The sequence below is a fragment of the Artemia sp. Qi Xiang Cuo genome, chromosome 9 (assembly GCF_049724085.1).
Source record: "Artemia sp. Qi Xiang Cuo chromosome 9, ASM4972408v1, whole genome shotgun sequence".
NCBI lineage: Eukaryota > Metazoa > Arthropoda > Branchiopoda > Anostraca > Artemiidae > Artemia > Artemia sp. Qi Xiang Cuo.
The window spans coordinates 46,058,822-46,114,870 of record NC_142802.1 but is presented as its reverse complement, the minus strand read 5'-3'; the positions used below and the strand labels follow the sequence as shown (position 1 = coordinate 46,114,870).

The 56,049-nt window shown below is 35.2% G+C and overlaps 1 protein-coding gene across 4 annotated transcripts; it reads left to right on the top strand.

Moving 5' to 3' along the window:
• The first annotated feature begins 10,637 nt into the window (after positions 1 to 10,637).
• LOC148948714 (uncharacterized) lies at positions 10,638 to 48,104 on the top strand. 4 transcript variants are annotated; one of them, XM_089094061.1, is made up of 2 exons: positions 10,638 to 10,709; positions 47,515 to 48,103. In XM_089094061.1, exon 2 carries the CDS (start codon positions 47,516 to 47,518, stop codon positions 47,963 to 47,965), a length of 450 nt encoding a protein of 149 aa, XP_088950187.1. In that variant the 5' UTR covers positions 10,638 to 10,709; position 47,515; the 3' UTR covers positions 47,966 to 48,103. The 4 variants fall into 4 exon arrangements, with proteins under 4 accessions (XP_088950187.1, XP_088950186.1, XP_088950185.1 ...); XM_089094060.1 differs by having other exon boundaries at positions 10,641 to 10,799; positions 47,515 to 48,097; XM_089094059.1 differs by lacking the exon at positions 10,638 to 10,709 and adding an exon at positions 10,841 to 10,885 and having other exon boundaries at positions 47,515 to 48,104.
• The last annotated feature ends 7,945 nt before the right edge of the window (positions 48,105 to 56,049 follow it).

Here is a 56,049-nt window from a genome sequence, read left to right as displayed (position 1 = left end):
CAAGTGCTGAAAATCATGTTGTGACCAAGATGGGCCAGGATTGCACATAGCCTCCATTCATACTAGAAGTCCTAGGGACTTCTGGCTGTCCGGTCCTAAGCCGGCTTAAGCGCTTTAGTGTAGGCTTGAGAAGATATGTTGATCCCCGTCCAGCACTGGTATCCGGGACCATTGCTTTTCCTTAAGCCAAAATAATTTCAACGATTTAAAGAACATGAAAATTGGAACTTGGAATGTTACGACGTTGAAAAATGACTATCTTATCTATATTTTTCTGACTAATTCAAACGCTTTGAACTGGACTTATTAGGAGTTTCAAAAACTCATATCCCAGGGGTAGGAAGCATGAAATTAGGTGATATAGACTTTGTTTACAGGGAGTAGGGCTCACGATGAATAAGGAAGCTGTTAAGTCTTGTTTAGGCTGGGAAGGTATTAATAATAGAATACTAGTTGCTCATGTTATGACTAAAAAGTTTAGGGTAACAGTTATAGTAGTATATGCCCCTGTTGAATCGACTGAAGGAGATACTTGTGACTCAGATGAATTTTACTTACAGTTACAGGAGCAAATAGACAGGCAGAAATATGGTGTTTTTACTAGGAGATTTTAACGCCAGGTCGGTAGAAATGGGGATAGATGGTATCCGAGCCTAGGTAAATTTAGTGCAGGAAAAGAAAACAGTAATAGCTACAGACTTTTGCAATTTTATAGGTATAACAATCTAGTTATAACCAATACGGTGTCTGGTCATAAAAAGGTCTATAAGTTGACATGGTATTCACATGATGGTAAGACGGCAAACCTTATTGATTATGTTATAGTAAGCCGAAGACTGGCAGGATCAATAAAAGATACTAGGGTATATAGCAGTGCTGTTATTGATGTTAAAAGTAAAGATCACCATATAGTAGTGCCTAGGGTTAATTTTAAAGCTAAAATTTCGGAAGGGTAACTACCTCCCGGGAAGTTATGATCTTGGTAGACTTCAGGATGACAATATGAGAGAAACTTTCCGGGAACAGTTGAGTACTAAACTTTAGAGTTTAAAATTCGACAATGTGGAAGATGGTTGGAATAATATTAGGAAAACAATTACTTGCTGAGTACGAAGTTGCTGACGGTGTCTTAGGAAATAAAGTTAGGACTGCAGCTAGAATATTAGTGATGAAGCTTTATGTTTAATAGAGAGGAGAAGGGGCTTGTGCAAGAATTATCTGAGTGATAGATCATGTGAAAACAAAAGGAATGTGGAGAAAGCATTAAAATATGAACCTAGGAGGTGTGACTTGGAGGCCATGGATAAAATTTCTGAGGATATGGAGGATGCAGCTAGACGGCATAATCGTAAAATATTGTACTGGCATGTTAATAAATTGAGAGGGAGTAGCCAACCTGGACTTATCCCAGTTAAAGATAGGAACGGGGCCACAAATAGTGATAAGGAAAGACTTAAAGAGAGATGGGGTGAACATTTTGAAAATGTGCTAAACCAAGATAAAGTTGCATGAAAAGATATAGAGGAAAATGGAAAACTTTGTGATACCTTGGATGTGAAGGAAGATTCGTTTTGTGAGGAAGAATTAGCGACAGTATGAAAAGTATTAAAAAATATTAAGGCTCCAGGTGCTAATAGTGTGGTAAATGAGTTTCTTAAATATCTGAGGTTAGAAATAAGCTACTGAAGATTAGAAATATGATTTTTGAAAAAGGGGAAGTACCTAACGATTTTAGGAAAACCTTAATTAAACCACTGTATAAGAAAGGCAATAAGAGTGAGTGTGCTAAATATCGAGGCATTAATCTGTTCTTTGTAGGTAGCAAATTACTTAGTAATATGATACTTTTTAGACTGAGAGATGCTACAGACAAAGTTTTAAGAAATGAAAGGTGCGGTTTTAGGAAAGGTAGAGGATGTGTCGACCAAATTTTCACTCTTAGGTTAATAATTGAACTAATAATTAAGCCTCCCCTGGTGGTTTGACTAAAAATCAAATAGACCATTGTTTGGTTAGCTACAATTGGCGCTCAAGCCTCATTGATGTACTATCGTATAGAGGTGTTGATGTACGATCTGACCACTCGCTTATGATGGCAAAATTTAAAATCAAGTTGAGGAGAAATACAAAGAAAACTCCTCGGACTCAGACAAGCTACTAAATAAAACTTTGAAGCACAATTTTGTGGTAGAACTTTCCAATCACTTTCAAGCTCTCCCCCTCTCTCTCTCAACCAGAACAGTTAGATCAAGAAGACTTGTTCTCAATCGACTGCCTCAGAAATTTTTGGCTACAGAAAGAGCCCGAAAGATCAGTGGCTTTCAGACAAGACATGGGCTCTCATAGAGAAAATAAAACGTATAAAACAAACCCTTTTTCAGAATCAAGTACCAAGTCAAATGATCTTTAAAGTTCCAGCTATAGACAAGCAGATAAAGCGGTGAAAAAAAGGGCAAGAAATGACCAGCGTTGTCAAATTGAAAGGAAGGCGAATCTTGCAGAAGAAGCTACCAAAAGAGGTGACTCTAGAGCCCTTTATAGGATAACAAATGAAATAGTTGGAAAGAAACGTTCCCAAGGTGGTCCTGTCAGGGCCCTTCCGGTGCTTTACAGACAGAGCCAGAGATTGTAAATGAAATATTGGTGTCACACGTTGAGAAAATTCTGGATAGACTTCCATCAGAAAACCCCCAGAACATCCCAACGATACCACTTTTTTCCCTGATTATCAGTGATGAGCCACCAAGTATAATGGAGATAAGTACTGCAGCCAGGAAATTGAAAAACGGTAAATCGCCAGGTGAAGACCGAATAACAGCAGAGATGATTAAGGCATCAATCCCAGGACAAATCTTATACTGGGTCAAGTTCTTTACCAAAATCTGGGAGAATAGAGAAGTATCAGCTGAATGGAAGAGAAGCTCACTGGTTAGACTTTTCAAAAAGGATGATGCTACTGTTCCTGGAAACTGGCGAGGAACCAGCTTACTATCAATGCCCGGGAAAGAGCTTTGTCATGTTATTTTGGAAAGGATATAGACCGAACTAGATAAACTCATGAGAGATGAACAATATGAGTTCCATGCAGGACGTTCCTTTGCAGATCTTATTTTCACTTTACGCCTGCTCATAGAGGATTGTCATGAGTGGGGGTCCAAAATGTACATGACTTTCATAGACTTTGAAAAGGCTTTCGATTCGGTCGATCGTGAAACTTTTTGGCAAATTCTGAACTATTACGGCTTTCCGGATAGAATAATTAAGATAATTATGTCATTGTACGAAGGGAGTGAATGCTGCATTAAGACACCAGAAGGCCTAATGAGATACTTTAGAATCTTATATGGAGTTAAAACAGGGATGTGTGTTGTCACCACTGCTCTTTATAATAGCTATTGACGATACCCTTCATAACAAAACAAGAGATGATATTGAATTATCATCCGGTGTAACAGTCAACGATTTAGATTTTGCAGACGACATAACATTAGTTCAGGGTTGCAAGCAACGTTTGCAGTACTTCATTCACAGGGTCAGTGTAAAAGCCAGCCAGCTTGGTCTCAAAATAAATGCAAGAAAAACAAAACCATGGCAACATCCAATTCCCCCCTACATATCACATGTGCTGGTGAGGATATTGAACAAGTTAAGTATTTGGGCAGCATCATAGAGAATACTGGTTCTTCCACAAAAGAAGTAATAACTAGAATAGCTAATAGTAATAAATAGAAAGCTAACGCATTATTCAATCGACTGAAAAGAATCTGGAAATCCAAGAATTATTCAAATCGCCTGAAGCTGCGCTTACTCAACAGTAACGTTTTACCAGTCCTCCTGTATGCCGCTGAGACTTGGCACTTAAACATTCAACAAGAGAAGAAGACTCTTACTTTTGAGAACAATTGCCTCCGGAGGATTCTAAATATACATTGATCGGAAAGGGTCTCAAACAATACCATTCGGAGAATCACAAATCAACCATTAATAACCGACGCCAATAGATCCCGTAGATGGAGGTATCTTGGATATGTTTTAAGAATGGAAAACCATCGAATCCCGAAGTCTACACTTGAGTGGCAGCCAGTTGGAAGCCGGAAGCGAGGAAGACCTCAAAACACATTGAGGCGAACCTACAACAGTGACCTATGTCGCCTGAATGCCTCTCTCCAACCAGACTGGGAAGTTGTCTAGGCAGCGGCTCATCTCAGACCCGAATGGTTAACATTCACTGATGCCCTAGGCACCCCTGGCGGCGCAGGAGGATTTAAGGTCTAACGTCTAAGGCCTTAGTTGTCACACACCTTTGGTTCTCAGTTTTATAGATTATGAGCAAGCGTTCGATTCTTTTGATAGGAAAGCTTTAGCATAGGTCTTATCCTTGTATGGTATACCAGACAAATACATTAAAGTGTTTAGTGCTCTGTGCGAGAATAACACTGCTGCGGTTAAGGTAGCAAATGAAGTTAGCAGCTGGTTGTGTATTAAATCAGGAGTTAAGCAGGGTTGTCTTCTATCGCTCTTTATATGTATCATTTTGATGGACTTTGTCTTAAGGAGCACAGGGAAGGCAATTGGAGGCCACGGAATCAAATGGGGAGTAAAACCTCCCGTGGACTTATGCTGATGATTTAAGCATCCTAGATGAAATTGTGAGCAAAATGAATGAATTTTAGATGTTTTGGGAGTTCAGAGTGCTAGAATAGGTTAGAAAATTAATATTAAGAAAAACTAAGTCACTAAGGCTAGGAATAAGGGAAGATGAAAAGGTGATGCTGGGTAACAAAAAGATTGATCAGGTGGGAAGCTTCACTTACCTTGGTCGTATTATTAGTAAAGACAGTGGGAGCAGTGAAGATGTTAAAAGTAGAATAGACAAGGCTCAGGTGTTTTTTCTCAGTTAAAAAAAACTTTTGAAGAATAGGAAGATAAGTCTGCAAACCAAGATTAGAATATTGGAAGGTACAGTGATGACAGTGGCCAAATATTGCTCTGAAGCCTAGGCACTCCGAAAAGGAGACAAAGATTTACTACATGTTTTCCAGAGAAATTGCCTACGGATTGTTCTGGATACCTGGCTGACTGACCGTATTTCAACAGTAGGCTGTACGAAAAATGTGGTTCAATCTCGCTTTTTAGGGCTGTAATGAAAGAAAGGTTGAGATGGCTAGGGCATATTCTGCGGATGAAGGATGACAGATTGCCGAAGATTGTTCTTTTCGGCCAACCGTCTAAGGCTAAATGGAAAGCAGGTCGACCTCGTCTGGGGTGGGAGGATGTCATGAAGAACGATTTAAAGGAAATGGGAGCTTACTGGGAGGGGGTTAAGAGGGAGGCTTTGAATAGATTGGGATGGAGGAGGAGCGTGCGTAGCCGCTGTGGCCTCAGGCGGCCTGGTGCTGCGGTAAATTGTTAGTAGTAGCAGTAGTAGTAGGAAATAGAAATTGCCACAAGCAGGACTAGGGCTTCTATGCCATAAGCCCTCAACTACATTCATTAGTTTTTTTTCCAGTAATCTTGATTATTGTTGAGTGTTTTTTTTTTGCTTTTGTCAATGTTTCGAGAAAAACAAACCAAATTGTTTTGAGACATAACGCTATTAAGTAAGCGTGTATGATACCCAAGCTGTTTAAAGGGTTTAAGAGCGAAGGGATTAGAACCTCTCTTATTTGTAAATATTGGTTGTATTTGTGATTATTTTTTTTTTGTCCTGTTGATTTTATAATAAATAAAAACACGCTGCTTGAAACAAATTGCTTTCAGTAGAGCGTAAATGGGATTCTGGTCATTAGAATATGTAGGGGGGGTGACCCTACTCATGTTTCTTATAAGATTTGCCTGTTCTGATCATATTTATACTAGTATCTTTTCTTTGTTTTCGTTGTGATCATTCATTTTATTTTTATTTTTCGGTTTAATTTACTCATTGACGGTAGTCTCTGGGCACTTTAAATTTTGAATTATTATTATATAACTGTATTTCTGTTTGCTTAGGCTTTAATGTAGTTCTTAACTTTTCTTTGAAAACTTCTTTCTTAAAAAACGCTTTTAAAATCAATTTCAGTTTAATTGATTTGCTTCCATTATTGATCAATATCAGGAATATATTATTTTTTACAGTTTTCCTGCTGACGAATTAAAACATTGGGTTGTAATCTAAATTTTAAACAAAATTTGAATATTTAATCAATTTTTTGGTCAACAATAGTTTGCACAATATCTTTTTAATTGTAGCTTTACGTTATAATTCTGAGCCGATAGGATGTAGGATTGTTGTTCAAATGGGTTGAAATTCCATCTGATTTTTGGACTTCTACTGGGTTAAAGCTATCCTTCTCCTCCTCCTCCAGACGCCCTTCAGATTATTTAATTGGGAAAAAACCCTTTCGGTTCGTTTTTCTACTTCACATTGCCTTTTTATGGGTCAAATGAAAAATATGAGCAACCTCCTTTAAATGTTATGTGCTTAAAAGCTAAAAGCGTTGGATTTTAAAGACAAGCAAGTTAGAACATATTTCTTTTTGTATCTGAGTCAGTTGATGGCAATGCTCCAAAATCTTAGGCTTAAAATCTTCAGTGGTGTAGTTCCGTAGTCTAATCTTTAAATGGATACTATAATTTTAGTTCTATTGCGAACATCCTGATGATCGGGCATTACCTAAAAACAGGTTTTTTAGCATATTGGTAATTTTGGTATGTTGGTAAATTGTATATTGGTATACCTTATGGCTTGTGGTCCCCGCAATTTTAAGTGACTGACCTTAAAGCTCATAAGCCTTAGTGTGAGCTACCCAACAAAGTAGGAAAATAATACATGTTTTTGTTAAATCACAAAGTTATTTATTATCCCTCTATATTTCTAATTTTTCTATTAAATTAAAAAAAAAATATTTGAATCTAAAAAACATAGTTAAACGTGAGGGATGGCACCTTTTCGTCATCAGCAATTTCCTTAAAGTTAAGGTCATACATTATAGCGGCCATTCGAATACAGTTGTCCAAATGTTCGTTGGTCAACCGGTTCATGTGCTTGTTTTTGATGAGTGTCACACTGGAAAATAAAATCTGGCACAGATATGTTGAGCTGAAAATTGCATTTCCTCGTTAACCAACCTGAACCAAAATTGGATATCTTTCCTTAGGAACAAAAGGTCAAATATTTTCATTTCTTGAAGTGCGCGATCTTGATGAAAAGTCACTTTGAAAATCAACCAGGTCCATCTCCGCTGCAGCGTTGTCTTCTTCAAAATGTTTCATGAAACAGGTAAGGAATCTTTCTGCATCAATCTTTGCAAAAATGAAATGTGACGAACATATGCTTCAATGGAAAGGTGTTTGAAAGGGTTGAAAGAATTGATTTTTCAAGTCTGAAATAATTGCAATATGTTCTTCATGTTTATAAGAAGGCTGTGGAGGTAGATCATTGTTTATCAAGGTCTGCATCAGACAAGCAATGTGCTCTGGGTAAGCCCTTTCCCCACAGTTCCAACTTTTTGTGAATGAAATGACGTTTGAAGTAATTCCACCAACATCACATTATCTTCGCCTTGAAGCTGCAAGTTAATGTTATTTAGCTTTTCTGTTGCGAGCATAAGAAACGCAAAATCTTACAGCCACACTGAATCCTCTAGTGAAGGGAAGGACAAGGATATACTTTATTTTTATTAAAAACTCCAATTTAACGGGAAGAAACTGTTTAGAACGTTGCATAAAGACTGTGCTGAGCGCAAACGAATTTCTTTATGAAGCAATACATCATCAAACTGGCATTATAACTGTTCATTCAGAGTCCTGAACAAACGTCTCTTAGATACATGAGTTCTTACTTTATTAACAATTTTAACGCTTTGCTCATACTAAAAAAATTACCACAACGGCTGCTGGTGTACGCAATGGTAAGACAGAATTTTGAAAAGCTGTTGTTTTAAGATATAAGGCAGTAAATTCATTCTCACTGCCTACCATAGTGGTAGTTGCACTGGTTGCCGAGCCCACTAACTTTTATACAGAAGTATTATCAGAATCCATTAGCGTCTTAAAAAAAATGTGGAACAAGTATATGTCCTGTCCCATAGTATGTCCTTGAAGTGGTACAACTTTTACCAGCTCTTCTTTTATTTTAAATTCATCAAACTAATACTTACGAAAATGGCTAACTGGGCTATCTCAATCATATTATTGATTCATCAAGTTACAGGAAAAATAACTATAGCGATCTAAGTCAGTTTTAAGTTTCGAAACTACATAAGAACTCGTTGATTCAACTCTTCCTATAACTGTTTTTTCATTCAGTTGCAATGATTGAGTAGCAGACACTATATCACCTTTGTTTTAAAATTATTAAATAATTTATCTATACATTCTAAAAGTGCAGCTATGATTAATTTGTCATTTTTGTAAGTTTTTTTTTCCAGCATTAATCTTTGAAAAACGAAAATATGCCTCAGTTGCTGTTAAGTTTTCTGAAAAAAACTTGAGATTGTTGGGCATTTAATTGGGATTTCAGTTGCACTTCCTTCAGGAAGGATTCCGAGGTATATCCTTTTCAATACTGGAGTGAACGTTTTTTTAATGACGCTCACAATTTCCTTTCTTCATAATTAATGCACTTGAATTACAAAGTAAGAGCATACGTTTATCCTTCACCTGGGTGAAAAAGTAATCAGTTTCCCATTTAGTATGAAAACTATTTTTTTTTTCTTTTATACTGGAACCGGTGGTGTCTACTAGAAGCAGTCTGTCGTTACATGTTGGGCGGATATATTAGGCAGGTTCTTGATTACTATTGCTACTGGAATCTGTAATGGGTTCAGGGATGTAGACTGAACGTTCTTCTTTAATTTTTCACTTGTTTTTGGAAGACTTTTGTTGGTGGGGGAAATCATTTTCCTTGTTTTGACATTAAAAGTATGCAATTTCGATTGGTACTTATTCGTCACATTCAAATTTTTACTCATTGTAGCACATAAATTAAAAGATCAAACTCACAATAGGGACATTCAGAAAACGAAGCCCGTAAGAAATTAAGAAACAAAACGTGAGAATGAAAACAAAGATATAAAACAAAATAAAATGGAATTTGTACAATCCTTATTTATAATAACCATAATTAAAAAGTTTTAGTTAACATTCCTTTTCATTATATAAAAAAAAACTTTCTCCATTGCGGGGGCATGTTGTTTAGGTTTTTCAAAAGCGAAGTGCATACGATATACATGAGGATCAAAATTAAATTCATTGTGCAAGTACAGAAGGTATTAACGACTACATTCGATTATGCTGCCACTTTTAATCCTATACTCCGAGGGGGTTAATAAAAATCCAAAAGAGGGTGTCACTTTTTGGTGTCGTGAGTGACTAGTTCTGTTTTTTTTCTGAAACCCGATTGGAAGCTGAAACTAGTTCTGCAAGCTGACATTAGCTCTGCTAGCTGATTGGAGTACGAAATGTAACGCCCCAGTGTTTCACGTCTCCAATATTTTTCTATTTTGATCTTGATGATCGAAAACTATTACAGACCAAATTAAAGCATTAGCTAATTGGACAGGAAAGCTTTGGATCTTTTTTTGTGCAAAGCAAATTTTTTGTGCATATAAGGATTCCCTAATCAAATATTGTTGTATTGAAACATAGTCTTACCGAATATTGATCACGAAAAGTGGACATATGAATGAATCCACATACTAGAAAGTCAAAAAAATTCCGACAAATTGGCAGCAGTCTTTCAGGCTATTTATGTAGTGTATCACCCTTCCCCTTAGCATTTCGGGAGTGACCCCAGTCAGCGAATGTCCCTCCAGCTGGAGTGTAATACCAGATTCTGTAAAACACTATCTAGTATTACATTTTATTAAAACTGACAGGCACTGGTAGCAACATTAGTTATGATTCGATTATTTTGTGCTCAACCAAATGTATTTATGTACATTTATATATAGCTGTTTAGTGACTTTTTTTCTTCCGAATCATAACTACTGCCTATGACAGACTTTCGTGCATTTTCTTTTCGTTTTGTCTCCTTTTCTACACTTTCATCCCTTCCCAAACTCTATTTTACACGACTGGGTTTTCATCCTAACTTATTTGTGATAAACCCATAATTCAGCATTAATAAATGCATGGGATTTGAAGTTTAAGCTTTGGATGCTTTCCAGCAACTAATTTTCACTTAGCATAGTCAATTCACACTCTTACAGTTGAATCAATTAGGGAAAGAATGAAGGGTATCAAGATTTGGCTCTCAAGATTTGAAAAATGTTGTTTTTTTTTTGGGGGGGGGGGGTATTTCTATTGAAAATGCCCTTTTCGGGATTTTGACAGTAATTTTTTTGACAAAATATTTACCCCTCCACCCTCCCCCTATAGGCATACATTTTCGTAAATAAACGCCACTGTCTACCAGAACTTATTTTAGAACAATAATCATTATTTTTACCAAAGTAAACAAAAGAAATGCATGTCACAAAAAAGTATCACTTAAATACCGAGTTCAAAATTAACTTGTGTTTCTGAGCACAAATGGTGATAAATATTTGCTTATTATTAATAACTTCTGAAGCGCAGCGTCTGTGTATTGCATGCTACCTATCTAATTTTTCTTTTTGACATAAGATTAAGCAATGACACAATCTATCATCCTCGAAAATTGCAAAACTAAAATAAATTATATAATTATAAATTATAACAATATTAGCCAGAAAGCCAAATATACTGTAGGAAGCTTCTGTATATATAAACCATTGTGCTAATCTCTACTGATTTAGATTGCTGGGCAATTGGATAAAGTTACAGAACTTTGCAAGGTAGAACTGGAAATAGGTTACTACTAGACTTGATGCACCTTTTTATGATCTGTCCTAATGTGCCAATGTCTTCCTTCAAAAATGCTGTACTTGGACAGTGCCTTACCTTTGACGAATATAGGCTATTGATTAAAGTGTACCTCTTGGGTACTTATTTAGGTCAATATAGGCCTAGCCTATACCAAATCATATTAGCCTATTGAGTTAGGACTAAAGTGAATACACCATTCGATGCCTTTTTTTATGCTGATTATGATTATAATAAGCATTTCTATCGGAAATGAATTTCAGCCCCCCTATATATGCCAATTCAGGGTTAGGGTAGTTGGGTTGGGTGAGGCATATCATATATAGGGGGGGGGGGCTTAAATAAAGTTCTTATATAAATGCTTATTATTATTATAATCAGCATAAAAAAAGGCATCAATCAGTGTATTAACTATATTACTAAATCAAAAGTATTGGTTGGTAGATTTTGACCTTTATTTAATGGTTAGACCCAGGCTACTCTCTTGAAGGAAACCAGTTTAAATTGGTAAATTTCTTGGTGGTGCTAGCCTATAATTTAGCTAAGATGAAAGTGAAAATGACATTTGATGCCTTCTTTTATGCTCTTTCATTATTCAATAATTGCTTCTGGGGCTAGTTGCATCTTGAGCCCTTAAAGGGGCCCCAAAGGTATTTCATTTTTGTAAAGTTCTATGAAATCATATTATTGAGTTAGGACTAAAGTGAATACACCATTCAATGCCTTTTTTATGCTGATTACAAATATAATAAGCATTTCTATCGGAAAAGTATTTCAGCCCCCCCCCCTATATATGCCAATTCAGGGTTAGGTTAGGTTAAGCCTATATAGGGGGGGGCTGAAATTCATTTCGGTAAAATTCTACTTTAGCTACTTTTGGCTATCTTGGAAAGGAGTTTGGTTAGGAAAATGAAACTTTCAGGGATAGATCTGCTGGCTAAACTATGTCCTGGGAAGGTATTTTGAAGTACCTACCTCCACTCCTTCTCCCTCTAGAGGGTCCTGACCTTTGATGACCTTTAAAAACCTGTGTCTTATCAACGTAAAACCTTGTAATATAGATCTTCTGCTTAAAAGGAAGCCTAACAAAATTGTTTTTAGCTTCACAACTTTCCTTCCTGATATATACAGTTTTAAAGATATGCAAATACATTTCCTAAATTTTAAAAATTAACATTGATAAGTCTTAAAATCCTACTCAATTAACAGGAATTGCATTTTCAGAACTAAAGCCAGAGAAAAGGAATCTTATAACTGAAAATTAAGGTAAAATGTTGTTTTGTCAAAATTTCAATAGGTATAGACCTGTCATGTAAGCAAATTTCAGGATCCTCTAGAGGGAGAAGGAGAAGAGATAAGTACTTCAAAATGCCTTCCCAGGACATATTTTAGCCTGTAGACCCATCCCTGAAAGTTTCATTTTCCTAACCTCAGCCCTTTCCAAGATAGGTAAAAGTAACTAAAGTAGAATTTTACCTTCATTTCCAATAGAAATGCTTATTATATTTGTAATCAGCATAAAAAAAGGCATTGAATGGTGTATTCACTTTATTCCTAACTCAATAATATGATTTTGTAGAACTTTACCTTCCTTTTTGTTACCACACAAAGAAGTTATCAACACTAGTTAAGTTATTGAAATGTGGTCAAAAACATATAACTAGTTTATAAATAAGTTGTTCAAGAGTAATATTGGCTATTCTGAAAATTATCATTTATAACAATTCAAACCTCATTTATTAGGCTACTCAAATAGCCTATAAACTGTTTTCCTACCATTTCAAGTTTATCAAATACCATCAACAAAAGCAGTACTGAATTTTGTGATTCAAAACTTTGCCATTGACAATACAGGGTATATATTTGCACATTAGGGGGGAGGGGGGGGGTAAATTTCATGGTACCTTTGCAGTGGGCCATATAATTTAGCTAGGATGAAAGTGAAAACATCATTTGATGTTTTTTTGTGCTCTTTTGTAATTCATATAAAATATTGGTAAAGTTCTACCAAATCATATTATTGACTTACACATAAAGTGAATATACCACTTGATGCCTTTTTTTATGCTGATTACAAATATATTAATCATTTCTATTGGAAATGTATTTCAGCCCCCCCCCCTATATATGCCAATTCAGGGTATATATTTCTACAACCTAACCCTGAATTGGCATATATAGAGGGGCTGAAATTCATTTCTGATAGAAATGATTATTATATTTGTAATCAGCATAAAAAAAGGCATCAAATGGTGTATTCACTTTATTCCTAACTCAATAATATGATTTGGTAGAACTTTACCAAAATACCATTGGGGCCCCTTTTAGGGCTCAAGATGCAATTAGCCCCAGAAGCAATTATTGAATTATGAAAGAGCATAAATAAGGCACCAAATGACATTTTCACTTTCATCTTAGCTAAATTATAGTACCACCTAGAAATTTACCCTAAAATTATAATAGGCAACAAGACTGTACCTAGAGGGGGGGTTAGTGGAGCCAAAAGAAAATTGCTACATGTTATGAAGCCAGAATTTCATTAATATTTTTGAGTAAGGTTTATATTAATGGACTATTCAGGTAGCTAAGAAATAAACTTACCTCTAAAGTCAAAATTGCATCCTAAATCCAAATTTAACTTGCATTTGCATTGGAAATGAATTTTACCCCCCACCACTATATAGACCGCTTCAGGATAGCCTATATATTTGCACTTTAGGGGAGTGGGGGTAAATTTCAAAAGTACATCTATAGTCAGAATTACATCTTGATTCCAAATTTAACATTCGATTGTATCAGAAATCAACTTTACCTCCCCTCCCTAGTGTCTGAATATACCCTGAATTGGTATAGCTCATAAAGGGGTAGGGGTAAAGTTCTTTTCTGATCCAAATGTATGTTAAATTTAAATTCAGGATGCAATTCTGACTAAAGAGGTAAGTTTATTTCTTAGCTATCTGAATAGTCTGTTAATATAAACCTTACCCATATTTTCTTTAGTCAAGTTTAGTATATAGGTTAACAACCAAAGACTGGAGTAGGCTATTTTATTAGTATGGCATTTGCTTGGTTTTCAAAAGCTTACTAGAGTCTATGGTAAAATTCTGTTTTAGCTACTTCTTGCTATCTTGGGATAGGGTTAGGGAAGGAATATGAAACTTTCAGGGATGGGCCTACAGACTAGGCTGAAGTGTGTCCTGGGAAGGTATTTTTAACTACCTATTTCCACCCCTTCTCCTTCTAGAGGGCCTTGACCTTTAATGACCTTAAAAAAATTTGTGTGTAGACCTGTCAAGCATTCAAATTTCTAACACTTAGAAATCAGAAGATGGTTAACATAGAAGCTTGGCAATACCTTCTGGGAGTATTTTTTTACTCCTGAATTCATTACTGAAAGTTTCATTTTTTTTTAACCTAACCCCCTTTTCAAGATATCAAAAAGTAGCAAAACTAGAATTTTACCAAGTTTATTTGAATCCTCACATTGAAATAGGCCAGAGATAGACTTGTTAGCATTCAAGATCTTGCAAGCTATAATCATCCAGCTTGCAATGACAAGCCAGGGATGGTATTTGAAACATCTGGATACATGATGAATAAGTGTTTTTATCTTAATTAATTAATTGATGAATAAGGGTTATCATAGAGATCTTTAGTGCATTTTCTTACTATTTGGTATATTGATTTGAGAGCTGCTAAATCAGCCACTAAATAAATTACTGTAAATTGCAGCTTGGAGAGATCTAAGGATATTTCCTTGTTGAGCTCCAGAGTTGACAATTTGAGTTGTATTCAGGATTCTTTAGTGACCAGTGGCACTATACGGATCCATAGCTTCCCAGTTGAGTTTACACTCCTTGGAGAACCATTCAGCATCCAGTCTTTGTTTGAAAATGTCTGCAGATTCAGCAGTAACAGTATCTTCAGAGAGCCAACTGTCTAGGGCTAAACAGAAAGCAGGTTGTCCTCATCTTGGTTAGGAGGACGTCATAAAGAAAGATATAAAGGAAATGGGAACTTCATGGGAGGGTGTAAAAAGGGAGGCTTTGAATAGACTTTGATGGAGGAGAAGCATGTGTAGCTGTGTTGGCCTCAGGCAGCTTGGTGCTGTGGTGAGTTGTTAGTAGTAGTACTATTAGTTTATTCCAAATGTTGACAATTCTTGAGGAAAAGAATTTAGCACAGACTCTGGATAGGGTAGGCTGCTTAACAAGTTCCAACTGATGACCACCAAAATGGCATCACCTCTTTTTCTCCTGTATACAGGAATTGGGAGTTTCAGCTTTGCTAGTCTTGCAGGGTAGGGAAGATCCTGCATGCCAGATATCACTTTGATGGCATGTCTCTGCACATCTTCCAACACTCAAGTTTTTTTCAAAATAAGGGGAGGCTAGAGACATTCCAACTCCAAGCAAACTTCAACATTTCAACACACATCCTAAACTCAAAATTTTTCAGGACTAGATTCTTGTCAAGCTTGGTCATGGCTGTTTAGGACCTAGTTGTTAATTTTGTTTATACCAAGTTTCTGATTTGCCTTTGAAACAGCTGCTTGCGCATGGAGACAAAAATTCAGCCCATTATCAACTACTAGGCTACAATAAAGTGAATATATAAATCCAAGTTCAGTTTTCTCTCCACCCTTCTCTGGTGTCACCAGGGGATAGAGCCAGAGACTAAAGGGCCCCAGAAGCCAGCCACATGAATGTCAAAATTTCTATGCTGTTTGCTCTGTGTCCCTGGGAAACAGTCTTTCATATGCCTCTTTTCAATGCAAGACTGTCAAACCATTCAACTAAGGTATTTATCATGACTTGACAAATTTGGAAAGGAATCTGACCTGGGATGCTGCCAAGCCAGGATTTACACAATGCCTGAAGGCACAATACATTATCACTGAGTGCTTTTTTTTCTTGATAAAAACTAGACTGCTGTGATTTCTTGTCAATATGCCAGATACACTCCACTGTCATGCTACCTATTCATAGAAAATTGATTTTAAAACAACACAGGAATTCCATGTTTTTATGGCCACATATAAACTATCAGATGTCTCCTAACAATGGCAACTGAGAGCTTGGTATTACCTCTCTCTCTTTCATTACTTTTGGCTCATCAGCTGCATTCTGTTCAGTGATTTTGCTATAACTAAATTTTTGGGGATTTCTCCAAAAACACTTGGGCCTAGAAGTGTCAAAGCTTTAAATCCAGCTATGGATACTATGAAACCTTGATGAAGTCACACCCCCAGCAAGATTCTCTAAAGGAGGTTCAACACCACCTTATCTCACTGGCCAGGCAATTTAAGGCAAGCTCTCTTTCAGCTTAATTTGGAGTACTACATACTCACTCACTGTAATGACTTGAAGCTTAATTTGAAGCCTATAATGGCAGACCTTGGCAAAGACTAAGCACAATATCAAGTGTGAATCCCTGGTCTAGAAGGTCAGTGACATAATTAGACCCTGGCACCATACCAATAAGGAAACGCACTGCCAATGATTTTTCTGTGCTGCTGATGGTGAGATGTTGGCAGTGCACTACCAGTGCAATCAATATTCACTGCAAACATGAATGTTTTCATCAGTCTTTCTCAAATCCCAGCTTGAATTTACAACAGATTTGGGCCCATTCATGAGTTAAAAACTTTACAAGTTGCTGGCTGGGTGCTGGTCTTCTTTGTTATTCATCAAGAGAAGTAGAAATCTGGTAGAAACAAAATGGCTGTAGCATTTCAGAACCCTTGCATAATAGTTCTATTAGCTATGTATAGCTAATAGAAGTATCTATTAGCTATGTATTTTTAACATAAATAATTATCAATATTAGTAGTTTTTTTCATTGATTACTATTGCATACAAGACTTCAAATACCATATCACAAAATTTGTCAATAATCTGGGTAAAAACTTTGAATATAAGCTTGAACTTAGAAGCTTAATTTTTTCATAATGCCCTTTGCCTATATGTGTTTTGTCATCTTCAAAACATTTGAAATTGACATCTTTGATATTGATTGTTTTTTTGCTCTTTTGGATTCCTAGAAAGCCTTTCTTGCATCAAAAACGGGTTTTTAATATCAATTAAAAACAAAAAATACAATTTTAAAGTTTTTTTGGCTTCCTTATAGAATACATATCATTTGGGCTAATGCTGAGCTGCTGCTTTTTTGGATTGCTTTTGGCTGCTCAATTTGGATATTATTCATTTTTTCTTTTGGGGACTCTTTGTAAATTAGAAACTCACAAATTCCTAATCTCAGTTAAATTATGAACGGCATCTAAAAGGAGTAAATTTATCAAATTGAAAAATACATGATGGTGAAACACTTCAATTACAATGAAAAAAAAATTCATTAATAAAAATTATAGTTCTCACTTGTAGATAGCTTGTAAGTACCTTATATTAGAAGAACTTCCACTTGTATAAAAAAAGACCCTCTGGATACTGCCTTGATAGAATACCCTCTTTGCTTTAAATTAAGAAAATAAATAACTGTTTTGGCATCCCTGGCTTCAATAAAAGAAAATTGAGGTATTTTCATTTATAAATGAAACCCTCTATCCATCCCGCTTTGAATACTGCCTTGACAAGATACCGTCTCTGCTTTAAATAAAAAAAAAAAAAAAATTTTGGAAACCCTGCATACAATAAAAAAATATTCAAGATATTGTGATTTAAATATGCCAATTCCCTACCCCCCCCCCTGGATACCACTTTGATAGGATACCATCTCTGCTTTAAATTAAAAAAAATAATAATTCACTTTTTGGCATCCCTGCTTTCAATAAAAAGAAATTCAAGGTATTATCATTTAAAAATTATAAAGGTCAAACAAAAAAAAGGTTGAGATTATTCAGATATATCTCAAATTACAGGAAAACTGAGCCATAGATTCATTGTGACATTCAATAACATCCAAGGAATTTAATTAAAAGGGAGCACACACAAAAGCCAAATTACGCCAGTAGCCTATGAGAAATCCAAAAATACCCAAGAGAATGAACAAGTCCCAATTGGGGACCTGGGTCTATCAAAATGTTTCTGTGGTGTCCCAGGGAATTTGATATCATTTTCTTCCATATCTGTTTTAACTGAAAAAAATAATTATTGTTGTGGCATCTCTGCTTTCCATAAAAAATTGTGGACAACTCACCGCAGCACCAAGCCGCCTGAGGCCAACACAGCTACGCACGATCCTCCTCCACCTCAATCTGTTCAAAGCCTCCCTTTTTACACCCGCCCAGGAAGTTCCAATTTCCTTTAAATCTTTCTTTATGATGTCCTCCCACCCCAGACAGGGACGACCTGCTTTCCGTTTAGCCCTAGATGGTTGGCCGAAAAGAACAATCTTTGGCAATCTGTCATCCTTCATCCACACAACGTGCCCTAATTACCTCAACCTTTCTTTCATTATAGCCCTAGAGAGCTGTATTGAACCACATTTTTCATATAAACTCACCGCAGCATCAAGCCGCCTGAGGCCAACACAGCTACGTGCGATCCTCCTCCACCTCAATCTATTCAAAGCCTCCCTTTTTACACCTGCCCAGGAAGTTCCAGTCTCCTTTAAATCTTTCTTTATGACGTCCTCCCACCCCAGACGGGGACGACCTGCTTTCCGTTTAGCCCTAGATGGTTGGCCGAAAAGAACAATCTTTGGCAATCTGTCATCCTTCATCCGCAAAACGTGCCCTAACCACCGCAACCTTTCTTTCATTATAGCCCTAGAGAGCGGTATTGAACCACATTTTTCATATAGCCTATTGTTTGAAATACGGTCAGTCAGCCGGGTACCCAGAACAATCCTTAAGCAATTTCTCCGGAAAACATCTAGCAAGTCTTCACCCGCTTTTCGGAGCGTCCATGCTTCAGAGCCATATTTGACCACTGTTATCACTGCAGCTTTTAATATTATAATATTTATTTACGGACCGATTTTTCTGTTTTACCAGACTTTTTTCAATTATAAAAAAACAACCTAAGCCTTAGCGATCCTATTTTTAACATTTCCCTTGCTCCCACCCACTTTAATGGTGCTGCTAACAGTGTAAACAAAGCTGCCCATTTGGTCAATCTTTTCATTACCCACCACCGCATTTCAATCTTAACATTTTCCCAGCCATAGTGACTTAATCTTCCTAACATTAATTTTCAAACCTATTCTAGCACCCTGAAATCGCAAAACCTCTAAAACTTCATTGATTTTGCTCACACTTTCATCTAGGATGCTTAAATCATCAGCATAATCCAAGTTCAGGAGACTTTTTCCTCCCTATTTGATTCTGTGGTCTCCCATTGCCTTTCCCGTGCTCCTTAAAATATAGTCCATCAAAATAGGCCATTTAAAGGGGGATAGAACATAGCCCTGCTTAACTCCTCATTTAATACAAAACCAACTGCTAACCTCATTTCCTACCTTAACCGCAGCAGTGTTATTCTTGTACATAGCACTAATCACTTTAATGTATTTGTCTGGTATACCATAGAAGGATACAACCTTTACTAAAGCTCTTCTATCAACAGAATCGAACGCTTGCTCGTAATCTATAAAACCGAGGACCAAAGGTGTTTGAAAACTCAGGCACTTCTCAATTATTAGCCTAGAGTGAAAATTTGGTCAACACATCCTCTACTTTTTCTAAAACAGCACTGTTCTTCTCTTAAAACTTTGCCTACTGCATCCCTCATTCTAAAAAATATCTTATTACTAAGTAATTTGCTACCTACAGAGACCAGACTAATGCCTTTATGATTATCACTCTCAGTTCTATCACCTTTCTTATAAAATGACTTAATTAAGGTTTTCCTAAAATCGTTAGGTACTTCCCCTTTTTCAAAAATCTTATTCATAATCTTCAATAACTTATTTCTGACCTCAGAGCTACCATATTTAAGAAACTCATTTACCACCCTATCAGCACCGGGAGCCTTATTATTCTTTAATCCTTTTAGTACTGTTGCTAATTCCTCCTCACAAAACAAATCTTCCTTCACATCCAAATTATCACAAACTTTTTCATTTTCCTCTGTATTTTTTCCTGCAACTCTATCTTGGTTAAGCAAGTTTTCAAAGTGTTTGGCCCATCTCTCTTTAGTTTTTGGCTTATAACTAATTGCAATCCCATTCCTATCTTTAACTGGGGCAAGACTGAATTGACTACTCACTCTCGATTTATTAATATTCCAGTGCAATATTTTACTATTATGCCGTCTAGCTGCATCTTCCATATCCTCGTCAATCTTATCCAAGGCCTCCACTTCACACCTCCTTAGTTCATATTTTAATGCTTCCTCCACTTTCTTCACATTTCTTTTGTTTTCATACGATCTATCACTCAGATAATTCTTGTACAAGTCCTTTCTCCTTTCTATTAAACATAAAGCCTTTTCACTAATATTCTTGGTTGCAGTTCTTGCTTTCTTCCCTAATACACCTTCAGCAACTTCACAAATTATTTTTCTAAAATTATTCCAACCATTTTCCACATTATCAAATTTTAAACTCTCAAATTTAGTATTCAACTGTTCCTGGAAAGTTTCTCTCAAATTCTCATCCTGGAGTCTACCAACATCATAACTTCCCGGGAGGTAGTTACCCTTCCGATATTTCAGTTTTGAATTAACCCTTGACACTACTAGATGATGATTTTTACTCGTAATATCAATAACGTTACCCCTGCTGGCAATAGGATCTATTACAGATCCAGCCAATCCTTGGATTACTATAGTATATTCAGTAAGGTTTACTAAACAGACGTTGTGCAAACGACAAGTCGACCTACTAGCAATAATTTGACCAAAAACCGCGTTGTTTATAACTTGGTGGTTATAAATACAAAATTTCAAAAGTCTGTATCCATTACTGTTTTCTTTTCCTACGCCAAATTTACCTAGGCTGGGATACCATCTATCCCTATTTCTACCAACCTTGGCGTTAAAATCTCCCAGTAATAACATCATATTTCTACCCGGGACCTTATCTGTTTGCTCCTGTAACTGTAAGTAAAATTCATCTGAGTCCCTAGTATCTCCGTCAGTCGGTTCTACAGGGGCATATACAATTATAACTGATACTCTGAACTTTCTAGTCATAAAATGAGCAACTAGTATTCTATTATCAATACCTTCCCAGCCTAAACAAGAATTAGGAGCACATTTATTCATCATGAGTCCTATTCCCTGTTTGTGTACCCCATCCTTCCTGCCTGAGTAAACAAATTCTATATCAACTAATTTCAGGCTTCCTACCCCTGGGATATGAGTTTCTGAAACTCCTAATAAATCTAGTTCAAATCGTCTGAATTCGTCAGTCAAAATGTCGATACGATAGTCATTTTTAACGTCGTAACATTCCAATCTGCAATTTTCATGTTCTTTAAATAATTTAAATTATTTTGGCTTCAGGAAAAGCAATGGTCCCGGATACCAGTGCAGGATGAGGATCAAATATCTTCCCAGGTTTACACCGAAGTGCTTAAGCTAAATTAGAACTATTCAGAATGAGATGTTAAGGACCTCCAGTTTAACTAGGTGCTATGTATAGTCTTGGGCGCTTCTTATTCACAATATGTTTTTCAGCACCAGATAATGTTCTTTTATCAACTAGAGTCAAATTCTTGCCCAGACGTTCTGCAACTTCCTGCTCCTAACTCATTATATATTCATGCCTACAAATATTATGCTACTACGGGGAGGCAACTCATAATAGATAAATTAGCTAGGAAGAGGTTTTTGAGCCCAAAGACGCCCATCAAAACATACCAAGCCCAGAAGAATTGTCCATTAGTCAGAATCCCGTGTGAATGTTGTGTCGTTTACTAGGCTATAATTTCCTCGAGGGTCGCCACTCCTCAAGTGGGAATAGAGTTGACCGCAAGGTCCCCAGTCTTGCAGGTACCCCGAAAAGGTCGAGGCAACCCTTTGCAGAGGCCGTTGTCCATAGATCTGGATTATTACTACTTTATAATATATTATAAATTATTATTACTATTATAATTATAATTATTATTATATAATTATTATTAATTTATAATTATTACTTTATAATATAGGCAACAGCAATTTTCCATTAATCAAGTTTCATCCTTCTCTCCATTTCAATCTAGCTTTCTTAGTTGTTTTCAAATAACCAATTTTAATTTTATTGGAATTCATTTGTGTTAAATATTTACAGAATTTAAGTTTTGGTGGAATATAGAATATGTTTGCTAAGTGTAATTAAGAGATTCTGGAGTTAGGAATGATTCTGAAACATAGGCTAGCAAATGCATTGCATATTGGGCTTCTTTTTAAATTTTGTCTGCAAGGATATTTGGGAATTTCATCAAAATAAATTCCATATTTTAATAAATTGCATATATTAATGAATTTGATCAAGATTATATTGTTAAAAAAATTCAAAACATGGACTGAACTGAAAAGAAAGTTGAAATCTCTTTAATAAAAATACCCTGCATGTTATATAGTAAGAATTACATCAGTATCGTTTTTTTTTAGTTGTATAGAGCCTATGGCCATAACTGAAGTGTAGAGCATGGAATAAATTGGGATGGAGGAGGGAGTGTATTCAGCAATGCTGCTGTAAGATGGGCTAGTGCTGCAGTAAGTTGGTAGTAGTAGTAGTACTCACTCAGGTTTTATTATTTATTTATTTATTAATACCAAAATATGGTAAGCTTTATCAAGCCTGTCACACTAAACAATTATAAACAAAGTCTATGACAATGTTGATGACTTAACATAAACATACAGTAACTGAAACATACACTCTGAAAACATAATAACTGTAACATCTAGTAGCATACCAAAGCAACTGAAACATATCTGTTCATCAGGTGGAGTAATTACAAAGATAAACTGCTTATTTAAAGTATTTGTATCTTCCTTTCAGTCACCTACCAATTGATCATTCTCTTTAAGTTGTGTAATAGATTATTTACCAGGTTTACAAGCTAAGGTGTAATTCGAAAGTGATGTGGGTTTGAGTTGCTTGCTGCTGCAACAGCCTCCTTGTGCTGCTCAAATAGCTTTCTGGATAGATCCCTGGCATGGTTTTGTGCCTTAATATATTTTTGCAATTATCCATATGCTGTATATTCTGTTTATGTGATATCCACCACTTTTTCTTTTTATTTGTTACTCTTTTTAATTCTTTTGTCATGAAAGGCATAGTTTTGGATTTTTGAGTCCAACTTACTTTAGTATACCTTTCTGAGATCTTATGCTTTATTTCTTTAATTCTATTCCAGGATTCATCTACACAACTTTCATTAATAAAGATATATCTTTTTCTGCCAATTTTCTTTTGAAAGAAACAATAAAAAAATATTGCCATTACAAATCTTTATTTTGTACTCCCCCTCTTCATAAGGAAGCACTATAAAATTTTAAAGCAACACAAAATACTTTAAAATATTTACTTATATGGTTTCTAAATGCTGTCTGCTTCACCTTAGCCCCACTTCTCCTCTCTAATGTGCAAATTTAGAGCTCAAATTGTATTTATTCTTTGTATGTCCAGTAGTACAACTCTTTTCTTCATATTAATTCAAAAATACACAACAGGAGGAAGGAAAGAGTCATGCTACTAAAAAAAAGAGTATAGGCCTATATAAATTGGAATATATTTGCCTGTTATGAGGATTATGGGGGGGTCTGAATTGAAATAAAATGTATTTAGGAATGATATAAGTAAGTATTTTGAAGCGTTTTACAGTAGTTTCCGGAATTGTATTGTGTTTTGTTATGGAGAGCAGGAGTATACCATATTAGACTCCTTATTTTGTGCTCTTTCCAAATGTTGTATCTGCATTTGCAATAATGTACCCCCCCCCCCATAATGGTCCCAAACACCATATTACCCTAAGTTGCTATATACAAAACTAAAGAAAATGTTAGTAATAAAATTCTTAATCCCACTCTTTGTCTAGGGGGGTGAATTTTGCTAAGTCTTGTGACTCTAAAGACTGTGCAGTGTCTTCTGTTTCCTTAGCAAACCCGTATTCTTTATTAGCTTCAGCTAACATTCCTTTTCGTCATATAAAAAAGCCTTTCTGCATTGCAGGTGCATGTTGTAGACATAATGATTATATTGTATCAATAAAAAATATAATATAAAGAACATTAACTTTATAATATAGTTAACATAATAAAATTCTTACTTTATAATATAGGCTACAGTAATTTTCTATTGAATCAAGTTTCATCCTTCTCTCCATTTCGATCCAGCCTTCTTATTTATTTTCAAATAGCCAATTTTAATTTTATTGGAATTCGTTTGTGTTAAATATTTACAGAATTTAAGTTTTAGTGAAATATAGAATATGGTTGCTAACTATAGCTAAGATTTTCTGGAGTTAGGAAAGATTCTGAAATATAGTTAGGCTAGCAGATGCATTGCATATTTGGCTGCTTTTTAAATTTTGTGTGCAAGGATATTTGGGAATTTTATCAGAATAAATTCCATATTTTAATGAATTGCATATATTAATATATTAATGAATTTGATCAAGATTATATTGTTAAAAAATAATTCAAAACATGGACTGAACTGAAAAGAAAGTTGAAATTTTATTAATAAAAATACCCTGCATGTTATATAGTAAGAATTTCATCAGTATCGTTTTTTTTAAGTTGTATAGAGCCTATGGCCATAACTGAAGTGTAGAGCATGGAATAAATTGGGATGGAGGAGGGAGTGTATTCAGCAATGCTGCTGTAAGGTGGGCTAGTGCTGCAGTAAGTTGATGGTTGTAGTAGTACTCACTCAGGTTTTTATTATTTATTTATTTATTAATACCAAAATATGAAAAGCTTTAACAAGCTTGTCACACTAAACAATTATAAAAAAAAGTCTATGACAATGTTGATGACATAACATAAACATACAGTAACTGAAACATACACTCTGAAAACATAATAACTGGAACATGCAGTAGCATTACCAAACTAACTGAAACATATCTCTTACTAATTGAAACATAACAAAAAGTAAGCCTACAAAATAACTGAAAACATACTGATCACAAGTCAGCTAATACAAAAGTAAAAATATTCTCAAAACGGATTGTGATAAGACCTAGTATAGAAATCTGTAGAGGCTAAACTACTTTGAAAGACTGGACTGTGGTACTTGCAACTATTTCTAATGGAAGTCAATTCCGAGTCTTCCACACTCGGCTAGACATAGAGTTTTGGTATATTCCTTATGTTGCTAGTAAATTTATTAGAAGATATATAGAAGTAGTAGTTATGTGAGTAGTAGTGCATAAAAGAAGCAAGCCTTGCGCCTTCTCATGTATACCTTTTTGAAGGTAATCAATAAGTGTGTAAGCCAGCTGAGCTTGGTTCTAATGATTGCTTAGTGTTTGTCTATAAGAAGTGTGGGTCCTTTTCAAAGGATAAAAGAAAGAAGATGCAGCATCCTGCTATGCTTGTACTTATGTACCAAGCTTATTCTTATATACTGCTTGTGCTTACTTTTGCTTATACTTACTTTATGCTTGCTTATGTGTTGCTTTATTTTGTAGATAGCCTGGGTCACTAAATCCTATCAATGCAAATATTGGATCTTTTATGAAAGTGTGACTCTTTTCTTTATTATTCTTTTACAACAAATCCTAATGAATTGATAAGAAGAAAATAGTTGGATATATATTGCTCCATCAGGGGAAAGGGCAAAGTAAATAATGTGGCTATAGAAAGGGGATAAGTAAGAAACTTTCGTAATTTTTTTTCAATATGTCCCTTTGCTTAAGATTTACTTTTATTTCTGCCCAATAAGAATTTGATAATCTTATCAAATACAACTTGTTGTAAAGGTAAAATTCTAGTTTATGGGCTTCTTGCTGTCTTCTTTATCTTAATCACCCAGGACAAAGCAGTATAACCCAACAGTCAACCAAATAGATATGTCACAATTCATGCAAAGTTACCATTAATAAATGTAAGCCATTGTAAATTTACAAGCAAAAGCACCCCAAATCTAATTAAACATTTCCAAGTGATCACCTCACATCAGAACTCCTCAGAGGAATACACACTACCTATATGGGTTTTTGTGCATTAAATTCCTTACCCAGCAAGGTGGCATTTATTCAAAAATTACATGCAAAATAAGACTAGATCTATCAAAATTATTCAAAAATTGCATAGCCTACAAAAAATAAGACTAGCTCTATCCATTTTAGAATCCAGCAAGTCAGAGAAACCTAAAAACCAATCTAGAACAATTCCACATTTCATGAGCTGGAGCTGAGTTGTAAAACAAACTGCTTTATTGGCTTCTAGAACCAATTATAAATGTAAAGGCGTTCAAGCTGGTTCAGAAACCCTATATATAAAACAAGCCCAAAAGAAAAAAAAGAGAAATTACAAAATATCCTTCAATATTTCTTGATTATTTTTTTGTATATTTACCTAAAAGTTCATTATGCTGAAAATTAATTTTTTTTAAATTGCTAAGTTGTTTTATCAACAGAAAAATCTCCTAAGATCAATTTGTGGTTAAGCATTTGACATCTATTTTTTAAATCTGTATAATTACTGCAAATTCTTGCACACCTAAATAGTTGGGATTAAAAAGCTGAGTATGTGATATTTGGACATTTATTACTTTCAAGGAATGGTAAATCGATTACTTAAAAATTAAAACCATCTGTTTTATTTTATATATTTTAAAGATTAATTTATTATTATCCAAAATAATAGTATTTAAATCTAAAATGTGGTCACAGTTGCTTGTCCTATAACTAGGTTCCAGAATTAACTCTAGTGGATAAATATTTATCGAAATCCCAATAAACTCTGAACAATTTATAACCAAAAGATCATTCAAATATTTTTATTATTTGAAAGAAAATATTTTACATTACTTGGGCTATTTTATATATCATATATTCATATTGTAGTTGATTTAAAAATAAATCAGCTATAAATGGTCTGGCATTACCACCCATAGGAATTCCTATAATTTGCTTATATAAATTACCATTAAACCTTATAAAAGTATTGAATAAAACTAATTCCAATAAATCAAATATTTTGTCCAAGCTATAGCGTCTTGAACTAATAGTACTATTAAAGAAATTTGTCCATCAGGCTTTTTTGTTACAAATATCCATTTTCAAAAAAACCATATTAGACAAAAGGAAATATGTTTTAATGACAGTTTTAAATTTTCAAATAGTAAATTCAGTGATAGATCTTTATACACTGTTGTAAAATCAGACAAATCCACTCTTTTAGCTGAAACAATATCCAAAGAGTCTTTCACTCTTAATGAATTATTAACACTCTAGTATTTAAAATTAGAAATTGTTTAATTCCAGAGCAATAGACTTTATATATATATATATATATATATATATATATATATATATATATATATATATATATATATATATATATATATATATATATATATATATATATATATATATATATATATATATATATATATATATATATATATATATATATATATATATATATATATATATATATATATATATATATATATATATATTATAAGTATGTATACATAGAAGTGAAGCAATGGGTTTTTATTTAATGAATAAATACAAATCTATGATTGGTTTAATGTAGCTTTCAGAAGTGCTTTGTTTCACTTTACCACTATTTTAAATATCAATATATAGCCACCTATGTTTACTTTCAGTATATTTTACAAAAGTGCTACTATTCTCTTCTTCATTACTCTACAGTGAATTAAAATCAATTGGTAAGAAGAGAAGAGTTGTTCCATTGTAAAATATAATGGGAACATATATGGAACTCTTTGTTATTTTGTTAAGGGAGGGGGCTGGGGAACCTTTTTGCGCTGGCAAATGATAAGGGAGAATTTATTACCCTTATGGGCAGACACTAGACACTACTATATGGCGATTTTCACCTTTAATATCAGTATCAACACTCCCATGTACCCTAGTATCTTATATTAATCCTCCCAGTCTTTGGTTTTGAATAACATAATCAATAAGGTTAGCTGTCTTACCATCATTTGAATACCATGTTAACTCATGGGCATTTTTATGACCAAACACTGTATTTGTTGTAACTAGATTATTATACCTAAGAAATTACAGCAGTCTGTAACCATTACTTTGTTATTTTCCTACACCAGATTTACGAAGGCAAGGATACCCTCTATTCCTATTCTTACCACCTGGGCATTAAAATACTGTATTTCTACCTTGGCTCCTGTCTATATTTTCCTTTAGCTGTCAGTAATATTTATCTCAATCACTACTATCTCCATCATTTTGTTTTGCAGGGAGCAACTAGAATTATATTACTAATACCTTCCCAACCCAATTAAAACTTAGCAGCTTCCTTATTCATCGTGAGCCCTACTCCCTGCCTATGCACCCCGTCTTTCCTGCCTGAATGAATAAACTCCATATCACCTAATTTCATTTTCTCCACCCAGGGGGTATGAGTTTTTGAAATTCCCAATAAGTCCATTTCAAACCGTCTGAATTTGTCAGTCAAAAGGTCAATACAATAGTTGTTTTTTAATGTTGTCACATTCCAAGTTGCATTTTTCATATTTTTGAAATAATTGAAATTTATGGCCCCAGGAAAAGCAATGGTCCCAGACCCAGTGCAGGACAAGGACTAACACCTCTTCTCAAGTCTGCACAAAGTGCTTAAGCTGGCTTAAAACCGTACAGCAAGAAGTCCCTGTGACTTCCAGTATGAATGGAGTATGAATTTGTTTGTGGAATACTGGACCCATCTCTGTCAAAAAATGGTTTGCCATACTTAGTGATGCTCTTCTATCAACAAGAGTTGAAACTCTGCATGAACAATCTAAAGTATATAACCTTCAAATCATTAGATATTCATGTTTACAAATGGAGAGAAAAACCCATAATAGATAACTTGGGTAAAAAAAAAGTTGCAATTGCTAAAAAATCTTGTTCTAAAATGACGAATGCTCTGACAAGGATAGGCTGAGTATAAACGGATGGAGCTGTGAGATGATTTGGGGTCTCTGCTCCATCATTGGCTGCCTCCTCCATCCCTATTCTCAAAAGAGAAATCCTGCTTACATGGTACCACAACTTCAACTTTTTATACCCTGCTTATACTTGTCAGGTCATCTGTAATTCCATTTTGTCCCTGGTATGTAGTAAAGGAAATCATGTACAATGTAGTAAAGAAAATCATGTAGAATGTAGTAAAGAAAATCATGCATTATGATTTATCCAGCTAGACTGTAGATAAAGGTTTAAATATCCCCCTCCCCCCAAAAAAGTAATTGTACTATTGCTGGTCAATGGATTTAGCTCTTTTTAAAAGACTCTTTGGCTTTAAATCAGGCTATATTTCAACTGTAATTATTATTTAGCTATAGGCTATTGTACTGAAAGCTAATTCCCTAACTTTGTTTTTATTGAGTGTATTTTTATTTTGTATTAACTACCTGGTCTTCCGTATTATTATATTAATCATTCTGAAAAATGAACTTAAATAGTGGATGAAAATGCTGTCACTAAAAAAACATAGTTTAAGACAACTACATACTTTTTGTGTACATGATAATTAGCATCAATGTCAAGGATCGTCAATTCACCAAAAATTGATGGAGGGGGATGGCAAACTTTTTCTTTCAAAATCTTGGGGATGAAAACATGGAAAAGGTATTTTTCAATGGACTTTGTTTGGCCTTCAGCCTATAAACTAATAAATATAAAACAAAGTTTTTCAACTGAATGTAAGGAGTAACCTTAAAACTTATAACAAACAGAAGATATTCCATATTTAAGGGGGGGGCTGCCCCTTTTTCAACTCTTGCTCTTTATGCTAATTTTTTCTAGTGCTTGAAAAAAGCTTCTTATTCTAATTAAGTGGCCCCTGTGTTTCAGGAGTCGTTCTTAAAGAATTGGGCCAGCAAGTCAAACTTTAGTGTACTGATCTAGGGTTGAGGAAGAGGCAGCCCCTCTCATATACAGACAAGTTTCTGTTTGTTTCAAGTTTTAATGTTGCTCCTTGATTTTAGTTGAAAAACATTTTTTTTTTTTATTAAAAAAAACAAAAAACTTCTCCACTAAAAAAGTTTTTCAAAGAAAAGAGCTGCATTAAACCAAAAATGAGCAGAAATAAAGTCAAATAATTGTCCAAGCGTAAAACTACCACAAATCACTATCAATAAATAAATGAACCCGAAAACGAACAGAAATTATAATAAATAACTGAGTCAAAGTCAAAACGAACAGAAACTAATAGGAGTAAGACTGATGTCCCGCATAGCTTCTAAAGACCAGAACATAATTTATACTTTAGTGAAAACAATCCTTATTTCGAGCTGTCTGTTTCTATTTGTCATAATATCCAAGGAAAAATCACCATTATCAGCAATATTAATGAAAAGAACAAATGAATAAGGACTGGCAGTTTAATATATATATATATATATATATATATATATATATATATATATATATATATATATATATATATATATATATATATATATATATATATATATATATATATATTTATATATTTATATATATATTTATATATATATATATATATATTTATATATATATTTATATATATATATATATATATATATATATATATATATATATATATATATATATATATATATATATATATATATATATATATATATATATATATATATATATATATTATATATATATTTATATATATATATATATATATATATATATATATATATATATATATATATATATATATATATATATATATATATATATATATATATATATATATATATATATATATATACTGACATTCATGTATTTAAAATATGTTTGGTTTTCTGTAAAGTAGAAACTATGTTTGTTCTGATCTTTAGAAGGCAAAGGGGGGGGGGGCTTCTTCCTAATTTCTACAATAACTCCTTCTATACAAAGTGCCTTGGTGAAAAAAAAATGAATAGATAAATAATACGTTGTGCCCACTTTGCTCTTTACTTAGGCATCGCATTTGCGGTGCCTATGATTTTTGATCGTTGTTCAAATGTTGCTGAAAAATCCGCCTCCTCTCTTTGTGAAAAATCTCCCCTGGAAAATGCGTTCCCCACGAAAATTCCTCCCGCGTAAAATTTTCCCATGGAAAATTTGCCCTTGCTTATTCCCTCAAGACCGTTCCATCTTTGGTGGAAACTCCTCCTGGAAAAGATCGCCTTACTTTCATTTATTTTTTATATTCAATCTCTGGAAGTTAAAGCAAAATTCCATATTTGTTTAGAGGAGCTTAAAATCTCCACAATGGGTTTCTCTTATATGGTGTGTCATTTTCGTTAAGACAGCTTGACTTTTTAGGGACGTGTTTCTCCCTTTTTTCAAAAAGCTGGCAAATATTCTCAGGCTTGTAGCTTTTAATGGATAAAATTAAACTTGATGAATTTTATATATTTTGTAATTATTGTTAATTGGTGATCAAAATTCCTTTTAAGTTTTGGTTACTATTAGGTTGCCTTGTCCCTTACTTCAGTTTGTTACCATTAATTGTTTGATAAAAATTCCTTTTTTTTACAACAAGTCATGTCTTGGTGGCAAAATATTGCCAGTTAAAAACAAAATAATAGTAATAAATGTAAAGCAAGGTGGGCTTATAGGACTGGCTTGTGAGACTAATGCCAATTAGTTTCAAATAATGATTGAAAAAGCAGGCTGTTTAAAAATATGTCATGATCAATTTTTAGCAATAAACCAACATGAAAAATGGATTTTAAGGGCTCGGCACACGTGGCTGATTTCGGGACCCGATTTCAGCATCAGTGGACAAACGATAGCGGTAAGAAAAATTTGTTGAAAGAAAAATTGATTGGACAAGATTTTCAACAAAAAATCATGGTCACAAATAGTCAACTGGAGTTTATTAATGGTTGCATGATTGATCTCAGCTTAGTTCTCAGTTTAGTCCTCAGCTCAGTAGTGGGGTCTTCCAACACAGACATCTCTGGGTTACTATTTATTTGTATTCCTATTTTTTTTTTTTTTGTTGATCCTGATGAAAATCGTCGCTGATTTTGTAAATTGGCGACGAAAACAAGAAAATTTTTCAAGCTCAAATCGACGCTGAAGGGCTAGGCACACATAGCTGATCATCTTATATTTGAACTCCTTGAGTCGAAAGATCTACTGAAAGATACCTGAGGCTATCTTTTAAATAAGAGGCAACCAAGCCAGTAGCTCTATAGCCCACAGAGTGAAGCAAAAGGAAAAGGGCTACATAGTATCAACTGAAAAGCCTGCCTGTTGTGTAATAGAAGAAGAAGAAGCTGATTTCATCAACCGATATCAGCTCGAGATACAGCAGCAACTTTATAAGAAATTTAAAATAAATTTTTTCGTGAAATATTATCGCATTTAATCAGCAGTTGTACCGAACCAATCCTGCTCAATTCATCCTCAGGGCTATACTGTGGTGTTTCTCCTCCCCATAGTATAGTGCAGAGGGTTTGATATCATTCTATTATCACTTCTTGTTGTAATTTTGTTTTTGTTTAAAGCTTTTTCAAATAGGCAATGATTAGAAGTCCTCCAAAAAAAAGTCCCCCCAGATCCTACCTCAAATGCCAATGAAAGTGATACCCGTTCTAGCTGGTCAAGCAATCAATCTTAAATTCCAAATGATTCCTCCAATTCTGAGAATAAGACTCTGATCATAGTAAGGGCCAATGTCACTATAACTGATCAAGATTGATTTCCAAAGGTTCTTTCTTGAAGCTCTAAAAAAAGAAAAAAATATTCCCAATCAAATGCATTTCCCCTCTCCCTGCCCAAGATCCTCCCTCCCAAAGCTTAGGAATTTACCCCAAAATTACTCCTACTATTTTCTTTGAAATAATAAAGATTACTGCAATTAGAGTTACAATTTTCAAATTGCTAAAATAAATGTTATCTCTTAATATTCACCGTGATGGAACTCTGCTAATAGCTGTCCAAGATCAGAAATCAGCAGAAACAATAATCAACCTAAAATCACTTCTGAAAACCCCAATTAATGCATCTAAATGGAACCCAAAACAATCTCCAACAAAAATAGTAGTTTATAATATTCCCCCAGAGATATCCATTCAGGAGTTAAAAGAAGGGCTCTCAGATAGGGCTGGCAACTCAATCCCAGTTGAAGATGTTACCCAACTTGGCAAACCTAACTCTAATGGCCTAAAAACTAGTAGATCCTTCTTATTCACACTGAAGGAAAAATTAGTATCCCAGAAAAGTTATTCCTATTTGAGCAAATCAAACCACACAAGGAATACAAACCTAAGTCTATCCAGTGTCATAAGTGTCTCAAACTGGGACACACAACAAACAAATGCAATGAAATTCTCGTAGAGTGTAGTAATTGTAGAGCATACCATCCTAAAGAGTTGACAACTTGCAACAACACTCAGCCTACATGTATCAATTGCAAAGGCCCACATGAATCTACAAATAAATCACTATGCCCTACATATAAGAAAAGAGCTCTAACACTCCAAATAGTAACAGAGAAGGCCATCCCATACCCCTTTGCAGCAATGGAAGCAAATGCTGCCCAACAATACAAAATAAAGCCTGTAATGAAACCAACCAAATCCCCCCAGTTAAACGCCCCCAATGCATCCAGTACCCCGTATAAAACACCCTCTTCTAAGCCCCCTAGCTCACATCCCTATCAGAAGGACTCACCAAGTCAACTAGCCTCCTTGTCCGGTGAGATGAGGTCAGCCTGGCCCCCCACTCCCAAGAAGATACAAACCTGAAACACTACCAGGAATTAATCCCTTAACTGACAAACAGGATGCACAACCAAACATGCAATCCCCAAATATATGCTTATTCGTTCTAAACTGTAATGCAGTTCAGGCCATGAACATACATCAAATACAGAAACTTAAAATCATTGCAGAATTGGCAAAAATCTACATCCCTGATGATATGCTCATTCAAGCAAAAAAAGATCTTGCTTTACTTTTAACAAAGCTGAACATTGATACACAGTCATATGAAAAATAAATCAACAACACAACACATATCAATACTCCAGTGGAACATAAAATCACTCACAGAAAATAAGCTAAATGAACTAATATCTTTTATGAATAATAATTCCATTAATATTGCTTGCCTCCAGGAAACTCGTTTAACCCAAAATCAACAAATTAAGTTTCTGGGATATACTATCCTGAAAAAGGATAGATCATCAGAGAGAAAAGGAGGTGGTGTAGCTCTATTAGTTAAAAATAATATAAAATTCTGTAGCATCAATTTTCCAGATTTTGCTAATGATGTTGATGCAATTGGTATCAGTGTTTGGCTGAATAATATAAAAACCTGCATAATAAGCTTTTATAACCCTAATGGCCAAACTACAGATGCCATGGATTTCTTTAATTATATAAATATTTCTAATATGTTAAAAAATATCATTATTTGTGGAGATTTCAATGCCCACAGCCTTTTGTGGGGGAATAAACCAGCAAATAAAGCTGGTAAATTGATTGAGTATATGACTTCAAATAATAATGAACTAGCTGTTGCTACCCCTTCAAACCTGAACACTTATTTCAACCCCAAAACTGACAGATTCTCCACAATTGACCTATAAATTGTGTCTTTAAATATTTTGAATAAAATTTATATAAATAAAATTGACAGTCTATGTACTGACCACTTTGCTATAGTTTGCTCCCTAAATGAACCTGCTGAAACTCTATCACATACCTCCAAATATATCAACACTAAAGCAAATTGGTCTATGTTACAAAATAAGCTAAATGATGAAAGTAAAAGTTTCACCCGAAATTCGTACATTCAAAACACTACAGTTGACCGACATGCCGAAGTCTTAACGTCTTTGCTAATAAATACAGCTAATCATGCTATCCTCTGGACAACACCTAGGAAAACATTCCCTAAACACAGTCCTGAAACATGGTTGACGAATGAGTGCCAAAAAACATGGAAAATAAAAAAGACAGCTATGTCAGTGATCATGAATAAAAACCGTCATGTACTACATATTTTAAAAAATTACAAACAGAACCTAATCTAAAAAGGACTATGATAGATGCTAAATATAATTACTGGAATAATTTTGCAAATAATCTCTCCAGAGAAACACATGAGTCCAATTATACATAAACTCATAAGCCACATCTGTGGGAAAAAGATTTCCCCCAAGCCACTCCTGTATGAGCTTATACATAATAATACCCATTATGACAATGATAATGAAAAAGCTAAGCTATTTGCAACTCTTTTTGTTAATAAGCTAACATCAAATATTCAAAGCAAAATGTCCCCAATTCCTATGAACCCAACTTACCAACCACGCCCAGGATCAGAGTTTATAAGTAGTCCATTTTCAATCCAGGAAATGAATAATGCAATATATCATATTAGGACCAAAATTAGCATCAGCTACGACAACATACACATTACATGGATAAAGAATCTCCCACCTTCATACAAACAAGAACTGCTAAATTGTTATAATTACGCTTGGGCTTCTTTTATGTTCCCTGATAAATGGAAATGTTCGTCCCTCCTACAAATCCTAAAGAAAAATAAACCCAAAGAGAACCCTGAGTCCTATAGGTCCATAATGATTACTCCTGTGATGAGGAAAATAATGGAGAAAATGATCTATCACAAACTCTTCTGGTTTGTTGAAAAAAACAATATGATCCCTCAAACTCAAACTGGATTCAGGAAACACCACTCCTCAACAGATGCTTTCATTTTGCTAACAAATGCAATAAATGAATCATTCTCAAAAAATAATGTCCTAGTTGCAACTTTCCTAGATTTTGAAGGGGCATATGACAATGTGAACCACCAAATCCTTTTAAACAAACTTGCCTACCTTGGACTACCCCCCAAACTAGTATGTTTTATAAAATCCTTCATAGAAGTGCGAAGTTTCATTGTTTGTGTTGGTTCAGCCTCTTCACCCCAAAAGACAACAATCAAAGACCTACCTCAGGGAGCAGTCCTCAGTTGCCTCCTGTTTGCCCAATATCTCTGGGACATGAACCTACCCCACACGAATCTACAATATGCTGACGATCTGGTGCTATGGTCATCTGGCAACACCTTTGAGATAGCACAGTCAAATCTGCAAAAGTCGCTTTTCCAATTTGAAAAATTTTCTCAACATTCAGATTTACCCATTGCACCTAACAAGTCAAAAATAATCCAATTTCACCGAAAGTGAAACCCTGTTAATGCAAAACTAACTCTAAATAAAACAAATATTCCAGAAGATCATCATATTAATTACGTAGGTGTCATGCTTGACCAAAAACATAATGTCTACCTCCACATTTCAAACACAATAAAAATATGCTCTAGAAAAGCAAATATACTAAAAAGACTTCTTTCCACACCCTGGGGATGTAAGGAGAAAGCCTTACTCCAGTTTTATAAATCACATGTAAGACCCCGTATTGACTATGGACTCATTGTATATGGTGCCTGTGCAAAGACCCAGATGCAAAAAATTGAAACAACACAAAATGATATAATACGTCTCATATTTGGTCTTAGGAAACCCACAAGCACCAAGTTTCTGCTTATGGAGAGTGGATTAACAACAATAAGGGAGAGACGTAGCTTTCTCTTGACAAAACATCTTACAAAAATTGAATCAAATAGCTCACACACCCTACATAATTGGCTAAGAAATGCAGCCATGTATAGAGGCATTGCAGATGAGTATTCCAACATGCAGAAGAAGTTCCCCATACCAGCAAAGTCTATTGCACCCACTTTCCCCCAATCCCCTCCATGGAATTGGTCAAGTCCCATAATAAATATTGACTTCTCAAAGTGGACTAAAGATTTAACCCCCATTGCTTTTGTCCAGAAAAAAATTTGCTGAACTTAATACAATTACCTATAAAAATCACTTCCAAATATTTGTTGATGGGTCAAAAATGAATGAGAAGGTAGCAAGTGGTGCTTTCTTTCCTCACCTGAAAATTGCAATGGGCGAGAGATTATATAATAATTTATCTATAATGTCTGCTGAGTTAAATGCAATAATCATGGCATTAGAACACCTTAAGGAAAACCAACCTTTGATTGCAAATTCAAATAATATTATTGTATATTCCGACTCTTTATCAAGCCTTGAGTTGCTGGCCTCAGCTCCTCCGTATAAGTTAGACATTGACACTTATCATTGTCTCAGTATTATAGATAATCTTACTTCAAGTGGCATAAAAACTTATTTTCAGTATATTCCTAGCCACTCTGGCATAAGTGGTAATCATCAGGTTGATGAAATAGCAAAATATGCTATAAATATTGACCAGCCAAGTGGGAGACCAATCCCAACTAGAGATATTTACCGATGGAGGCTATCAGATATTAATTTTAATAAGATTAATCCTATCCTTTCCCCCTTTCCCAATAAGTATCTTTCTAAAATGTATCATAGAATTCGTTATGGAACAAATGGACTAAATTTTCTTGCATTCTCATATAAGTTTTCTAATTCAAGTGGTTCAATTCCCCTGTCCCCTCTTTGCAGGCATTGTAATATGAATAATGAAACAATTGACCATTGCCTATTTGAATGTAATATGCTGACGTCTGCACAACATACCTTGCTTTGCAAACGGTTAAAATGCTTCAAACACCACAAAATCTCACTATCAGCCAAGAGCCTAGCCAACTATACCTGCACACTGAGCATAGAAATCGACATCTATCATCTCATGTTTGAACTCCTAGAGTCGAAAGATCTACTGAAAGATATCTGAAAATATCTAATAATCATGAGGCAATCAAGCCAGTAGCTCTGTAGCCCACAGAGTGAAGCAAAAGGAAAAGGGCTAAATAGTATCACTGAAAAGCCCGCCCGCTGTTAAATAGAAGAAGAAGCTCGGTTCCCGAGCTGATACAAAAACAGCAACAGCAACACTTTAAGAAATTTTAAAAATGAGTTTCTTGTGAATTATTGTCTCAATTAATCAGTAGCTGTACTGAACCCCTCGTGCTCAAACTCCTCCTCAGGGCCATACTGTGGTGTTTCACTTGTGGAAGTTTTCCCCACTGTAGAGTGCAGACTGTCTGGTATCATACTATTATCCTTTCCTTTTTAGCTTAAAGCTTATTCAAAAAGGCAATGCAAAGAACTCCCCCTAAAAAAAGGTCCCTCCGGATCCCACCCCAAATACTAATGAAATTGATCCATTTGTACCCCATCCTGGCTGGTCAAGCTCCCTATCACAAAGCTCACATGAAAACTCAAATTCTGAGAATAGGACAATGATCAGTGTTGGATCAAATGTCACTATAGATGATAATGGCTTTCAAGAGGTCCTTTCTAGGAGCTCCAAAAAAAGGGAAAAAACATCCCCAATCAAAAGTATTTCCCCTCCTCCTTTCCAAGATTATCGTTCCCAAAACTTAGGAATTTACCTCAAAATTTCTCCAAATGCCCCCTTTGAAATAACAAAGATTACTACAATAAGGGTTGCAATTTTCAAAATGTTAAAATCAATGTTTTCTCTTAACATTCACAGTGATGGATCTTTGCTAATAGCTGTCCAAGATCAGAAATCAGCTGATATAACACTCAATCTAAAATATCTTCTTAATACCTCAATTAATTAAACTGTATAGAATCAAACATAACCTTACACCAGATAAATCGCATATATTGTTCCCTATAAAGAAATAGACGGAAGTTAAAAGAACGGCTCACAGAATCGGCTTGTAATGCTATTATTATACAAGATGACAATCTTCCGGACAAATCAAGCACTAACACAATTAAACAATACAAGTTTTTGCTATGTAAGCCGAAGAACCAAATCAATATCCCAGAAAGGCTATTCATATTTGGGCAAATCAAACCACACAAGGACTACAAGCCAAAGCCTATCCTAGTGTCAGAAGTGTCTGAAACTGGGACACACAACAAATAAATGTAATGAAATTCTCCTAGCCTGTAGTAATTGTAAAGGCTCCCATCCTAAAGAGTTGACAACTTGCAACAGCACTCGGCCTACATGTATCAATTGTAAAGGCCCACATGAATCCACCAATAAATTACAATGCCCTGCATATAAGAAAAGAGCACTAACACTCCAAATAGCAACAGAGAAGGCCATTCCATACCCTTTTGCAGCTATGGAAGCAAATGCTGCCCAATCACACCTAATAAAACCTATATTGAAATCAAATAAAACCCCCAAGTCAAACACTCCCAATGCACCAAGTACTCCTTGCGAAACACCATCCTTTAATCCCCCTAGCTCGCATCTCTATCAGAAAGAATCACCAAGCCAACAAGCCTCCTTGCCTAGTGAGATGAGGTCGGCCTGGCACCCCCTCCCAACGAGAAACGAACCAGAAACACTACCAGGAGTTAATCCCTTAACTGACAAACTGGATGCACAACCAAACGTGCAAACCCCAAATATATGCTTATTCATTCTAAACTGCAATGCTGTTCAGGCCATGAATATACAACAACAACAACAGAAAACAAAAATCATTGCTGAATTGGCAAAAATCTACATCCCTAATCATATGCTCATTCAAGCAAAAAAAGATCTTGCTCTACTATTAAAACGGCTGAAGATTGATACACAGCCAAATGACAAATAAATCAGCCGCATAACACATCTCCGTATTTTAGGAGAATATTAGATTCCTTGCAGAAAACAAGTTAAATTAATTAAGATCTCTCATGAATAATAACTCAATTTATAGTGCTTTGTCCCAAGAAATCCATTGGCCCCAAAACCAACAAATTAAGTATCTGGGATACACTATCCTGATAAAGGATAGATCATCAGAGAGAAAAGGAGGTGGAGTAGCTTTAATAGTTAATAATAATATAAAATTCTGTGGCATCAGCTTTCCAGATTTTGTAAATGATGTTGATGCAGTTGGTATCAGTGTTGAATTGGTATCAGGCTGAATAATACAAAAACTTACATAATAAGCTTTTATAACCCTAATGGCCAAACTACAGATGCCATGGATTTCTTCAGCTATATAAATAATTCTAATATGTTGAAAAATAATATTATTTGCGGAGACTTTAATGCCCACAGCCTTTTGTGGGGGAATAAACCAGCAAATAAAGCTGGTAAGTTCATTGAGCATATGACTTCAAATAATAATGAATTAGCTGTTGCTACCCCTCCAAACCTGAATACATATTTTAACCCCAAAAGTGGCAGTTTCTCTACAATTGACCTACAAATTGTGTCTTTAAATATTTTGAATAAAATTTATATAAATAAAATTGATAGTCTATGTACTGACCACTTTGCCATAGTTTGCTCCCTAAGCAAACCTGCTGAAAACCTATCACATACCTCCAAATATATCAATACTAAAGCAAATTGGCCTATGTTCCAAAATAAGCTAAATGATGAAATTACAAGTTTCACCCAAAATTTATGCATTCCAAACGCAACAGCTGACACACATGCTGAAGTTTTGGCATCTTTACTAATAAACACAGCTAATCATGCTATCCCCAGGACAACACCCAGGAAAACCTTCCCTAAACATATTTCCAAAGCATGGTGGACAAATGAGTGCCAACATAAATGGAGAATAAAAAGCAGCTAGGAGAACATTCTTAAATAAACCATCACCTACTACATATTTAAAAAAATTACAAGCATAATCTAATCCAAAAAGGACCATAATAAATGCTAAATATAACTACTGGAACAATTTTGCAAATAATCTCTCCAGAGAAACACATAAGCCAATTATACATAAAGTCATAAGCCACATCTGTGGGAAAAAAAACTTCCCCCAACCCACTCATGTATGAGCTTATACATAATACTACCCATTATGACAATGATAACGGAAAAGCTAAGCTATTTGCCACTCTTTTTGTCATTAAGCTAACATCAAACAATTGTAGCAAAATACCCCCAATTCCTATGAACCCAAGTTACCAACCTCGCCCAGGATCCGAGTATATAACCAGCCCATTTTCAATCCGGGAAATGAATAATGCAATACATCAAATTAGGACCAACACTAGCGGCAGCTATGACAATATACACCCTACATGGATAAAGAATCTCACCCCTTCATATAAACAGGAACTTCTAAATTGTTATAATCATGCTTGGGCTTCATCTATGTTCCCCAATATCTGGAAATGTTCGTCCCTCCTACCAATCCTAAAGAAAAATAAAACCCAAAAATAATCCTGTGTCCTATAGGCCCATAATGATTACTCCTGTGATGGGGAAAATAATGGAGAAAATGTTCTATTACCGACTCCTCTGGTGTGTTGAAAAAAATAATATGATCCCTCACACTCAAACTGGCTTCAGGAACCACCATTCCTCAACAGATGCTTTCATATTGTTAACAAATGCAATAAATGAATCATTCTCAAAAAATAATGTCCTAGTTGTAGATTTCCTAGATTTTGAAGAGGCATATGGCAGTGTGAACCACAAATTCTTTTTAATTAAACGTGTAAACTTTGGACTACTACCCAAGCTAGCATCTATTATAAAGTCTTTCATAGAATTGCAAAGTTTCATTGTTTGTGTAGGTACAGCCTCTTCACCCAAAAAGACAATAACCAAAGGCCTTCCTCAGGGAGCAGTCCTCAGCTGCCTCCTTTTTGCCCTGTATCTCTGGGACATGAATCTCCCCCACACAGACCTACAATATGCTGATGATCTGGTACTATGGTCATCTGGCAACACCTTTGAGATTGTACAGTCAAAGCTGAAAAAGTCACTTTTCCATTTTGGAAAATTCTCTCAACATTCAGATTTACCCATTGCACCTACCAAGTCAAAAATAATCCAATTTCACCGAAAGCGAAATCATGTTAATGCAAGACTAACTCTAACAACTATTCCAGAAGATAATCATATTAATTACCTAGGTCTCATGCTTGACCAAAAACTTAATTTCCACCTCCACATTTCAAACACAATAAAAAAAAGTCTGTAGTGAAACAATTATACTAAAAAGACTTCTATCTACACCCTGGGGCTGTAAGGAGAAAACCTTACTATAGTTTTATAAATCACACATAAGATCCCATATTGACTATGGGCTCATCGTCTATGGTGCATGTGCAAAGACCCAGATGCAAAAAATTGAAACAATACAAAACGATATAATACGTCTCATATTTGGTCTTAGGAAACCCACAAGCACCAAGTTTCTGCTTATGGAGAGTGGATTAACAACAATAATGGAGAGACGTAGCTTTCTTTTGATAAAAGATCTTACAAAAATTGAATCAAATAGCTCACACACCCTACATAATTGGTTAAGAAATCCAGCCATGTATAGAGGCATTGCAGATGAGTATGTCAATATTCAGAAGAAGTTCCCTGTTCCCGCCAAGTCTATTGGGCCTACTTTCCCCCAATCCCCTCCATGGAATTGGTCAGTCCCCATAATAAATACTGATTTCTCAAAGCGGACTAAAGATTTAACCCCCATCGCTTTTGTCCAGAAAAATTTGCTGAATTTAATACAACTACTTATTAAAACCATTTCCAAATCTTTGTTGATGGGTCCAAAATGAATGAGAAGGTAGCAAGTGGTGCTTTCCGTCCTCACCTGAAAATTGCAATGGGTGAGAGATTATATAATAATGTATCTATAATGTCTGCAGAGTTAAATGCCACAATCATGGCATTAGAACACCTTATGGAAAATAAACCCTTGCTTGCTAATTCAAATAATATTATAGTTTGTTCTGACTCTTTATCAAGCCTTGAGTTGCTGTCTTCAGCTCCACAGTATAAGCTGGATATTGACACTTATCATTGTCTTAGTATTATTGATAATCTTGCTTCAAGTGGCATTAGATCTCATCTCCAGTATATTCCTAGCCACTCTGGTACAAGTGGTAATCATCAGGTTAATGAAATAGTAAAAAATGCTAAAAATATTGACCAGGTCAGTGGGAGACCAATCCCCATTAGAGATTTTTACCGATGGAGACTATCAGATATTATGTTTAATAAAAATAATTCTACTCTTTCCCCCTTTCCCAATTAGTACTTTTCTAAAATTTATCACAGAATTTGTTCTGGAACAAATGGACTAAACTTTCTGGCATTCTCGTATCAGTTTCCTAATTCAAGTGGTTCAGTTCCCCTGTCCCCTCTTTGAAGGTATTGTATTCTGAATAATGAAACAATTGACCACTGCCTATTTGAATGTAATATGCTGATGTTTGCACAGAATACCTTGCATTGTAAACTGTTAAAGTGCTTTAAATACCACAAAATCTAACTTCAGCCAAGATCCCAGCCCACTATTCCTGCACACCGCGCACAAAGATCGCCATCTATCATCTTATATTTGAACTGCCTTGAGTCGAAAGATCTATTGAACGATATTTGAGAATATGTAATAAATAAAAGACAACCAAGCCAGTAGCTCTGTAGCCCACAGAGTGAAGCAAAAAGAAAAGGGCTAAATAGTATCAACCGAAAAGCCCGCCTGCTGTGAAATAGAAGAATGAAGAAGAAGCCAGGGTATATTCCACGTCGAGTGATTATAATTAATGATGCTAAGAGGCGGGGCTTAGTGACGTTTTTCGGTGATTAATCATCATTAATTTACAATAATCATTAAATAAGATTAATTACATGGCTAAAACTCTAAAGCCCTAGTACATTTCTTGTCTAGAACGTGATTAAAGATGATTAATCACCGAAAAATGTCACTAAGCCCCGCCTCTTAGCACCATTAATTAAAATAACTCGACGTGGAATACACCCTTGCTGAAATCGGTTCCCGAAATCAGCTACGTGTGCCTAGCCCTTGATTTCTTTTAAAATCGGCGCTGATTTGGAAATCTGTTCCCAAAATCATCTACGTGTGCCCAGCCCTTTACTTATGATTTTGCAAGGTTTTCACAAATACTTGTCGTTTCTTGGAGTCATTGCCCATAAAATGAAAAAAGGGGAAAATCGGAAGTTTTGTTAGAGTCATGAGCGTGATAATTTGAATTTTGTGCCAAAACCCGCTAGCCAGAAAAACTGCACTAGCAGGCTGGATTTGCTTTGAAAATCTGGCCAATTCTTGTCTTCTCACAAATAATGGTATGGCGGCTCTCTGCTTGTAACTGACAATAAAAATGAAAGATTGAAATCTAAGCCAGCACCAATGGTTCTGGATGATTCTTACGTTTTTTCTTTTCTTTTTGCAAATAAGGTAATTTCCCTAAAAAACAAGAAATTCACAAAGCACATTTCGTTCTGTAGAAGTGGTCAACTCCTAGTGCAGTGTATGCAGTGTCTTTCTTGGGCAGCTCATAGTGTTCAAATATCCCATAGCACCAAATAGAGACAGAACATTGGTATTCCATTTATCCTAACAATTCCACAAGTGATTTATATTGTTCCATCAACATATGTGTGTTTTCTTTTACCTAATAAATAAATAAACTATTAAAGCTACCAAAGGAATATTTCTTCTAATGATCTTTGAGCTATAAGAATGGATATAAACTATGGAAATCGCCAAAAAAAAAAAACACATAAAAAGTTTAGGAAAAAATTTGGAATGGAGCTGCAGAAAGGCCAAATACACAAATTGCCAACCATATTGAGCAAGTTAACATACTTAGCAAGTTATGGCAAAGCAGCCAAGGGTAATTTGCCTTCTCTGAACCATAATCTTGCAAAACTGTTCGATCTGGACATGTGGCCTATCATGCACCCCTCCCCTTGCTAAATTTTTGCCTGTTACTGAAAGTATGGACCTCGGGTAAATTGATAAATACGATATGTCATTTAAACAGCTGCATATAATCCTTGCTTGATGTGGGGTTTTTTGGTTCTTCTTGAGCCAGAGTCTACAGTTTGTTAGTCGATATGGAATTTTCACACCAGCTGCCACAAGATGGCTTTGCACAAAACTGCACGCTAGATGGTAGACATAAGTTGAAGCCTAAAAAAAATTGGTTTGTGTTCTAGGAATCGGTTGCTTAATATTGACATATAATGCAGTAACTTGATGGGTTAATGATTGAAAATCGAAAGTGATGGTGTTTGCTTGACAGATTTCGAGTTGTCCACAACTTTTTATTGGTCAAGTTGTCCACAACTCCTAAATTTTGAAGATGCTTCTGTCTGATCTGAAAAGAGCCAGTTATCTAAAATTCTTAGGGCAATATTTACTTAATGGTAGTTAGTGCCCACCATATTTCAAGCAGGTATGTTTTTTTTTTTCATATAAAAGATAGACAGGGCATGTAATTGTCTTGTACTTCTGAAGCTCCATCCACAGTGGGTCTATGACCCAACATACATGCCTCATAAGTTTTAGGGTGATCTGAATACTGCAATGAAAAGGTTTAAGAACGGGCTTATGTTTCTAAAGACTATCATTCACACAAGTTGATGTGGTCAAGGATGTGTTGTTGGTATGGCCCAAGGTCCATTTTTAGCCTTGTATCATACTAATTAGAAATTTATGGTTGTAGTTCAAAAAGGGTGTAATGATATGACTACTCTTCTGCTAGAAAGTGCTAGAAAGTTTCGTTTTTTGGCCAAGACTTTTTTGAGTTAAGTAGCAGACATTGTGGACCCCGGACCCACTTTGTGTGTTCAAATATACCAGTTGAAAATCAAGGTGAAAAAATGTTGCTTGTCTACCTTTGTGAAAGTTGACAATTTGACCGAACTAAGGACAAGAAATTATTTAGTACGTCTTTATATCAAACTGGACCTATGCACGTTATTACTTACTTAGCTTGCATTTGTTCTTGCTTTTGGACCGAGTCAGGCCTTAGTCTTGAGTTTGATGTCTAATCCATCTGGACAATGCTTGTTTTCAACCAAGTAATGCTGCAGCTTTTGCTTGTGCTGCAGTTTTGCACCGTGTCATCGAAATTCCATAGCTTGGATTTAGATGGAAAGACTTGGTTTGTTGTGTATATGAAATCTGATAGCTTTTGCACCAACTGAAGATTTAACTTGTTTTGCTTTGATCTTGGACTTAGTTTGACAACGATCCACGTACCGCAGGTACTGATCTTCTGATTCTCTGCTTTTGGCCGGCAGTAGTGGGCGCGATTAGGGACAACTCATCGACACCCCCCAGATTTTCCCTTAGATTTCTCCAGTTGTCCATTTCGAGCTGGGCCTAGCCGACTTTGAACATAGCTTACTTTGAATCAACTCTTTCTGTAGCTTGGACTTAGCTTCTTTTTTTTGTCTCCGGGTCTTGACATATCTTGTTGTTTAGCCAAGTTTTCACATACTGTGGAGGAAAAGGGCCTGAGTCTGGAGGGATCATGGGTCCGTATTTTGCCTCAAATTATGAATATTTGAATTCCATATTTTACTCTGGATTAAACACAGTGAAACATACCCTTTTTTGCCAAATATTGATGACAGAGAGTAGGAACTTTCAAGAGGCAATGGGTCCAGTTTGTCCCTGATATCATACAGATTTAACTCCTTGTAAGATTTCAGTCTAAAAAGTTGCACCGTTCTCCTAAAATGTATATGTGAGGAATATGCCATTTGACAAAATTCCCGTCCTTAATCTTTGAGTTATGTTGACTATGTCCGTTGGATAAATATTCTGTGAACCTTAAATCTGTTTTGATTAGAATGATTTGATTCTACTTGATATCCTGGGGGCTATGTATGTGCCCAAGGAAAAAGGGAACCAGAAGTGAGCAAGTCCTCCTCTAGTCACTTTTCAATCTTGAAAAAGGGGACTAGAACTTCCATTTTTAAATTGAATGAGTCTCTCTAAGCTACGTTCGCTAAGCTTGGTTGTTTAATTTGTCTCATTAATGTACATGAACAAGAAAGGGGATAAAGTAATGACCCTCCTATCCCTTCCAAAAGAGATCTCATAAGGACTAACTTCCCAAGGTAAATGGATGAATTCGAGTTTGAAAGCGTATTTGTTATATAGTTGAATCCCAAAACCCCTCACTGCACTTCCTGGCTGAATGGCCAAGAAACAGAGACCAGTACAGTCGGTAGGGACTGTAAAGTCTAGTGCCCTATTTTCTACTTAACGTACTTTCTTTTATCCCCTTCTCGCTCACCTTTCTGCACTGTGCACTTCACCCATGTGAACTAATGAGCTCATTGTTGAATTTACAGTTATGACCTAAGTACTGTAATTGCTGGCATCTATTGTTGGGGGCTACTTCTCTGTCATTCAAGAGTTAAAAAAAGGTAAAAAGGAAGAATTAAAAAAAAAAAGAATTCATACCTCTTCATCTTAGAAGATCAATGTACATATGGTGCATTCAGTAGTTTGAGTTTAATGAAAGTACTAATTGTGTATGAGGTTGTACTCAAGTTCTTTAATATATATATAATGCAATTAATTTGTCTAAATTTGGGTTTGATAAACTTGCAGAAGAACCTCAATGAAAGATTTTGGGCAGGACTACAACAAAAGATGGCTACCATTAAAATGAAAAATGAAGTTGGTTTATTGATTTCGCTAAGGAAATTTGCAAATGCAAAATGAAGTTGATTTCTTGATTTTGCTAAAGAAAGTCCCTTTATAATTGTGTGGAGTTTTTGCATTTTTGCTTAGGTTTCTGTTAGTATTTCAATATTTAGCAGCTATGCTTTCCCCCTAAAATCTCCACTATGTTCAGGCCCAATTCCCCTGCAAAAACTTTAATTTTTAGTCAAAATATTTTCCAGGATGTATAGCTTGTCAAGAGTTGGTTTTCAACGATGTTTTAAGATTTGTCGAAATTTGTCTTGCTGCAATTTCTCGGCTTCATCACGAATCTATGCCTCTTCCAATAAAGTTGAAGATGACAAGCCAGTAAAATTTTCAGCTAGTAAAGCTGCTTCTTGGACGGGACGTCAATCTATTTCAGGTGGGGCTGAGGACCCAGCTCCATGGTTTCAGACGTATGTCGTGTGTTTAAGTATGGCAGTTTTTCTCACATATTTCTTATATTTGCGTGAAGAAAATGATGTTGATGATTTTTTGCAGCATAGTATCTATGACCACGTGCCAGGTCTTGAGAAGCCGCATTTAGAAACAGCCCTTAAATATAACAAACAGTATGGCTTGGAAACTGCAGCCATAGAAAAGAGACTAGAAGAAATTGATAATGAAGATAACAATAGAAGCCCAAAATAGCTATTAATTTATATTCAGTGTCTTATAGGAAGTTTCTAAATATGTAATTTCTGTGTCTCCTGTACAAAAAAAAAATACATTTAATTTATTTTGAATCTGACTATTCTTAGTTCCAGAATAATGTAGCATTATAGTTCTAATTAGTACTCGCAAGATAAAGTATTATTGTATACTTTTGTTTAGAAATAATGAAGTTTCATAGTTAAAGTTTTTCTTTTCTGTTCCCTATTGCTACTTTTCTATCATCAGAGAAAGTGCTGAGATGTTTTTTAAAAAAATCATAGCCAATACAAGATTTTTTTTAGCCGCCTTTACACTGAGATTCCTTAAAAATCGGAACGCTATTCAAAAACGGATTTTCTTGCAGTCAAGAAAAAGTGCATACAGCCAATTTTAGGGAGAATTGTATCGAAATTTTATTTTAGGGACGGACTGGGCGGGGGAGAAGGAGGTGGTATTGTCAAAAAGCTGAATTTTTGTCCCTGTTTTCCAGTGGTTAATAAATTGGTTAGAGTATAGAGGAGTCCTTGGTAAAAATTATTCATTCAAGGATGCTACAATTTTTAACTTCGTATTGCTTGGGATAAATGGGTATGGAATCCATCTTTTTTTAAGGGTATAGCAGGAATGACATTAGTCAAATCGTAGGCAGCACAATAGTGCTTCCTAAGTAAATAGAGATATGGCTTCAATGCATTATTTATTTGTCTTTTTTTTGTTTTTTCTGGCCCCTTTGAATGAAAGTAGTTGTCATAGAAACTTTAGAGGGGATACATTCGATCGAAATTTGTAAGTTCTAGAGTCAAAAGTGATTGGAGGGCAACCAGAACTCTATTGTTTACATATAGGGTTTGAAAAAGTTATATATACACACACATATATATATATATATATATATATATATATATATATATATATATATATATATATATATATATATATACCCTAATTGTCGTTTTCGTATATCTTGTAACCGCCCATGTCTGCTCTTCATTTTCATTTTTGACACGTTTTTGGATTTTGATTACCTCGGACAAATTAGTAATGGGCTTTGCTTTAGCTGCCAGTAAATGTGTTGTCACAATTGATGCGAATCTTCGTTTGTTTAGGCCTTCTAACAGACATTATATTATATAAATAACTAATGTGTTGGGAACCCAACAATTTTATTTACGCTATGCATGACATCAAGCAAGAAAATGCTTATTTGCTTATATGATATCATAAGAAATGCTTATACGATGTAGGCTGCTAACATAGTACATGATGTCATTGGCAAAAACCAAAATTAAGGCTCTTAACGAATTTTCTCAGACTTCTGACCTATCCTGATCTTTTTTTTATGCGAGAATATCCCAAGATACCATTTTCCCCGAAAAAAACAGGGAGCCGATTTTGAGGAAAAATACATAAATACACAATTATTGCTAGTTTGTAAAGATAGTATATACAAAAAAAAATGTCTGTAGTAAAATCGGCACTGCCATCTCCTTGAATATATGCTTACCCGAACAGTCCTTTTAAAACTTTTCTTAAAATAAAATGTTTAAACCAGGAAAGCATGCATCTTAGTTTTATAAAGTGAGTGTTCTGATGCATAATATTTTTCTGATTTTTTTTCTTATATAAAAAGGGATTCTTATTATTTTACATCAAATGCATAAAAATTTATGTTTCTTTTATACGTTTTTGTATTACTGTAGCTACACCAACCATAAAGCCTTGCCCTTAGGTTGAAGTTTTTTTTTTTTTTTTTTTTTTTTTTTTTTTTTATTGTTGGTCGTTGTGTCTATTTGTGCTTACTGATAAACTAATACAAGTGGGGTACTTGGATACGACCCAGTTTACATCCAATGGTGACTAAGAAAAACCCACTAGGCTTGCAATCTGTCATTGATATTCGCAGCACCAGGTATGAACAAAGTTCCAAAGCTGCCTGAAGCAGAATTTGACAGAATTCTAAAAGCTGCCGACACTTTAGCAGCACAGCTTGTATTTTGATAGCTCTTCTTTGAGCAAAAAGCATTTTTACACGTGAAAATGGTATTTTTAGACAAATTCTGCCAACAAATCTGAAAACTACCAAGTAGCATTGCTACTTTGTTGCCCCACTTTTTCCATGACAGTAAAGCACAAGAAAAAGGGGTGTAATTTTAGAAACAGAAAGAAAACTCCCCCAAAAAGGGTTGATTACTTTGGGTAATCACAGGTAATTCAATTTTGGGGTAATAGCGACGGCAATACTTTGGTTTCTCATTGTCCGCTAGAGATGTAACTGGATTGTATTGTATTGGGAACCCGAAGCGGCACTGCAATTTTCCTTTTTTGTTAATCATACAACTGACGTTTGGGTTTAACCCCATTCCGCACGGATTATGAATCGTCCCCAAAACTAGATCACTAATCTCGACTGGTCTATGGATTCGATTACGATAACTCATCCTCAATAGCAAATGCATATATGGTAGTCCAGGTTTTTTAAATTCAATTGTATATGCATATGCTGCCACCTTTCAAATACCTGTCTTATCCAAGTCATTGATTATTTCATAAAATTTTTGTTCCGCAATTTGAGCAACGAGATCGGGACGAACTTAAGTGGACTGCTCAATAATAAATTCTTTATCATCATATATAATACGTGCTGCTTCTTTAATTTCTGGCCAATCAGTATTGCAAGTCACAGTTATGATGAAATTTGGCGGTCCAAGGCGACGAACCATAGCCATTGCATCCTTAAAATGTTCAGCATAGTAGCGTGTTGATTCCGTAAATTATGACGGCAGTATTACTTTTTCACCAACAAATGCATTCTGTGTCGTAGCTTAGTCATGTAACACCTACGTAGTTATAAGCTGAAATAGTTTTCCAGTTCAATTTTATCCATTGGATGTGACCACGTTCAATACGAATAAATGTATTGACAGGTTGGAAAAATCGTCCACCAAATATAAAGCTTCTTCTTCTTTCGAAAAACAGCACCTGGAATCTATAATAGACTTCTTTCGGCTTCTAGGAGGTTTCGTCTAAATACCCAATTAGTTCAACGAAAATCAACGCAACCAACAGATAAAAAAAAATTTTTTTTACGTCACAATCAATATATTTTTCTTTCTTTTTTCTTTTTGCTTTTCTCTTTTGTTTTTTCTTTCTTCCTTCAATTCTTAAGGAACATAATACTCTTGGTTTTCATATAACAAAAGCAATTCATATAACAGAAAAAAAAAGTAAATTAAGAAACAATGGAATTGGATGGTTTGTGGGAAGTATGAGTACTTGAGCTGCCATAATTCCAGAAATTTAAGGCCTGGAGGCCAGCTAGTGCCTATTCGGCTCTTGGTACTCGCTCTCGCTCTTCTGCACTCACTCCGCTTTCTTCAAACAATATTAGTATCTACGAGAAAATCAATTATGCTTTTGTGCAAGTATCTTTCATCTGTTGCGTTATAATTGGCTTGAAATAGCTTATCGATATCTGTACTTGTCTTCAGTCTTTCAGATATCCATTTGATATTTGCTTTCTGGTATGCCGTGCTGCAGCACTCAAAAATTACGTGTTATAAAGTCTCAGGTACTTTTAAACAAAATCTGCAGTGTGGGTCGTCCCTTTTACTCCATTCGTGTTCTTCCTTTCTTAAAATCAGAGAGTTACTCTTTATTCTGAAATAAAGAACATTGGTTTCCCGAAATGGGAAGATCAGAATAGGAGGTAAGAACCGTTTTTCAAGTATTCTATGTTGGGTTATGTCACGTAGAGTGAGAGACCTGACGTTGATAGAAATGGGTGTATCCACTGTAGAATTTGCCAACAAATCAGCAATTTCATTATAGTATATACCCTGATGACTTGGAACGTGCTGAAACTGGATGATAATATTTCTCTGTTGAAGGTCAAAGAGAAGGCTCCCAAGGTAATGCAGATCTGAGTCCAGTGCTGATTTGTGCACTTGAGAAATCAATTGTAAAGCTGACTTTGAGTCTGAAAAGACAACGCACTTTTTTGATAGTGGAGGTTGTGCTATAACTACCTTAAGTACCTCCATTATAGTTTGAATCTCAGCAGTCAGGATGGAAGCTCCATTTGGCAGCCTTGTACAAATATTAAAAGAGTAGTTTGGGATTGTCGCAGCTTTGGACCCTTTTACCGAACCATCTGTGTAGCTTTGTAGGAAATCAGGATAATCATTTAAGACTTTCTGTCTGAAAACTACCTTAATCTGAGTGGGGAGAAAACTTGACTTCTTATCCATTATAAGCTCAGTGCATACATGAGTAGGATTAAACTTCCATTTTGGAGGCTGAAGATGTAAAATGTAAATCACTGCATCCTTATTCCAGTTGGAAACTAGTTCAGTGAAAAGAATACAAGAACGGATATGCCAGCTATCATTCATTGAACAATTATTAATAAAGGTTAAAAAAAAAAAAAAAAAAAAACATGCAATTGACCAATTGCTTGGATTTTTGTGTAATACTTGATTACTAGCATGTTCCTCCTTTCTTGCACTGACGGAATACCAGTTAGTGCCGTGACTTTATGACTTGGGGTATGGTTGTGAAAAACAAAGGCTGTTTTTATTGCCATGTTTTGGAGGATTTCCAATTTTGTTAAACTTGTTTTGCAACATCCTCCGTATGCTTCAATACCATACTCAATCTTTGACTGAATAGACCGTTTGTACAAATCATGCATGACAGTTGTTGAGCTGACCCATTAAGTAGTAGCTAAACGTTTTAAAAGAATTAGCCTGTTCATGCAAGACTTTTTAACAAAATCAGTATGGTTTTTCCAAGTCAAACCATGGTCCAAATGGATACCAGAAAGTTAGGGAGAAGGGTCGTAATCAATTTCATTTCCATTTATCCATATTTTGGGAGGGACAAATCCTTTTCTTTTGTAAAATATAGTTGCCTTAGTCTTTGATGCTGATACCGGAAGAGAGTAAGCCATAGAAAAGCCCCATAGGTCTTTCATCATTTGGTTTAATTTCTGTTGCCATATCATTTGTATTGGACCCAGAGCTCCAAATCAAAAGATCGTCAGCAAACTCCGCTTTTCAAGCATTATCAGAGCTGAACTTTAAATCAGACAGAAACAAAGTGAACAATAAAGGGCTAAGTGATGACCCCTGCGGGAGTCCTTTATGCACTGGAGATGCATTAGAGTACTCTCTATGGACTTTATAATGTCCATAGAGTACCTTATAATGCCTGTCGGATAGGTAATTATCTAAAAATTCGATAACCCCCTATGGGAAGTCCATATCTTTAAGGGTTCTGCAGAGTAAAGTTTTATCAACATTGTCAAAAGCAGCCTCAAAATCTACCAACACGGCAATTAAAATCTTTCCTTGCTCTGTGGATTGTCTCATAGCAGCTTCAAGGAGGACTATATTGTCCACAGCGGATCTACCCCGACGAAAACCTGATTGGGACCTTGGTAGTAACTGGTTAGATTCGACAAACCATTCCAGTCTCTTATGAAGTATTTTCTCTAACAGTTTACCGAGGACTAGTAAAATTATGATAGGTTAATTAAGACTCCACTCTTTCGGGAGGTTTTCCTGGCTTAGGCACTGGTACAATAATAGCCTGCTGCCATAACTTCTGAAATCTTCTACTCTGCCAAGATTGGTTATGAATATGAAGTAGTTCGGTTTTAAAAACTTCACCAGACTCGATTATCCATTTATGCATGATTTCATCTTCACTTGCTGCAGATGAAATATTGACCTCCCCCAGAATATCATTCAACTCCATTATTGTCAGAGGTACCAATAATTCCTCCTTTGACTTGCCAGTATCGTGGAGTTTGCAACTGAGGGGTTTCATTGTCGCCAAAACCTTAGTTTTACCAAAGCTGACAGCTAAAGCTTCTGCCTTTTCTTTATCAATATGTAATAATTTGTCGCTGGACCATAATGACAGGACTGTGCTGCTTGTATTGCTGCTTGGATGTTTGTGTTATGTTTTTATTCGAATAAATTGAATTGAATTGAATTGAATTTAACTGTATTTTCATTACTTCCCATCAGTTTATTTATAAAGGTATGAATCTTTGTTGAGGGGACATTTTGATCTAATTCTAAGGGAAAATTATTTCATACTCCTCTTTTAGCTTTTAGCACTGTCTTTCTGACCAGAGATTCGGCTCTCGTCATTGAAATCAGTGCTTCTTGGCTAGGATGCTTTTGAAACCTATTTCTCGCCTTTTTCTTATCCTTGACTGCCTTTCTGCAATCATCGTTCCACCATATTTTTGGATGTTTTTTAACTATTGGAAAAGTAATTTGATCAGAAACAAGCCCCATAGCTTTTCAGCTGCCCTTTGTAAGTGGTGTGAATTGAGGATAGCTCGATATTCAAGGTCATCTTCCTCTGTCAATGGCGAATAGTCCGCTTCATTTAAATATTGACTGAAAAGATTCTAATTAGCTTTCCTTATGTTGAATTTATGTCTTGGTGGTTTTGGGGTCAAGGATTTATTTGCTATTTGACAAAGCAGAGCAGTATGGCCTGTCCGAAGTTCAGGAACTCTTTTAATCTCAATCTTTGGGTCTAGGCATGTAGGTCCAATTTGCAAATCTATTGTAGAAAAGGAATTTCCTCTAACATTTTAGTGAGTTGGAAGCCTATAAGGAGTGAAAATAGAAATCGGCTTAGGACCAGGAATTAGGATTTGAAGAAAATTTCCTGCTTTGTCTGAAGAAGCACAGTTTCCCCATAAGAAACTATAAGTATTAAAGTCCCCCAGTACAATGGCATTGCCATCATATGTAATCTCCTGAATGATATCTGTTATATCATTATTACTCTTCAGGTTATAAAAAGAAACAATTTTCAGTTGTTTCTCCGCCTCTAGATGTAAACAAATAGTAACAGCGTCTATCTCATGGGGATACTCCTTAGAAGCAATAAATGAATGGGAAATAAAATGTTTTATAAGGATTGCAACACCTCCACCTTTCCTCCCAGTAGATCTTTCCTTCCTATAAATATTAAAACCTGGTGCATGAATCCTTCTTAGCCTATGAAGGTTAGTTTCTTGTAAACTGATTACACCAACAGGATTAAAAACAATCGAATCTATCAGCTCATTAAGTTTGAAATTATTCAGTGACACACCATTCTATTTAAGAATTTTAGAATTACTCACTGTTTGTGCTTCCGTCATCCATCAGGTCAAATGCAGAAGTTGTATATCTCTTATCATGAATTCGAGTTTGAAAGCGTATTTGTTTTATAGTTGAATCCCAAAACCCCTCATTGCACTTCCTGGCTGAATGGCCAAGAAACAGAGACTAGTACCGTCGGTAGGGACTGTAAAGTCTAGTCCCCTATTTTCTACTTAACGTACTTTCTTTTATCCCCTTCTCGCTCACCTTTCTGCACTGTGCACTTCACCCATGTGAACTAATGAGCTCATTGTTGAATTTACAGTTATGACCTTAGTACTGTAATTGCTGGCATCTATTGTTGGGGGCTACTTCTCTGTCATTCAAGAGTTAAAAAAAGGTAAAAAGGAAGAATAAAAAAAAAAAAAAATTCATACTTCTTCATCATAGAAAATAAATATACATATGGTGCATTCAGTAGTTTGAGTTTAATGAAAGTAGTAATTGTGTATGAGGTTGTACTGAAGTTCTTTAATATATATAATACAATTATTTTGTCTAAATGTAGTTTTGATAAACTTGCAGAAGAACATAAATGAAAGCTTTTGGGCAGGACTACAACAAAAGATGGCTACCATTAAGATGAAAAATGAAGTTGGTTTATTGATTTCACTAGGGAAATTTGCAAATGCAAAATGAAGTTGATTTCTTGATTTTGCTAAAGAAAGTCCCTTTATAAGTGTGTGGAGTTTTTGCATTTTTGCTTAGGTTTCCGTTAGTTTTTCACTATTTAGCCGCTATGCTTTCCCCCTAAAATCTCCCCTATGTTCAGGCCCAATTCCCCTGCAAAAATTTTAATTTTTAGTCAAAATATTTTCCACGGTGTATAGCTTGTCAAGAGTTGGTTTTCAGCGATGTTTTAAGATTTGTAGAAATTTGTCTTGCTGCAATTTCTCGGCTTCGTCACGA

Excerpts from the sequence above, each read along its gene's own strand:
- LOC148948714 (XM_089094059.1), top strand. The coding sequence starts at position 10,857 with ATGTGCCAATGTCTTCCTTCAAAAATGCT. Across the intron at positions 10,886-47,514 it reads TGTCTTCCTTCAAAAATGCT|GATGTATAGCTTGTCAAGAG; the intron begins GTACTTGGACAG and ends AATATTTTCCAG.